The following is a 50,474-nucleotide window of genomic DNA, read 5'->3' as shown; positions in this document are numbered from 1 at the left end:
AGGAAGAAGAAAATCACACAGGGTTACAGGTCAAACATGACATCACATTGCTAAGCAACAATAGACCCTCCCTGCATTAAGTAACATGCACTGGAACAATCTCTGTCTGTTGTTTTTCAACAATCCCAAACCCAGAACAAGCCCCATGGACCCGGTCTCAGCTCTACTGCCTGTAGCAGCCACCTTTCCTTCAGTAGGAGCCCTCAGCTACTCAGATGCCTCCAGGTCTTAATGTGAGAGAACCAAGGGGTGAGTTTTGGCAGGCTAGGGAACCAAACGTATAGTAGAAGACCAACTGGGCAATACAGCACAAGCAGGCCCGGATTTGTGGGCAGGCCACAAAGGCCCTGGCTTAGGGAGGCAAATTGCTGGTGGCGGCAATCAGGAAGAGGAAGCGTGGTTGAGGTCACAGGCCGTAGTCAACACCAACAGTCAAAATCAGGTTTCGGAGAATGGTAAATAACACGCAATGGCCAGTACAGGCAGCAGATAATCAAAGTCAGGGACAAACTATAAATGCATCTACTTTGGGCTATTGGAAAAAGTACTTTGGCGCTTTAAATATTAGAATCTTCTCTCTAAACGTGATCACACTGGCCATAGAGTAAAGACGCTGGCTTCAATCCTGTGCATCAAATCCGGAAGCAGCAGTGCACACGGCTGCATGCTGAAGAGGAGCCGGTGGGAGTTCCTGCCGCAACCCCGATAAACCAACAGGTATTCTCACAGAAGTTTCCAAGCCAGAGTTTAACAGCAGCATGGCTGTAGGTTGCCCATCACTATCACAGGCTGAACATTTAATTCCAGGGCTACAAAGAACGTAGTTTGTAGTGCAAACTTTTATGTTACCCCTATACACAGCCAAGTAAGAGACAGCCAAGTAAGAGAAAGACAATACTACTTATGGAATCACATACAATTGGTGTCTCTCTTACCCCGTGATTAGGCCTATACTATATGCATGGACCTGTCACCAAAAATAATTATTCAAAATCCTATTTTAACACATCAGACGAGCAAAATGAACTTTAATTACACTATATAATTTATTTGAATCTTGTTTCCTTCAGTCTGGCAATGCATAATTATAGCAAGCAGGCAGGAGCCATTTTGTGGACACTGTTATTAAGACAAGCCTTGTATCATCTCAGAATCTTGTTTGTGCACCAGAATGGGGGACCCGATGTCCATCCCCATGTCCTGACTACACAATTAAACTGTAAAGAGAACAGGGAAATATGTGGAGAGCAGTGACATCTAGGAAGTGCTGAATGGCAGTTTATCAGTAAGGCACATTTTTGTCTGTGCTATCACTGACAGTTCAATGGTTAACTGCCTTACTGTAACTCATCACACACTGCTACTTATAAGGCCGTCTATAGCCTGTGCTGATTTATAGCAGGTACAAAGATAGGGACATTTGACAGTAAGGGATGGTGCAGAGAGGATGGAGGGCCAATGGAGGGAGCTTGGGTTTAGAAAGAGGATTTCATTCTTCTTTCACATTAATATATAACCCACTGTCCCACTGTAAAATGCGATTTGATGAGTAACATCTATGTACCTAGTACATGCCTAGTATTGAGAAAGCATATGCCTCCCTCTCGTGGTGTGTCCTCTCTTAGATTTTGTAGCCCTGCATTGAGAGCCCTGCCTTCCTCTAGTGGTGTGTCCCCTGTAGACTGACTGGGCCCAGATTACAATATGGCATAACAACAACATGAATATGAAAGACAAACTTGTAACTATACAATCTATAAATTAATGTATTTCAATAGCAGTTTTTCTCTGTGCTATCAGTGTCAGCTTGATGGTTAACTGCCTCACTGTAACTTATCACACACTGCTTCTCATAAGGCGGTGTATATTCTGTGCTGATTTGCTATTTGAATGCCGGACAGAATTTTGCTTTGGGATCTTGTATTCTCAGATTCTCCCAGTGAGACATAGGTTAGCTAATGAACTGTGCGCGTAAAGATCCACAAATGGAGATGGACTGCCACCCAATGCTCGACTATGGTACTTCAGTAGAAATAAAGGTATGTCAATCTTTTTTTTTTTTTTCTCAAAATGTTTATTTGATTTTCACATAAACCAGAAAAAATCCATATGACAGCATATATCAAGCAGCCTTAGAGAATGTGCTGCAATAAATACAATAGCATGTTTTTTCAAACATTCATAACATTAATTGATAAATACAGAAAAAGAAAAATTTAACTAAACCAGTGGATGTTAAGACAAATAAAAAAAAAGAAGAAAAGGAAAAAAGAAAGATGTCAATCTTTAGCATGCGTGCACATGGAATAGAAACTATAGAATAGATCATCTACATATTTGTACTGCTGCTTGCAATAAGAATAACATTAAAATAGACATACATCAACGTATCAACTGCTAGATGATACAAAGGAAGACATAAAAAAAACTGTAAGCTTCTCCATCTAGATGTTGAATAGTACCAAAGAGTTTACTGTATTGTCCCCTTGTATATTTATAGATAGTTATCATATACTGTACCCCCCCCCCTTTAAGTCCCCCCCCCCTTTGGTGCCCCCTTCTCCAATTGTTTCATTATAAACAGTGAAGATAAATGGCTACTTTTTAAAATGGGTCACCCTTTTTAATAGCGAGGCGATTTCGAGCGACAATAGAAAAAAGATCGCCGCGTGTGTTTTTACGCAGCGATTCCCCATAGACGCCAGCGCCACAGGTTCGCCAGCGATTGAGGATTAAAAGTCGCGGCGAATAGTCGCGGCGAGTCAAATCGCCGCGCTATCGCTTAGTGTGGCCTTACCCTAAGAAACAACTCCAAATTATTTTCCATTGTGTTAGCCAAGCAAAATAAACTTTAGTTACACTATACAAATGATTGAAATCGTGTTTAATTTGAAAAGGACTTTTTATAGGTTAATTATGTCTTGGTGACAAGTCCCCTTCATGGGTGTCCACATAACATTTTTCAGGGTGGGGTAATTGATATCACATAGGGTAGCATCCCATGGAAGATTAACCTTTTCATGACATTGCAGTAGATAACTTACTTATGCATAATATGGTAATAAATGAATACACGCCCAGCTAAATTAATTTTCATTTATGAAACAATGTATAAGTATTATTGTTATTTAATGCTACTCTACTCTAATCAGAATAGGTGCCAGACTCAGTTTTTCATACAATTCAGTTATCAGGAACATACATTCTCCATCCTAAGCCCTCCCACCCAGATAGCATCAGCCAATGCCTGCATGATCTTAGCTTCAAATCCTCTTTAGTCCCTACCGATATCACTGTGTGAGTAAAGATGATAAAGGCTTGCCTTGGTGTGAGAAGTATGTTCGGAATCAAATTTACAAACAATTTCTTGGAATTAGCTGATGGGGGGAACTGCCCACTCTTGCCCCCTTCTGTGGACACCCATGGTCCCCTTTAAAGCACGCTATATACAGTAGGAAGCAGAACTTCACTGTGACTGTGGTCAACCCTAAAATAAAAATTTGCCTAATAAAAGAAAACATAGTTCTAAGCAATTTCCCAACATACATTTATTAACATTTTCAGTGCTTTTAAAGTTATTTGTAAAAGCAATTGGTATTGAAAGCAGCATTTGCTTAAAGGAGTTGTTCACCTTTGACATAACTTTTAGTATAATGTAGAGAGTGATACTCTCTGCAATTTGTTTTCATTTTTTTATTAATGACGGTTTTTGAGTTATTTAGCTTTTTATTCAGAAGCTTTTCAATTTGCATCTTAACCAATCTGGTAACTAGGGTCCAAATTACCCTAGCAACCATGTATTGATTTGAATAAGAGACAGGAATATGAATAGGAGAGGCCTGAATAGAAGGATCAGTAATAAAAAGTAGCAATAACAATACATTTTTAGCCTTAAAGAGCATTTCTTTTTAGAAGGGAGTCGGCGACACGCCCATTTGAAAGCTGCAAAAAGTCAGAAGAAAAAGGCAAATAACTATAAAAAAAATAATAAAACCAATTGAAAATTTGCTTAGAATTGGCAGTTCTATAACATAATAAAAGTTACCTTAAAGGTGAACCACCCCTTTAACTCCTGGTTGTTACTTTTAAAACAATGTTGCAGAAGTCATAGTTCCCCAGGTCTGTTAATCAGCTGCCTTGTCTTATCTGAGCCATCAAGGGAGGGAATAGAAGGGGACAGACAAACACTGCTTTCAGTAGCAAAATCTATACAAATAACTTAGAAACCATAGAACATTTGTAATTACTGTATATTTCAAAGATGCTTAGAATTATGCTTTCTTTTATTAGGTAAAAAAAAACATTCACTACATTGCTCTCCTGCCAGAGCTATTAGATTACAATGTAAGGTATAGTTCTACCAGAATACTTCTATTGCTCCACCAACATGACCATTGCTAGCTACACAACTGACCAGGGGCAGAGGCCCACAACCATATAGATTACATATGTAGATAATATTTTGTGTTATTTTTCTTTTATTTTCTTGTGTATTTCTCTTTTGCATTCTTCCACTATACTTTTATAATTTTTCTGTTATGCATTTCTTTTACCTACTTGCCTTCTCATACCATTTCTAAATGCTACATTTTACCACTATATCTTTGACTTTTCATTAGGGATGCACCGAATCCAGGATTCGGTTCGGGATTCGGACAGGATTCTGCCTTTTTCAGCAGGATTCGGCCGAATCCTTCTGCCCAGCCGAACTGAATCCGAATTTGTATATGCAAATTAGGGGCGGGGAGGGAAAACGTGGAACTTTTTGTCAGAAAACAAGGAAGTCAATTTTTCCCCTTCCCATCCCTAATTAAGATATGCAAATTAGGGTTCGGATCCGGTTCGGTATTCGGCCGAATCTTTCACGAAGGATTCGGGGATTTGGCCGAATCCAAAATAGTGGATTCTGTGCATCCCTACTTTTCATTTACTTTGAATATCCCATTCTCTACTGTTGCACTATTCTCTACAAAACTCTTTATTCACTCTCTTCTTTCCCCCTTTTAACATATTTTTTCTTTACCTTTACCTTCTCATTCCCATTCTTTTGGCTTGTGCTCTCTTCTTTCTATTTTGTTTGCTTTCTATAACCACATTCACCCTTTTTATATTGTCCCTCTAATCTTTCCCTTCTATGCACTCCTTTTATCCCCTTTCCCAAAATATTATTATTTCCTATATTCCTTTGCTCTTCATTTTCTCTGCAAAATCATCTGTTTTAGGGTAGGGACACACTGGGCGATTTGGGGAGTTTTAGTCGCCTGGCGACTAATCGCCGCGACTTTTCTCCCCGAATGCCTCCCCTCGCTCTGCGCCTGGCTAAAATGAAAAATCGCCTGCCCTAATCACACGCGGCGATTCGTTTTCCGAAGTCGCCCGAAGTTTCCTCGTGAGGCAACTTCGGGCGATTTCGGAAAACGAATCGCCGCGTGTGATTAGGGCAGGCGATTTTTCATTTTAGCCAGGCGCAGAGCGAGGGGAGGCATTCGGGGAGAAAAGTCGCGGCGATTAGTCGCCAGGCGACTAAAACTCTCCAAATCGCCCAGTGTGTCCCTACCCTTATTCTGCTTCTTAATGGGTGGTGTTTGGGTTTCTCTTTAACATTTGCCTTCACCTTTCCTTTTAATTTTTCCATTGTTTTGCTATTTCCTTTCTTTTGTCCCCCCCCCCTTTTAAATATCCCCTGGGACTTGTTTCATTAAGAACATAATGCAAGCACTTTCTGTGATATTAGACAGTAGGCTGGTTGTTTTGCTTTGTTGTACTATCTGCTAGTAGTCATCTGCCATGTAAGGCTCGATCACCAAAGGCCTACCAGAGACCTGATATTAGAGTCCTGCATCGGGACATGTACCATCAGTTTTTTTTCTGTATTTATCTGCTCTAATAAAAAAACACATAGAATGTATGCTCCATGTGATGCAGATGCAGATCTTTTTCTATCCAAAGCAATGCATGATCAAAATCTACCTTTTTACCACTGATTAAAGAACACCTATCATCAAAACCAGAGGTGCTGGCTAATACAACTTGAACTCTGGTTGAGGAAATAATAGTTTTGGGAGCAATAGAGTGTCACATCTTTCTCTTGTTATGACTTCACACATGCACATAATGAGCAAGCTTAAAGACTCGCTCATAATGCACATTCTCATCACGGAACATCCCTTCCTGTGCTGGTGGATAAGGGTTCACAGGGGGCCTTTACACTATGGTTTTCCCAAGAAGAGTGTGGGCTCTGTTCCCGTAATTCCAGTCATGAAGTGGGGGAAACAAATTAAGAAGGCTAACACATAAAAATGCATATTGAAAGACAGCAGTGATTTGAATAAATATTACATAGATGATGTCCATCTGGCACCACCCAACCCCAAGTAAGATAAAACTGGAAAAAATATAAATCTTCACTATATCACCCTAAAAACCAGATTATCTCTTAAAGGAACACTAACACTTAAAACATGAAAGTGTAATATCGCCTGAGTAGAATGATTCGAATAGATCGAGCGCAAAAACGCTGTGACTATTCGCCATTCGATAGTCGAAGTACTGGATCGAGCGCAAAAACGCTGCGAATATTCGCCCATTCGATAATCGAAGTACTGTCTCTTTTAAAAATACTTCGACTGCCTACTTCGGCACCTAAAACCTACCGAATTGCTTTAAAAGCCTATGGGAAAGTCCCATAGACTTGTTTTCCAAGTTTTTGATCGAATAAAAAGGCATTAGATCGAACGAAAATCCTTCGAGCGAATATTCGATCGGGCGCCTTTTCGCCTGGCGAATATTTGCCAATTCGCCAGCGCGTAAATTCGCCCGAATTGCCTATTCGATTCTATTCCCCATTCGAATTTCGAGGGATTTAACCCCTCGAAATTCGACCATTGATACATCTGCCCCTAAGTAATGTAAAATGTAAAAGTGGCTATTGACATTTTTAATAATTACAAAGCTATAATAGAAGAAATAAATATAGAAGCTATTTGGATTAAGTAATATATTAGTTAAGCAGTTAGGAGTGGGACCTCTTGTGTTAATGAAGGGTTAAACATGTACTGTGCTTGGTGTTCCTCTCTGAGTTACAGGTCTAAACAAGGTTTATGTTTTTTTAGGTGTAGAAGAAAAATATTTAATTGCCACCCCCCCCCCACACACACACACAGACACACACAGACAAACCACAGTAACAACTAATTGTATACTACTGTGGCCTGAGGTCACTGGGTCTTATTGCAGGACTTATACTGACAGCTGCACCAACAGACCTGATTGGTCTTCTCCACTTCTGTCATTTTTCTATTCTACAGGTTGCACTCCAGTGTGTGCCTAAAGGACTCATTTAAGATTTTTTCCAGCTAACTGAACTTGCACTAAGGTAAGGGATACTGATTAGGCTGACATTTATGTTTGTGTGAATGCGTGTTGATATATATATTTGTATATTTTAGTCCCTATTGGGATGACATAACATTGGTTGTATACACTCCTTTAATACAAAAGTAAAAAAATTAGTTGCCAGTGTTGGACGTTTTTCCTACATTTTTGTCTAAAAAACATATTCTACTATTAATTCAAATGTCTTTTTGGAGGAATTGTATACTGGCAGAACATACTCAAGAGCTTCCAAGTGAATTCTAGGGCCTATAAATATGTTCCTAAGTGCTAAATGTACTGTATATTTAAAAATAAACTCAGAAACAAACATCACAATTTGTTAAAAAAAAATGTGATTTTTGTTAAAACCATTTTTAAAATTTATAACTGTTTACATAACTGCATCCAGACATTTAACACACATATGCAGACATGATATAGTTTGTTTGTTTGTTTGTTTTATATGATGGAGAAAGATAGACAATCTTCATTTAGAGAATTTGTTTAATTGTGCTTACCTTACCATTGAGTGTCTGTGTTCCTATGCAATACAAAACATATCTGTTATCTGTCATATTTCACTGTGAGATCAGTTCTTGGTTTTAGTTTAATATTTCTCTAAACCTGTATAAGCTATTGTAGGATGCTGGCAAAGAAGATTGCAAAGTAGTGTAACTTTGACAACCAATAAAAATTGAACTTTGACTATTCTGTCTGCATTTGGCTAAAAAAAGCTAAACACTAAAGGAGTTGTTTACTGAACAAGTGATAAAACACTAAGAGGTTGCAAGAGCATGCCCTATATTGAGCCCAATTGTGCAACTAGGTCTGGTATAGAGATCAGCATTAGGAGACGGGCTGTGCCTCCTGATGCTCCCTAATTTGCAGGTGTAAAAGGCACACATGTTAGGAGAGGATACGGATGCCTACATGCACCCCCTGCCCACACCTCTAAGATCAAGCAATGCTTTACACAGTGCTCAATCTATGTGGCATGGCACAGGTCTCTGCACTCTGATTGTGGCCTTGTTTTGCACTTTGAATACAGCATCCTGCATTGTAAACGACCCCCTACTTGTCTCCAATTAGTTAATCACATAGTGCAATTTGCTTAGAATTAGAAAGGAGCCTGAGTATCTGAGTGAACTTAAAAGAACCTGTAGACAGCTCCACTTTTTCCAGAGTTTCTCTACAATACCTGTGGCAAGCCAGTTCTTCAGTCACGGGGGAAAAAGGTTATTCTGTCTTGCATGTGAAGCAACAAGAAAATAATGGTCATTAAATTGCCCCGTGTAAATCTAATATGCAGATCTGTGCCTCTTCTTATGTATTATATAACTGACGCATACTAACAGTGAAGATTGTATATATAATATATTAAATATCATATAACAAACATTGGTTTTCTACTTACTGTACATTACATTGCTCCAATTTTTTGTACACAGGGTGTTATAAAAAAGAACTTCTCACTAGGAACAAATCAACATCATGTACCTCTTTATTGCTTTGTGTGTCTCTGGTATTGCCCTCTGTTCAGCTCCTCCATCCCCTGGGGCTAGCAGAAATAACAAGGAAAAGCACAGAAGTGGAGAAAACATAAAGCTGGTTGACTACAATATTAATTATGAGGAATCTATTGATATAAGAAAATATGAGGAACTTCATGATTATTATGACCATGAACCCAAGGTGAGAAACATATTTGAAGCATACAGAGGTATTTCAGGTACAGGTATGGGATTTTTTTTATCTAGAATGCTTGGGAACTGGGGGTTTTCCAGATAAGGGTTTTTTTTCTGTAATTTGTATCTGTAGACCTAAAGTCTACTTAAAAAATGTAAACATTAAATAAACCCAAGAGACTTTAGTTACCACTTAGGACATGGCACTGTTACAGAGAAAAAGTGAATGCAGTCATTTACGAAAATCTGATTATTTGCTTACAATGAGGAGAACTAAACCCTAGCCCCCCTCCACCCCCACTCTGCCCACTCCATTGCACCCTCTCCAAGGTCCCTGCCCACAGCATGTATTCCTTTTAAAAATCTCTCTATCTCGTGACCTGCTAGAAATCTGCAGTGTTCAAAGGCACCATCTTCTGTCTGCTTTTTTGCTTGTACCGCTAGTGTAGGCTTTTACTGGAGTGCTCCAGCTAGATCAGCAATTAGGATCAGAAGACAAACAGAAAATGGCCCCTTTGAACTCCACAGGGAGACTTTTAAAAGGAATAGATACTGCGGGTAGGAAGATTGGAGTGGGGCAACGGAGCAGGCAGTGGAGAGAGTGGAGGGGGCTAGGGTTTAGTTCACCTTTAAATGGATTTTATGGGAAATGGCTTTTATTCGGAAATTTATCAATATTGGGTTTCTGAAGGAGGAACCCAATACCTTTACAAAAGATTTTCCATCTTATACGCATATATCATAGTAATCATAATAACTGTGCTATATAAAAATTATGGTTTGTAAAATTAGTAATCACTAGTTATCTGCCCCAGCAATGCCTCTGATCTGCCCCAATCTCTGTGATCGGGCTGGTGATGACATGACTCTGCCCCATTTTTGTTATCATTCATGACATGACACCACTCAGGGTCCTGCCCATATCCCAAAAGGTGGCAAACCAAATTGTCACTTCCCTTCTTTTCATTTTCTTCTTTTCTGTTATTCCACCTTTCACTTACCCCTCTACTACTCTATTTCTATGTTTTCTCTGCTGCTTTTACTCCTACTCTATCTTCTTTTACATTTGTTTGTTTGTTCCCTCACATTCCATTCTCTCTACCCTATCCATCTTGTATGTATCCTTCTCCTGACCCCCACAACCACTATCCTTTATGATTCATTTTTTTGTCTTGTGTTCTACCCCCTCTGCTAATCTTTCATGCTATTTATGTTTTACAGTACCCTTTTTGCCTCTTTCTGGTGCTTCTCCACCAACAAGTATTCAAATTGTGGATATAGGTAGAATAAAAATGTTAGAAGCATGCTGAAAGAATGGCAGCGAGGGATGCAATGTGAGAGTAAAGTGTGATGATATGGATGTATATCTAATAAAGTGATGAGGAAGTGTAAAGATCTAAAAGTGGAGTGTAAAAAGAAAAACAACAGGTGAGAGGAAACTCATTAGCAGTTTGTGGATAGAGGTGAACAGTGTGAAATGCTGCACTATTCTTCTAGTTCTCTTGACGCGAGACAGCTAGCAAATACTCCAGTAGCCCAATGTATACATGGGTGATATACGGTAATGCTAAAAAAAAGAAGAGTAGGGATAATTAGAAAGAGAATTCATATCTGATTCCAGAACTCAGGAGTCTAACCCATACTTGCTGCCTGTTGAACAACATTCCCATCACCCTTAACTTTCTCCAGTTGTTGCTGAATTTCCACACCAAACATCTTTAGCTACATATACGTATTTCTATGTGTATTTATGACTGATGCTTCCAGTTGAGCAGGATATTTTTCTTGCTTGTAGAATTATATTGTCGTGCAGGCCCAGCAAGGCAACATTAGGATCTTTGAAATTAGGAATTGCATAGTCTTTTACAAGAGATGAGGGGATATCACACCTATATTGGTTATTTAAGGGACAGACCCAAAACATGTGAACAAAGTCAGACTCCTATGTGCCACACCTCCAGGAGAAATCAGTGAAGCTTTGCCCTCCCCACAGATAAAACAATAGTTAGGCTTTCCTCATCAAATTGAATCTGGCCCACTATCTGTTTTTGGTTGTACCTTCTAAGTATATCAGCCAGTATACCAATGATTTTAAGTAGCTGTAATAAGTTTCTAGTATTTGATATCCTCAATATGTCATTATTTTACACATTGGTGTGCCTAGCCTACTGTTTTAATTACAATTTGGCAACATTACCACTAGTCCAAGTCAATATAAGTTATCAAGTTGGGCTTTCATATATTAAAACAGAAAAGCAGTGCCTTGGAACACTGCCAGTTATAAGGTGAAACTGTACATTGAGAAATGGGGAGGCCAGACTTTTTATCTCCTTTAGGTTAAGGTAAACACTAGATTAGGAACGACCAATTATATAAACCTGGGATACAGCATCAGACAATGTGGTTATCTAATAGATGTACAACTTCCCTTCAAATATATAAAGACAGATGAAAGAAAATTTAAGGAAGAAACATAGTACAAAGCTGAGAAATACTTCCAAATGAGATGGGCTGAAGGGGAGAGATACACTGGAGATGAAACAAATCCACTGACAGTAGAGAGCAAAGCAGAGGGGGTGGGTGTCAGAAATAAAACAGAGAAGGAGAAGCCTGAAGGGCTGAAACAGAGAGTTCATAAGCAACAGAGAAGAAAATACAGTAATCACAGAACTTTGTACGATAACAGTATGGTATAAACCAATGCAGATAGCACCCCTTCACCAATATATGACAGTTGCAATTATTGAAAATCCCATAAAGGCCTGAACTATCAATTAAAATATCAATGGCCTGCAGTAGACTATTTTTCACACTAATTTGGAACATACCTGACAAGATTGTGTAGAATATGTGAGTTTTGTAAGGAGTAGAAGGAAAAAGGACCCTTGGAGGCAGCACTCAATGTAATGGCTAGTGAAATGTGATAAAATATCAAAATATCATGATTACCCATCTACCCATCATCTGTGTATTCAAGTACATGTTGTGCTAGGTGAACTTTAAGCTGGCCATAGATGCAAAGATCCGATCGTACGAATCATCGTACGATTGGACTTTCCCATCTCCCGACCCGCCACTAACCATTCAGATCAAAGTCTTACCAGTCAGATTAGTTAAAGAACAGATCAGCAATGTTCTGCCCCTGACAGCAATCGTACGATATTTATGTCCAACCAAAGCTAGTGACAGTCTCCCATTGAAAATCGTACGATCGGCAATACACGCAGCCGACAGAAATTTTCTAACCTGTCCGATCGACCAAACGACCGATCTCCGCCAGACGAAAAATGTCGGGACTCTCCACACACATTCCGAAAATCGTACGAATCCTCGATTTGTACGATCAGATCTTTGCGTCTATGGCCAGCTTTAGTCACACTTTTAGTCACACTATTTATTAATGCAGGATTTAATTTTTTTACCAACACTCAGGGCTTTTAGACACGAGCAGTTTTTGCTGTGTGTCCCTGCAGTCAGTTTAAATATGTTCAACCGCAGCCAGTAACGTAACTAGCCAGGCACAGGGCCCGGTGCGTGCTTTGCAGCCGCCCCCCACAACCCTCAAGAAGTGATCTTCTTGTCGGCTATGTGGGTGTGCAAACTGACAGTGGACCCTGAGGGGGTGCGGGCCCTGGTGCAGTTGTGTCAGCTGGAAAGACCTACTGGTAAATAAAGCATTAGAGCAATTATTATATGATCCCCTTATATATTAATACATAGTTATCATATCACCCCTTAAATGCCTCTTCTATAGCATGAACATCCCCAACTTGGCCAGTCTTTCCTCATAGCTAAGATTTTCCATACCTTTTACCAGTTTAGTTGCATTGAATAATGTAATAAATAATGTAAAAAAAAATAATGAAGACCAATTTGCTTAGAATTGGCCATTTTATAAAATACTAAAAGTTAACTTAAAGGTGATCCACCCCTTTAGAATAATGCTAAAAAAATATAAGATGGAAAGTTATTGAAAAAAATCTTTATTTCTGGTGAACAATATAAATAAAGCTGAAACTAATAAAGTGTTTAAAGACCAAAGCACTGACCTTACCTTAAATGCAGATTTATACTCATCCACCAAAATCTCATGTAAGGTAACAGGTTTTAAGTATCATCTCAACTTCTTACTTTCTTGGCTTCACTTCAAGAAGGTAATAGCAATAATAATAATAATAGTCAGATATATAATAAAAATTCTAACTATAATATTGAGGACCTTGGGGAAGCACCAGCATGAAACTGTAGTCATAAACTTGTCTTTATTTTCACAAATTGGGCATTGACTAAAATTGTAGCCATTAGTAAGGTACCGTATATACTCGAGTATAAGCCGATTTTTTTAGCCCCCAAAATATGCTGAAAAACTCTACCTCGGCTTATACTCGGGTCAAGCGCAAAAACGGTCGCCGGCGTCTAAGAATAGTCGCCGTTGTCTAAGAATAGTCGCCGGCCTCCAAGAATAGTCGCTGGCCTCCAAAAATAGTCGCCGGCATTCAAGAATGGTCGTCGACATCCAAAAACGAGACGCCGGCACCTCCAATGGGAGCAGAAACCCTCAATTTTTTGATCGAAACTTACCAGAAGCTGCTGCATTTCTCACCCTAGGCTTATACTTGGCTTATACTCGAGTCAATAAGCTTTCCCAGTTTTTGGAGGTATATTAGGTACCTCGGCTTATACTCGGGATGGCTTATACTCAAGTATATACGGTAAACCAACCACTTTCAGCCTCTGAGTAAGCGGCATATTGAATTAACTGGTTATATCCATTAATGAATGAATGAATATCTTTAAAAATTTTAAACCGTAAATTTTTCGATAGGAAGTTCATACACTGACTCCACTGAATAAAAAGTCTGGCCTACTGACAAACCAGGGGACTGAGAATCCCATCACACTACCCAGTATTCCAAAACCATCAGAACATAGTCTGTTTGGATCCATGACTGAGCAAGGTGAGTAAAGTTTTGGTTATACAAATATCCTTCCTCCTTTCAAAATTGGACTAATCTGTAAAATGATATAGATTAAATATAAGCAATTTAAAATTTTGTATTGGCCTAATTCACCATGTTATTGTGTAGTGTCTATATCTACAGTAAGTTTTGCACTTTACTCTGTAAAGTGATGTACAAAATATGTGCACTGTATAAAGGGATAATACTCATAACCTTAAGGGACCAGTAACTTCAGAAAAAGAAAATGTACTAGAAGCATGAGAACAAAGCAAACTTTGAACCCTGTGCCTGCCATGTTCACCCAAAGATGGCTTCTTTGTGTCTGCCACGAGTGCTGCACTGGTCACCGCAGGGCAAATATTTAATCTGGTGCAAGGTCAGCGGCGTAACTACAGCTAACCGGGCCCCCCTGCAAAAAAATCTTCAGGGGCCCCGGCTTAGCTGCACGCACGCAGTTACCTGCATGCACATACACGCATCCGCTTCAGCGCTCGCACATCTCCTGTCCTCTCCTCCGATCCGCCCCGCCGCTCTGCCGTTAAATTACTTGTGGCGGTCGCCGCACACAGTGTTAAAGGAATTTCCGTTCAGCAGACCCCTTGGTCCGGGCCCCTCTGTCCCCCGGGCCCCCCCGCAACCGCGGGGTCTGCTGTATTATAGTTACGCCACTGTGCAAGGTACAGACTGCAACTATGCAGGGGCATAACTATAGAGGAAGCAGGCCCTGTGGCTGCAGGGGGGCCCAGGAGGTTTAAGGGGCCCCATGAGGACCTAATTCATTTACATTTGAATAAATACTGTTAAAACAAGTCAACCTCTTGCGGGCTGAAAAATAATTTGCTCTGGGGCCCAGTAATGTCTAGTTACACCACTGTAACTATGCATGGATGTTTGCCCAGACAGCAATTTGGAATGCCCTGCGAAAATCAGGGATTTGGTCTAAAAACTCCAGACTTTTGCTTTCAGTATGTTGCTTGTAGAGCCCTTGGGGCTCTTACTACAGTATACAGGTTATGTTGGAAAAATTACAAATTCTTCAAGAACAGCCTTTTGGAGATGTTCATAAATATGAATTATCTAAAGTTTCATTAATTGGACAAACATGCTGTAATACAAAACAGCTAAATTTCTATACAAACAGTATAGGAATAAGTGGTATTTAAGGTCTAATAAATCATTTTCATTTTTGATTTTACGAATCCATTTACATCTTTAACTTCTTTCTTTCTAAATTATTGCTTCTATTGGATCCCATGAAACATTTTGTATAAAATATGATAATTTATGAGTTCATTTTATTTATTGAATTCTTATTTTGTAAATCACTAAACTATCACTGGTCTCTGATGAAGTACATAGTTACGAAACGCGTCAGACCGTGAACTAGCATTTCGTTTAAAACTGATGTAAATTAATAAAGGTTGATCTTTTAACTGGAAACTAATCTGAGCGATCTTTTTTACTTTGGAGTGCGATGCAATGTCTTGGATGTGCATTGTAAATCACTAAAGAAAACCTAACTAAGAACAAAACAAATAAATGTTATTAATGGAAAGACTTACTAATGTTTGTTTAAGATTAAGAACTATAATAACTGGAGATATAATACTATAACATCTGGTTGGTGGCAAGGTTGTGCATGCTGACTTTATAATCATGCATTATTAATCATAAAGGATTATATGTGTTGCTATTTATTTTCTAGGCCTCCCTATCTGCCTGGTTTGTGCTTGCATTGGAACTTCAGTCTACTGTGATGATGTGGACCTGAACGGTATTCCCCCTCTACCCAAAGACACTGCTTACTTGTATGCACGTTTTAACAGAATCACTAGAATAAACAACAATGACTTTAAAGGGCTAAGTAAGTAATAAGGATATACAGAATATAGAAAAGAAACCCTAAGATACAAAGTAGGCTGTTTTAGGTGTAAACAACAAAGATGATGAGTAAAGCTGGCCATAAATGCAAAGATAAATTCAAAAGGTTCTTAAGATTTTCCACAGCCCTGTGTGGATCGTCCCAACATTTTATGTACCATGGTGATTGATGGTTTAGTCGATTGGACATGTTAGAAGATTTATGTCAGCTAACGATAATGGGATAAATTTATCAAAGAGTGAAGTTCCACCACTAGAGTGAAATTCCGCAGCTCTCAATTCATTTCTATGGGATTTTGAAAGGCATATTTATCAATGGGTGAAAGTGAAAGTTCACCCTTTGATAAATACGCCTTTAAAAATCCCATAGAAATGATTGGAGAGTGGCGGAATTTCACTCTAGTGGCGGAACTTCACTATTAACTTCACTCTTTGATAAATATACCCCATCATCTCTACCATGTATTGCCTATTGACGATATCAATGGGTGTCACTATTATTTGTCGGACATAACTTTCGCATGATTGCTGTCACAGCCAGAATATCTTCTGATTTGTTATTTAATCTGAATGGTTATGGCAGGTCAGAAGATTGTGACATATGTGTTCGTCAGATAGAAGGCTAAAATCTACACGTCTATGGCCAGCTTTAGGAAAAGAACATGCTAAACAAACTTTTAAAAAGATTAGCAGTAACTATTAGCTGAGTAATGTGAAATAATTTATAAGCAGCATGTTTAACAGAGTAGGTAGATAGGTCAATACTAACATTCTTTTTCAGACTTTGACAATGGAGCTGCATCATCTGTTGATGTAGTTCTCTTTTAACTAATAAAATCAGTGGGATTATGTATAAAAAGTAAATTAAGACTAATCAAAACATCCAAAAGTAAATTTCTGTTTTGGTTACATGTGTCTGATTCCACAGATTGAAAGGAAGCAATGATAATAACATGTAAAGTGATAGATTCTGGAACTTGAAATCTCACTGCTTTCCATTGTGGGTAGTGCACAGATTCTCTGAAAAGCAGAGGGATTTTAAATCCTAGAATTCCCTCAGAATAGAAAAAGTTGGAATAGGTCTAAAGGTGTGTGGAAAATTGGAAAATGGTTCCTAAAAGTCAGAGATAGACAATGCTTTAAGTCAATGGAGTCATGTACATATTTAGATTTATTTGGGGGGGGGGTCAAACAGTGCATTAGTCTAAATTAAATATGGCAGTTCTACAGCAGCTGATTTAACCCTTTTGTGATGACAGTTTATCCATTCCTATGGCTGTTGGCCAAAGTTGGTATGTACAAACCACTCCTTTATTTCCTGTCTAATTCCTGCTTGATGATAGTTTTGCCACAAATGAATTGGGGTAGCCGCAGGGGTCTACTTATGAGATCTATTTCTGGAATCATTATGGGGCCCATAATGATATAGCAGGCTTTCTGAAATGGCATGATAGATCAAAGGTCAACAGCACATAATTTGGTTAAGGGGCATGAAAAGGCAAAAAAATAAAATCCCATTTTTACTTTCATTAATGAAAAAGAAACCTATCTGCAATATACTTTAATTAATAAATGTGTATCATTTTATAAGAAACCTGACTGTATGCAGTGAAATTCTCCCTTAATTTACTGCTGTGGATAGGAATTGTCAGATGGTCCCTAACAGCAGAGCAGGGAAACAATCATACTTATGAACAGCAGGGGGAGCCCCGCCTTACTTCCCAGCCGTGCAGAACTCCAGCAGCTTTGTTTATGATGATCCCTAAGCAGCCCAGACCACACTGAGCATGTGCACAGTCTTAGTCTTGCAAAGATGTTTAACAAGGTTACAAGGTGGTGACCCCCTGTAGCCAACTTTGAAAGCATAAATTATTTGTTTGATTAGGCTTGTGGTGCAGTAAGTTCATGTTTATATTTAGTATACAAAATACAGCATTTCTAGCCTTATTCTATTTTAGACTTTACATGCCCTTTAAGGGTTTTTGGACACCATCATAAGTGAACTTTAAAGTGAAGATAAACATTAAAATAATTATTTTAAGCCGATAAATGTATTTTATAACCCAACTTTAGCACATAGTTTTAAAACATAATCTAAATGCCAAAAGGATTTGTATTATATTTTTTGTATTAAAAAGTGAAATGAAACTTCCAAAAATGTAAAAATTGTCAAAAAATGCCACCACATCAGCATTTTTCTAACCATGACCATGAAAAATATTGACATGTATCTGTTTATAGAAATTTTTCATGTCTTTACGCTATGGCAACCAAATAGAAATGAATCTTAACAGACAAGATGAAAAGAAGAAATATTTATTCTTGGAAGAGTTTTATTGGCACAGACAAAGGTATTGGAGATGGCTGTGTACAGAGAGGCCAACCCAGCCCAGGTCCCAACCCAAAACACCCCTGACTATTAGCTCTGTCTAATGCTACCTGTTTTTTGGCATATTTAAGTACACTTGTAATGACAAGTGTTAACTATAATTGGGGTGCAGATTACAGGGAATGCGCCTTTGTGCTATTTATGTGTGTGACTGGGTGAGGACAAAAAAGAGTATCTCTTGAAGAATCCAGGTTGATATGTCTGTAGATGACTGAAAGTTAAATATTTTGGCAGATTCAGAACACAGCCCATACAAACTGCTGTAAATCTTTGAAGAAATTCTGTGCCATTTATTACATTTTACACTGGATGATCGAGTCCTACTGGTAAGAGGGATGAATAATATGTGGTTTAGCTGCTCCTCTTATTTCTGCATATGTATATGTTCCATACACTCAATGAAGGGGTTATTGATAACATTTTCAGTCCCAACTTCTCCAAGCTAGCATACATGACTATACAGTCAGTATTGTTATAATCATTCAAACTTTCCAATTAAATCGAATCATTTATAAACACCGTAAAATGTCAACATCTAATATTGTACCTATATAGCATCTTTGTTTAGTAAAGACACTTATCTGCATGTGTTACCTTTCTAGTATTTTATTTACCCCAGACAAACTGAAACGTGTGGATCTCTCCAGTAATTTTCTGTCTAAGATTGATGATGATGCCATTCATTTCCTGCCATCCCTTCAAGAGCTTATCCTTTCTGAGAACCAACTTAAGGCTCTGCCTGAGTTACCCTCAAGCCTTACTCGCTTAGATGTCCAGTATAATCAGTTGCAAAGTTCTGGGATCCAGACAGATGCATTTAAGGTAAACTTCTGCAAAAATAAAATAAGTCAATTTCTTTGGTGCCATTGTTCAAGCCCATCTTCTGTGTCATCAACATAAAATAAGGTAACATATATCCAAAACATTAGAGGGTTTATTTATTTATACCCCTGAGGCAGTTGCTAGAGAACTAGGGGGTGCACAATCATGCCCCCTTAGTGCTCATTCACTCAACTATTGCATCCAGGGCACTCTGCATCTTCTGCCGAAATAAAAATATGCCACAATGTGCATTACATTGACATAGCTCCTTAACTTCTCAATGATTTTGATGCAATGAGTGTGGGAACATCCATGTACTTCATATTTTTTTGTTTGCTACTGTTATAGGATCTTACCAGTTTGGAGTACTTGTATCTTTCAAACAACAAACTGGACTATATTCCTGTGCCACTCCCTTACAGTCTACGGTCCCTTCACCTGCAGGTAGGAAAAAAAACCTTTCTCTTTTGTTTTACATTTGTATTTGTACATTTACATTTGTCATGTAAAGAAATGTCATATGGAATGTCTTGATTACCACTGCTATCAGGCACAAATTATAGGCTGCCATACTCTTCGCATGTCATTGATTGCTTGAAGCACAAATACAGTAGGCAGGGTCAGAAAGTAGTGACACATGGATAAGGCATTTTGAGAGCCATCACAATACACAAAGATCACAAAGATTATACGATCACAAAGACCCTACAAATTTTCACTTTCACCCTTTGAGTAGAAAATATCTTTAAGTTTCCTGTCACCTTTTACATACAGGCTAAAATTACTTTATGAGGGCCAGTTAACCTGCCTGTATGTTACTAGAGTGTGGGAGAAAACCCAAACAGACGCAGTGCTTGAGACAGCCAAATAGTCATACTCTTCTATATTGCCAGAAAGTCAACTAAACTTATTGTAGGATTAGAGGGCCCTGATCACAAGAGCTTTTAATCTAAATTGTCAATATCTAACTCAGGTCCCGGGTGCAGTAAGGGGGTTGTACTGAGTTACCATATCACCTAACAAAATTATGTATAACAATCAGCGCAGATTCTAAGGAAATCGCCGCCTGAGGCGGCTCCTTCAATGCTGCCCCCTCGCCGGCTTACCTGTCGGGAGAGGAGGCAGGAACACTAATGCGGATAGCGAAATTGCAATTTAAAAAACTTTTAAAAATTTAAATTCGGCTCTTAAAGGTACCAGGAGCATCTTTTTGCCGCCCCTGGAAACCTCTCTGGCGTGCCGCCTGAGGCGAGTTTCTGATAACAATCTAACTCTTTTCCTGCGATCGACATAGGGGCTACATGAGCGGCAAGCAAAGTGACTGCCAAAAACAGACACTTCTAACCTGACAATGGAGGGAGAATGTTTTTTATATGCTTATTGGTATAACGTATCAAAAGGGGGACCTACCCACGTGAGTGCCATGACTTGGCTTAGGAGCCTCACTGTCTGCTACTGAAACCTTGAGAGGCAGAATATGTTTTATTAGAACAAAATAGGGTTGTTGTTGTCTGGGCAGGATTTACAACTCCCTCTTGCATCAACACAGGGATTCAATATCTCTTACAAGGTCAGTTTTAGAACGTATTTGTGTTTTAGTTATTAGACACAGTAAAGTTATGCATCAAATTAATTATATATGCAATATATGAACACACAGACAAGATGATTTTGGAAAATCCATAACACTAGCACCCTATAACAGCTATTGGCAGGGAAAGGGTTAGGGTTAAAACATAGGTGTGCAAAAGTGTACAGATGAAGCCACTTGGATGCTTCATGACTCAGGATTAACTGAAGAAACTGTGTTATCCAAAATCATCTTAACTCATTTAATGCATTTAACCTTTTCATTAGCATACCAAAACACCATTGTTAACAATGGTGAATGCTTTAATTAGATGGGATGCTGTGACGCAATTTTCTGTGTTAAATGGGATAAGTGAGATATCTGGGTTTAGTTATTCTGTGTCAAACACACAAACCAAATTGGCTTCATCTGTATATGTAATCTTATAAGTGACATTATTTTGATAATTATAGAAAAAGAAACATTAGGGGTTATTTACTATGACTCCGGACAGAAGTGTAAGAACACTAAGGTGCACCAATGTGTGTTTATTAGTGCTCATGCAGAGAGCATGGGGGATAGCTGTGATCTCATCTTAACACAGGATAAAAAAAATCCAACATAAGGTATCTTCTACCAGGAAAATTGTATGTACCTATGGATGTTAATTAGCCATTTAAGGGAGATACATATCAGCATCTAAGTTTAATATGGACAATAAGTGGTAAATAAATGATGATGATGTTCATGAAAAAGTCCACCAGTGCATTGGAATGCAAATTTAATTTGAGGCCTTTTTAGTTCTGCAGTAGCATGCCCTGCTTTGTTAGGTAAAGTACTTTCCACTTTGCTACCATATACAGTAGATCAGTGCTGTCCAACTCTGGTGGTACAGAGGGCAGGAATTTTTCTGGACTACATAGTGGAGGGCCAATAATGGAAGCCAATATTAGCCACTCCCTGTTTTTAAACCACACCCATGTTACCACAAGACCATGTCCACATTAATCCATATGCGTCATCCTCCCCTGTGGATAACACAGAATTCCCTCAGCACACCTTTGGGGCCCATAACACCAATAATCAAATGCTTACAAACCCCCAGAACAAACCCATACCAGGCTTTTGTTCCACAGGCAGAGTATGGCACACACAGGGAGAGTATGGCACACACAGGGAGAGTATGGCACACCCAAGGCGCATAGGGCAGGCATAGTATGGTACACCCAGGGATCATAGGGCAGGCAGAGTATGGCACGCACAGGGAGCATAGGGTAGGCAGAGTATGGCACACACACACAGGAAGCATAGTGCAGGCAGAGTATGGCGCACACACAGGGAGCATAGGGCAGGCAGAGTATGGCACACACACAGGGAGCATAGTGCAGGCAGAGTATGGCACATAGGGCAGACAGAACAGAGCAGGAGACAGGGAAACCTATCAGGACCACTCTAAGATTTACTACATCCAGTGCTGGTGCCCCATCAGCATTCTGTACAAGATGTGATCAGGTGAACTATGTGGGCAGTTTCAGTCTGGGTGTCAGGTGTGAACAGTACAGGGTTTTAGGGTTGAACAATAGAGGTGTTAAAAGTGTGAATAATGAAGGGGGATTAAATGTGTGAACAATGCAGGATTTTATAGTCTGAATTTAAAATGTAAACAATGCAGGGGCCAGTTAATCTCTGCAGTGATACATTTTAAAATTTACACATGGTAACTAGACACAGCAAGCAGACTCTCAGGCGGGGGCTACACTGGGGGGGGGGGCAGTTGGGCAGCACTGATTTATATAGTCTTTCTCCCAGTTGCTCAGGCCAGAAATTCTCCAAATCATGTTGACCAAAGCCACCATTTACATTTACATTGATTATGCACTGCAGTGAATGCAACTGTCTTCAGAGTGACAGATGTGGAAGGCAAGGGGTGATTACTGATGTTTACTGGGATTACTGATGTTTTTTTCTGGTAAAGCCTGGTGAAACCACAAATTTTGCTGCAAACCCAAATTGCTTATCCCTACATATACAGTATTTTATGCTACTACTATAGAAGTAGGTAAAGGGGAAGACCTTTACCTTCTACATTATGTGCATCCCCATCCACTTTTCTTTCTTTATGCTTGATTAATTCCTTTGCTCCAATTTTAGCATTTGCCACCACATGTACTATTCTACACATCTTATCTGTTGGATCCATCTTCTTTTCTTACCTATATTCAATTTTTCGTTCTTTTTTCTGTTCCCACATATATTCTAATTTTATTTAGTATAAACCTATGCACTGTTCTCTGATACATCTCCATTTTAGGTTTAAATCTCATCTCTTAAGCTGTTCCTTTCCGCAATTTTCTGTTTGCTCGGTTAGTCAGTTAACTGTAAGTCAGTTCATTTAATACGTCAGTAAGTTCATTTAGACTGAAAGGTTAACTTTAATGGACAAGTATCTTTTTTCAACCTAAATAACTTTGTAAATATATTACATTTTAACCTTATCATGTTCTCTGTGTGCCCTTATTACCTTCTTATACCCATGGGCCTTCTTTCATTAAGACCTGAGAAGGCAAAGCTACCTCAAACCTGTCTGACAAAAAAATTCAAACAAGCAAAATAAGAAATCTTAACTGACCATGGGGTGGTGTTGAGTATCTACATAAAGGAATGCATAACACTGGGAATACATGCAAGGTTGCCAGATGAATGGTTCTGGGCCCGATTTAACCATACCAACTGTGGGTCATATCTGGCTGATCCAGTAACTGCACTTCACTGGCTTATCTGGACTTAATGCAAAGCTTGTTGCAAAGTTTATATTGCCATGTTTGGGGTTCATGTAATGTTCCGAATGAATTCAGTCTGCAGAAAATGCAGTGTTCCTTATCCATTTGCTATAGTGATCTTACTGGGATGTCTGAGGTGAATGCTTATTATCAGTTTAGTAATCTTACTAGTATGTAAAAAAGTGTTGTCAGTGCTAAATAATCAGGATAGATGGGGTCAAATCAGATATTTGCCTTAGCCTCCTCAAACAAAATAAATTACCTTCCACATTTACTTATACCAATGCTTCTATGATATTTCAATTCTTTATACCTAATTCCCTTTCCTTTCTCTTCAACCGTGTGAGTTATTCTATGTTCTTTACCCATTTTCCCTTGTCCTTACACACATTCTGTTTTATGCTTCTTCTATATAATTTTCATCCCTTAACTGCTTTTCAGTCTAAACTTGCAATAGGGAGAGCAGTAGACTGCAGGAAAAATAATCTGACTAAACACACAAAGATATTATCTTCAGATTAAAGGTTTCATAAAATTTTCAGGACTTGTGTGTCCAATAAATGAATGATCTAAACTGATTCTCTGCCTCTCTTCTCATAATACTGCAGGTCTCTCTGCCAGGCTGCTACCTCATAATTGTTATATTATATATTTTTTCAACTTCAGCCTGGTCAAATGATGTTGTGTGTAAGAAAGACTGTGTTAGAAAATATCTCTCATTAAATTTAGGGGAGAGTCCAAACCTGATTTTGTCTGTGTGTGATAGTGTACATTTATGTGAGTGTGAGTCTGCTTAAATGTGTGTGTTAAGAGTGTGTATTGTTGTGCAGTAAGTGGTTATGGTACTTGTGTAACAAGTAAACCAACCAAATCCCAGTCTGTGCCCCTCTCTACGTATTCTGCTAGGACAAGGTAGGTCTTTTTGTGTGTATATCATCTTCCATAAAGTCTCTTATGTTCAACCTCCCATTGATTGTCACCTCTTCCCATTGAGTAGTAGTTATGTCCATGTTTGCCAGCCCTACTTCTAAACTACCTTAATACATCTTTCAATATAAATATTTACTAACAATCAAATTAGTGCTCTTTTTGGTCTTTATATTAGATCCAGCTTGTTTTTTGGTCTTTATATTAGTTCAAGACATGGGTAATTAGCTAATGAGGCTAACGGGGATAATAATGGGACAGGGGACTATCCTTCCATTATTTCTTCTGGTTGACATATGACTCAAACTTGATTGTTGCCCTAGGGGAGAAATTAGGACAGAAATTGTTTGCTTAGACACTCCAATGAAGTCAAATCTTTCTAAAACTTGATGTAAGTAGGGACAATTAAGTGAATCAAAGACCACTGTAATATCTAAATTTAGCAACAGTACATTTGTGTAAAGTTTCTACATTCTGAATGATATTAATTGACCATGTGATATTATTTGTGGTGTGCCGATCTGGTGAAGTAGGGCCAATTAATTGAATCAAAGGCCTTTGTAATATTTATATTTAGTAAAAAACATGTCTGTGTAAAGTTTCTGCAGTCTAAGGGCTCTTACAGGCGAGCGTTTGAAGCTACGATCCCCTGCGTTCCGTTTTTAAGTGTTCAGCCGCAGGGGAGCGCAGGAGTAGACGCTTTCAATGCATTTCAATGGGGCTGTACTCACACAGGCGCATGTAGGCGTCGAACACAGGAAAAATGCAGCATGTTGCATCTCAACCTGCGTTCAGCGCCTACATGCGCCTGTGTCGTCTGTAAGAGCCCTAAAGTTAGCAAAACTACATGTCTGTGTAAAGTTTCTGCAGCCTGAAAAGGTGCATAAGAAAATTATACCAGCTGATAATATCTGTGGTCTGCCGAGCTGGTATAAATCCGATTTGATCCAGGTGGTTAAAAGTTAATCAGTTTAAATAACCAATAAGGGAAAACAATTATTGCAAAAGGTGGTGGTGGCTTTGGAAATATAACAGTTTTAATAGGTCAGGAGAAATAGAAAGCCCTTGCATAATAGCATTAAAAGAATTGGAAATATGTGGTATAAAAAGAGTCAACATATTTTTCAAATGGTTACAGTTAAAATACCAAGACCAGGGTCCTTATTGCTTTCTAATGGCAATGGTCTCCTGAGAGATGGGAGAGTTTCTGGACTCATTTTGCTCCTGGGTAACCTTAAGTATGAAAAGTATGAAAAGGCAACATAAAAAATCCAGTCCTGTCAAAATTGCAGTTGTCTGATTATAGAAAGTACAGTTTCTGATTTTAGGAGTTCACTGGATTGAAACATAAAGTACCATATTATTATTATTATTAATAATAATAATAATAATAATAATATGTGGGGCCTGTTCCTCCACTCTCAACCCTTCCGGGAAACTGGCAGACACTGTGTTAGACTGGGCGTAGAATTCATTTTGTCTATCCGATCACGTTTTAGCTTCATAAAAGTGAACATCAGCAAGTTTTATTTTAGTTTCAATGATGCACATTTTTTTTAGTAGGAAAGTTAGTGAGGACCACTGCGTTTTTTTTTTTTACTGTTTTTGTTTATTATATTTGTTTTTGCCCTCGGTTTAAAGGAGAAGGAAAGCTACTGAGGCATTTTATTGCCAATAGATTAGCTGCAATAGTGCAAGCTAGAATACTGTATTTATTCTGTAGAATGTTTTATTATACCTGAGTAAAAAGCTCTAGAAGCTCTCTGTTTGTTTAGGATAGCAACGGCAGTATTAGCTTGTGTGACATCACTTGTTGCCTGAGTCTCTCCCTGCTCACTTATAGCTCTGGGCTCAGATTACAGCAGAGAAGGGGGGGGGAAGAGGAGCAAACTGAGCACGTTCATGCCCGGGACAAGGAGGTTTAAGCTGGCAGGAAGTCTGATACAGAAGTCCATGTATACACAACAGAAGGAAAGAAATGCAGTGTTTCTTTTGACAGAGCACTCAGAGCAGCACTACTTTAAGGGTTTACTGGTATATTTAGGTGGATTTTTCTGATAAGGCTTACTTAGTTTTAACCTTTCCTTCTCCTTTAATAACATGTCATCACTGGTTTAAAAGTTGCACAGATGGGTCAAGAGAAGGATCAAGTTTGTCAACAAAGTAATTCTTGACTGTGGCTATGAGATTAGAGGTGATTGTAGTAATAGAAACACATTTAATTTCTTCTTTCCAAGAAATAGGATTTTCTTGTTGCAAATATTGTGATCTGATCACACAATTGGAATAATGGTAGAAGCATTTAGTTGCAATAAAATGTCTGAATAAATATACAAATAGTCAAACCAGAAAGAAGAGAGACTATTAAAGGAGTATTCTCTGCTAGTCGAGATAGCTCCAGCTGTTCAGAGATGTTTTTAATGTTTTGAAGACCTAAGATTTTGACATCTCTCCCTGTTTTCAGTATATTCGAGATACACTTCGAGATGTACATCTAATTATTCCAATTCATATTTTGTATTCCTCCAGAATAACAACATTCAAACAATGAACCTTGAAACCTTCTGTGAAAGCAGAGACCTCACGTTTATAAGACGGAACTTGGAGGACATTCGAATGGATGATAATCCAATCAATCTCAGCAAATTTGTACATGGCTATTTCTGTCTTGTCCGACTTCCTACTGGTTCCTACTACTGAACTCTATACACAAATACACCTTCTAAAAATGTCTCAGATAGATCTTATTTGGCCAATAGAAAAAGTGTAATTTCTAGCTTTCAAGCTGAACATAACTTTACAAAAATTATTCATATAATTACTAATAAAAGCAAGGTGTTAAATACACACGTTGAATTTTTATTAATATAATGTACTTGAAGAGCTATAACGTCATCTAAGTAAGAACATGAACAACCTAATTGTTAGGCACAGAATGAAAAGTGAAAAAAGCCACACATAACAGAATCCAATATTTAGAAACAAATCACCCTATAAATACTTCATTCAGCTCATTTATAGCAGCCACACACAGCATGGCATGCACACTTCATAGCACACTATTAGCTCCCTCCTCCTCTTCCATGTGAAGGTGACTTTCAGGCAAGATCTCACATATTGATCAATCTGAATGCTGTGCCCAGCGGCAGAGAGACTGCTCAAAAAATAGAGGCAGGCCTTAAAGGGAAACAACTGCTTAAAATAGGAATGAAGAGACTGTATAAAAATGGGCTTAAAAAAAGAAGACACCATATTCATGGGGTTCAGTATTGTGTACTACAAGCAGTGTGCCATATATAAAACACACACATTTCACAGTCAGAAATCTGATCTTTAGACAATAAATGGCTTCATATTCTTCAGCCCAGAAATTGCATTACACATGTACTATATGCATAATTCATATTCATGTAAAGACCTATAAAGCTTGATATGTCTTGATTCACAGACTCACTGGAATACAGCTTTGGAAAAGGCAACCAAAAAGAAAACCAGATACAGGGCATTGAAAATCTTAAAGGGAAGGATCAATTTAGACTTACAGACAAGCAATAAAATAACAAAAATAGACACAAATAGGTTTACCATACTTGTTATAATAAATACATCTGTTGCCCATTTGTACGGTTATCAGAACACATGTACCTTCCCTACCCCCATCTTCTCAAGGTCATAACACCTGACACCCAACTCCTGAAGTGTTTCCTCCCATGTGGAGATGTAGTGACAGCTGTACTAATCAGCATGGTGTTCGGGTCTTTTCCTGGTGCAGCAGAGTTAGCAGCAAGGGGGAGGAGTGTGGAATCTCCCTGTGCACTGCAAGCAGTTCCCTGCCGCATTAGAATTCTGGGCAGAGATACTGGCCTGTATGCTAAATCAATCTGCAGAACGGAGAAAGAGGGAAACCCCAGGGAACAGCAACAGATATATATCAGTATAGAATGACCTAGGGACAATGATTAACCCATTCTTTATTCATCTAATGAGCAGCACCATTGCCTCCAAGGTTTACCAGCTGCAGACTATTGCACCATTACCTCCACAGAGCATTATTCCTGCATATCAATTACTTTAATATCTATAAATCATTATTTAATATTCAACGGGCATTGCTACAGCATGTCAGCACCTGGGTCTCCCGTACTGTAATTCATTTCTTTTTTTCTCAAGGGCTAGTGTGTGACAGGTGTTAGATGGATAGTTGGATCATTGCAGGTCACAGCTGTTATTGATCAGACTCTATCAGAATTAATATTGATGTAGCTGAGACTCAACAGCTTGCTTTATCCCAAGGATTAGTGAGATACCCTTTCTGCAATAGAAATGGTTTTCTGTTAAAAATAAGGGAATTTACAGTTCACAGTTAATTATTTTTATGGAGAAATTCTGGGCAAACTGGTTATAATAGTGATGGTAAAAGATAAATTAGATTTCTGAGGCAACAAAATGGTGTATCATAGAAATCTTTTTTGAAAGATTTGGACTTTTTTAGGATTTGTTTGTAATATATACAGAATATAGGTTATAGAATTTTTGTTTACGTTGCACGGAAAGGGAACGTTAAAGGGGAACTGTTGTGAAAATGAAAATGTAATATTAGCTCCATCATACTGAAATAAGAAACTAAATACAATCAACCAAAAATTCTGTACAGTTTCTGAAATAATCAAGTTTATCTTCATTTTTCCACTCTTAGCATCTGTTTCTCCTCATTCTGTCTTCATTCAAGAGTTGGGTGTCAGATGAATGATTCAATTTATCTTATAGGGGGGGCTCGTTTTGCCTAGAATATGTATTAGAGCTTCTTTCTTCAGTACGAGGAACCTTATATTAAATTCTCATTTTCGCAATAGTTCCCCTTTAATCTGGCCATACCATAAAGATCTGCTCATTTGGCAGGGGTCATCAAATGAGCACATATTTATCCAATTTGACAATCTACATGCTAGGCCAAATTGAGCTGATCCATTTGTTTGGCCCTTAGGTCAAAAAAATCATAACAGAGGCCTATGAGGCCCATCGAGAAAGAACTTTAGAAAAGTGCAAATGTGTCCATATATGACCAGCATTAGGTTTATCTCCAATGGTAATGGCAGACAGGGTGATTTCAATTGTCTTCTTGATTACCAAGCGTTGAAGCATTGGTACAGGAGTACAAACCACTTGAAATCACCTCCACCATCCGTCATTATTAAAGCCTCTGGTATAAGCATCCATCACTTGACAGCACTGCTCACTTAAAGGTGATTCTCAATAAAAACCAATGGGGGTAGCATACAGTGGCTCTCCAGTGTTGAACACTTGTGACAAAAGCTTGAAGGTGTCCTGTGTGCTATTACCCTGAAAATATTTAAACCAGTAAAATATTTACTGGTTTATAAAGGCATATTGAAAGGGCAGGTGTGGCCAACAGCACAGCATGGTGAAACGAAGAGGCTCCTGACTTACCTCACCCAAAGACCTCACCTCATCCCAACCATCGGAAAACACTGCAAACCTAAGGAACAAAACCAGAAAAAGAAATAAGAACTGTGAGTTCTTATTCTTTAATTAGATTTGGAGCACTTAATGAAACAATTCCTGACATCCGCAGAATGCTGCCAAGGTGCACCAGAAACCCAACAAGTGCTTCAGACAATGGCAATACTTAAAGGTTTTACCAACTAAACAGGACTTCTTGTAATGCAAGTTTTAAAACAAACTGTGCAGGATAAGGTGACAGAGCTAATTCTGGGCAGTGTCATTCTGTGGCTACTAAAGCAAATAAAGTTCTGTCTTGCATAAAAAAGGGCATTAACTCAAGGGATGAAAACATAATTATGCCTCTTTATAGGTCCCTGGTAAGGCCTCATCTGGAGTATGCAGTTCAGTTTTGGACTCCAGTCCTTAAGAGGGATATAAATGAGCTGGAGAGAGTGCAGAGACGTGCAACTAAATTGGTTAGAGGGACGGAAGACTTAAATTATGAGGGTAGACTGTCAAGGTTGGGGTTGTTTTCTCTGGAAAAAAGGCGCTTGCGAGGGGACATGATTACACTTTACAAGTACATTAGAGGACATTATAGACAAATGGCAGGGGACCTTTTTACCCATAAAGTGGATCACCGTACCAGAGGCCACCCCTTTAGACTAGAAGAAAAGAACTTTCATTTGAAGCAACGTAGAGGGTTCTTCACAGTCAGGACAGTGAGGTTGTGGAATGCACTGCCGGGTGATGTTGTGATGGCTGATTCAGTTAATGCCTTTAAGAATGGCTTGGATGATTTTTTGGACAGACATAATATTAAAGGCTATTGTGATACTAAACTCTATAGTTAATATAGGTATGGGTATATAGAATTTTAATTAAAAGTAGGGAGGGGTGTGTGTAGGGATGCTGGGTTTTCATTTGGAGGGGTTGAACTTGGTGGACTTTGTCTTTTTTCAACCCAATTTAACTATGTAACTATGTAACTATGTAACTATGTAGAGTTAGGACTAGAACTGCCATCGCTCTACTTTCATAGTCTTTCATAATCCAAAACCAGACAATAAGTAGTTAAAACACAGTGGAAGCCACCATAAACACCACCAATACGCAGAGAAAAATGCTTTATGCTTTGCAGAAAAGGCTAGATGACACAGACAATAGAGGTAGGAGATGCAACCTACTGTACCTAACAAACAGAAGGCCCTAGCCTGCAGGCCACAATCACTAAACTCCTGGAAAAATCCAAAACAAACACAATCGACATAGAAAAGGTCCATAGGCATGAAAGTCTAAAGCTCTCCCATCAGAGAAACCCATATATATTACCATATATGCTGTTTAACTAGATTCCCTGCGAAAGATGAAATACTGAAAAAGGTGAGAAAAATGCTCACCACAACATACCAAGATGCAAATATATTAGTGCTACAGGATCTTTTGTGGGCCACGCTTTAATAAAGGAGACTTTTAGCCTACAAAGGAGGCCCCTTTTAGTCATTAAGAAGACATGCCTACATATATACATACATACATACATACATACATACATACATGTATACATGCATACAAAACATACACTCACAGGACCGGAAGACTTAACCTGCATTTCTTGAAGGAGCTCAAATCACCGACATCGACCTTAATGATTGCATAAAGTTTCTGCAGACTCAGCAAATTTCTGATTTGGTCCTAGACCAAAGCTAAAAGCAGAAAGGAAGAAAAACAAAACCACTCCAGTCAAGGAAAAACCCAAAGAGGAATAAGTATACAAAGTCAAAAGGGGCCTTAGATGATTCTAAATGCATCCCATTTTCTCCATACAAAACATCATGTACTAATCTGTCATGGTTCATAAGGAGTTAAATCAAGTTTATGGTAATAATTGGTTTGTAGTTCTCACTAACAGCTCAAGGACCTCTCATCTACAACAACACTATTCAACATGAGTGCTATTAATCTGATTTCTTTAAATGTTGATGGCTTAAATATTCCAGAAAAAGACATACAGTAAGTTGCTCAATGCAATGTCTAGAAACAAAGCAGATATTGTTTCAAGAGTGAATTTGCACCTCTTTCTATATCCCATATTGTATTATAATAATAATCCTGTACACAAGGAGTGGTAATAAGCTTTAACATAAAGGCTGATTCCCACCATCTTAACACGCTTTAAGACACTGAAGGGAGAAACATTTTCCTTAAGGGTCTACTATACCATACTAAATGCACCATCAGTTGTGTTTACCTCCCTAACAAAAACCAGCCATCCTTTTAGTGAAGACTGCATTATCAGAGATAGAGATAATATGTGTATCTTAATTGGAGATATACATATATGTACAGTATATACTGTATATAGTAACACTATAATATATAAAATTATCTACCAAACCTAAATCTGACTAGAGGTGGAAGCATGAATCCATATTAGATGACTGGCAGTGTAAAACTGAACTACTGTATGTGCAGCACTCTCAACCTACAACAAATCCTAGCAAAATGGCAGGCACAATCGCATCAAGGGTCATATAAAAAACAAAAAGTTGACAAAACCAAACAAGAGACCAGACCCCAAGACACTTAAAATGGCTTACAAAGCTTAAATTAAAATAACTTTTTAAACCTTAATGTCAAACACATTGTTACCAAGATCAAACAAGAATATGAACCCCAGTATCAAGGTATCAAAGTAGTGACAAGCAAATATAAAGTTGCAGCCTTTGCAGATGATTTATCATTGATAAACCAACCTTTGACTACACTCCCATACCTGATAAAAGAACATAAGGAATATAGAATGCTTTTTTAATTGCAAAATAAATATGGTCAAATATGAAGCACTCCCTCTCTGTTTAACAGTGGAGTTAAACAATCATTTAATCACAAACTTCCCCTGGCTACCAAAATGTATCAAATACCTGGGGTTCTGTCTGACCAGTGACCACGACTTACTATAAGACTTCAATTAAAGTGGACCCGTCACCCACAAAAAGTATTCCAAATCCTATTTTATCATGTTAGTCAAGCAAAATGAACTTTAATTACATTGTATATATTATTTAAAACTTGTTTACATCAGTGTGGGAACTCATAATTATAGCAAGCAGGCAGGAGCCATTTTGCGGACACTGTTATAAAGACAAGCCTTGCATCATCTCAGAATCTTGTTTGTGCACCAGAATGGGGGACCTGATGTCCATCCCCTTGCCCTGGCTAACAATCAAATGTTTAAGAGAACTGGGGGAATATGGGGAAAGCAGTGACATCTAGGAAGTGCTAAATGGAAAGTGAAAGTAATTGCTTGTCCCGCCTCTATGCCTAGGCATAGAGATGGGGCAGGCAATATTTGATTGACAGCTGAGATTTTTAAACGAGTTTACAAAAGCTATGAATGCTTTAATAAAAAAAAGAATTTGGATTTCATGTTTAATTTGAAAAGGACTTTTATTATACAGATTTTTATGTCTGGGTGACAGGTCCACTTTAAAACCTTGCAGTACTAAATGTGGTTAGGGAGGGTTAACATGATAAAGATGTCAATCCTACCAAAATTTTTATATCTCTTTCAGATTGTGCCTATCCTTCTCCACCCAAACTGTTTAAAGTATTAAAGGACATATTATATCACTATATTTGGAAAGCCATGAAAAGTGGATGTAATAAAAAAAATTATGCACAAAAGGAAACTAACAGGTGGCTTGGCATACCCAGTGTTTGAAGCATGCGATTATTTTAGCATGATTAATCAAACATAACAACATGGGTTCCCCAGTCCACTGGAAAATACACTCATTGGTATGGGAAGAGAACTGTAAAGAGCTATAGAGAAAAGAACTGTACTGAAAGACCGGGACCTCCATATTTAACCTAACTCTACCCTGTCCACATGGTCCTCCTCAAACCATATACAGTATTAGGCTTGGCCAATTACCCCGCCACATTATTCCCAGTTATTAACAAAAATTATACTTACCCAGTGTAGAGGACACAGGATACTCTTCAGCCTTTGCGATACAGAATCCACAGTTCAGATACATTCTCCCTGCAACAAAAAATCAAATACCTGTAATAATCCAGAATAAATAAAAATGGTCCACTAATGACAGGTCTCAAAACCACCAGATATCTCACCTGATATTCACTGAATCTGAAAGGGATAGCGATATGTGGACAAGATTTGAAAGTTTGTGTGCAACCCAGACCAGACTCCCATATGTACATACTGTTAAGTGACCACAAATATTAATCAATGCCTGTGTTCACAACACAATGGGAAGCTGAGTTACAGATATGTACAGTATACCCAAGCTGAACTGGGACAAAAGTTTCAGAACTACTGTCAAATACTCAACTAAAAATAAACATCAGGAATACTATTAGGGTGGTAAAGGACCTCTTTGATGTCAAACAAAATTTGTTGCAGATGCGGCTTAGAAAGAAGCACTCTTGCATATATGGCTTATGTTCCCTTTACTAGAAATATATTGGGCTTCAGTATTAGCAGACTGTATAGAAACTACAGGTGTACAGATACCTAAAACCCCTCTACAATCTTGCTCAATCACCAAATCAAAACCGTCTAAAAACTAACATACTGATCTCTTATACCGATTCAATGGAGGAGCACAACTGTTGAGCATTGTTCTAAGTCTCATTGTTCATGGTTCCCTTTTGGCAGTTACATCCGCTCAAAAAAGAGCAGCCGATAAGTTCCGTAGGGAGGTACCTAAATATCAGGTTGGGGACTTGGTTTGGTTATCCACAGTGAATAGCAATCTTAAAATTTCATATCTTAAGCAGGGGCCAGGTTTATTGGTCCATATCCTATTGTGGATATGGACTGTCTGTCTCAAGTTACCTGAAATGTTTAAGTTATCTAACCTATTTCATGTCTCTTTGTTAAAACCAGCTGTACAGGTGCATCAGCAATCATTTACTCCTCCAGTGTTGGTTAAGGGTCTGGCTGAATCTGATGTCAGGGCTGACCACCTTAGGAGACAGTTAGAGATGTCGCGAACTGTTCGCCGGCGAACTTGTTCGCGCGAACATCGGGTGTTCGCGCTCGCCGGAAGTTCGCGAACGTCGCGCGACGTTCGCCATTTTGGGTTCGCCATTGTTGGCGCTTTTTTTTGCCCTCTCACCCCAGACCAGCAGGTACATGGCAGCCAATCAGGAAGCTCTCCCCTGGACCACTCCCCTTCCCTATAAAAACCGAAGCCCTGCAGCGTTTTTTCACTCTGCCTGTGTGTGCTGAAGAGATAGTGTAGGGAGAGAGCTGCTGCCTGTTAGTGATTTCAGGGACAGTTGAAAGTTTGCTGGCTAGTAATCGTTTTGATACTGCTCTGTTATTGGAGGGACAGAAGTCTGCAGGGGTTTGAGGGACATTTTAGCTTAGGTAGCTTTGCTGGCTAGTAATCTACCTTCTACTGCAGTGCTCTGTATGTAGCTGCAGTGGGCAGCTGTCCTGCTTCTGATCTCATCTGCTGACTGCTGCAATAACAGTAGTCCTTGTAAGGACTGCTTTTATTTATTTTTTTGTTGTTTTACTACTACTACTACTACTACTATAAGAGCCCAGTGCTATTAGTCTAGCAGTGTTGGGGAGTGGGACTGGTGTGCTAATCTGCTGCTCCTAGTAGTTCAGCAGCACCAACTTTAATTTTTTTTTTTAATATTCATTTTTTTTTATTTTACTTTTTTTTATTTTACTACCGCTGTAGTAGTGTATAAGTTGACCTTTTAGGCATTATTTGCCCTGTAGGCATTATTTGCACACTGTTTTCTTCAACCCGCCATCTAGCTGTGTGACCTTGTTCACATTCTGTCTAAATATCCATAATATTACCGTCTCCAGAAAAAACACCGGAGTGACTTTTTTCAAGCAGCATTCATATATTTTACGTAATCCGTATCCACCGCTGTAGTAGTGTATACGTTGACCTTGTAGGCATTATTTGCACAGTGTTTTCTTCAACCCGCCATCTAGCTGTGTGACCTTGTTCACATTCTGTCTAAATATCCATAATATTACCGTCTCCAGAAAAAACACCGGAGTGACTTTTTTTTCAAGCAGCCATAATATATTTTACGTAATCCGTATCCACCGCTGTAGTAGTGTATACGTTGACCTTGTAGGCATTATTTGCACAGTGTTTTCTTCAACCCGCCATCTAGCTGTGTGACCTTGTTCACATTCTGTCTAAATATCCATAATATTACCGTCTCCAGAAAAAACACCGGAGTGACTTTTTTCAAGCAGCCATAATATATTTTACGTAATCCGTATCCACCGCTGTAGTAGTGTATACGTTGACCTTGTAGGCATTATTTGCACAGTGTTTTCTTCAACCCGCCATCTAGCTGTGTGACCTTGTTCACATTCTGTCTAAATATCCATAATATTACCGTCTCCAGAAAAAACACCGGAGTGACTTTTTTCAAGCAGCCATAATATATTTTACGTAATCCGTATCCACCGCTGTAGTAGTGTATACGTTGACCTTGTAGGCATTATTTGCACACTGTTTTCTTCAACCGCCATCTAGCTGTGTGACCTTGTTCACATTCTGTCTAAATATCCATAATATTACCGTCTCCAGAAAAAACACCGGAGTGACTTTTTTCAAGCAGCCATAATATATTTTACGTAATCCGTATCCACCGCTGTAGTAGTGTATACGTTGACCTTGTAGGCATTATTTGCACACTGTTTTCTTCAACCCGCCATCTAGCTGTGTGACCTTGTTCACATTCTGTCTAAATATCCATAATATTACCGTCTCCAGAAAAAACACCGGAGTGACTTTTTTCAAGCAGCATTCATATATTTTACGTAATCCGTATCCACCGCTGTAGTAGTGTATACGTTGACCTTGTAGGCATTATTTGCACAGTGTTTTCTTCAACCCGCCATCTAGCTGTGTGACCTTGTTCACATTCTGTCTAAATATCCATAATATTACCGTCTCCAGAAAAAACACCGGAGTGACTTTTTTTTCAAGCAGCCATAATATATTTTACGTAATCCGTATCCACCGCTGTAGTAGTGTATACGTTGACCTTGTAGGCATTATTTGCACAGTGTTTTCTTCAACCCGCCATCTAGCTGTGTGACCTTGTTCACATTCTGTCTAAATATCCATAATATTACCGTCTCCAGAAAAAACACCGGAGTGACTTTTTTCAAGCAGCCATAATATATTTTACGTAATCCGTATCCACCGCTGTAGTAGTGTATACGTTGACCTTGTAGGCATTATTTGCACAGTGTTTTCTTCAACCCGCCATCTAGCTGTGTGACCTTGTTCACATTCTGTCTAAATATCCATAATATTACCGTCTCCAGAAAAAACACCGGAGTGACTTTTTTCAAGCAGCCATAATATATTTTACGTAATCCGTATCCACCGCTGTAGTAGTGTATACGTTGACCTTGTAGGCATTATTTGCACACTGTTTTCTTCAACCCGCCATCTAGCTGTGTGTATTATCGTTTCCAGAAAAACCAACTGAGTTTTTGTTGTTGTTGTTGTTTTTTAAAAAATAATGCCAGGCAAAGGCAGGCCGCCACGCAGAGGCCGTGCTAGGGGCCGTGCTGCTATGCAATCCTGTGGCCCTAGCAAATTGCCCAGTTTTTAAAAAGCCAATGACCCTGAACTCCCAAAATGCTGAAGAGGTAGTTGACTGGCTTACACAGCACACCCCATCCTCTACCGTTTCTAACTTTACCACAACATCCTCCTCATCCTCCACTGCTATGGCCACCCCACGTAACACTTCCTCCACCACCGGTGCCCCTTCTTCACTGGGGTCAGAGGAGTTATTTTCCCATGAGTTTCTTGAACTGAGTAATGCGCAACCATTATTGCCAGAAGAAGATGAAGGAGATGAGGACCTTACACCAGATTTAATTCTGGCAGAGAACACGACAGAGATGGACATAATGAGTGATGAGGAGGAGGTCCCCGCTGCTGCTTCCTTCTGTGATGTGTCAGAAGAAATTGATGCATCTGAGGAGAATGATGATGAGGAGATTGATGTTTTGTGGGTGCCTAGTAGAAGAGAGCAAGAGGAGGGTAGTTCAGATGGAGAGACGGAGAGTCAGAGAGGCAGTAGGAGAATAAGACTTAGAAGAAGCAGGGAGGACAGCCCGCAGGGATCAGTAGGGCAACAACATGTATCGGCACCTGTGTTCAGCCGGCCAACGCACCCGCCATTGCCGCCAATGCCGCCAACTTCTACTGTTACCGCCAGATCGCACACTTCCAAAAAGTCAGCAGTGTGGGATTTTTTTAATGTGTGTGCCTCTGACAAAAGCATTGTAATTTGCAATGAGTGCAGTCAGAAACTGAGCCTTGGTAAGCCCAACAGCCACATAGGTACAACTTCTATGCGAAGGCACATGAGCGGCAAGCACAAAGCACTTTGGGAGCAACACCTCAAAGGCAACAGGCAAACTAAAAGCCACACTCCTTCTGGTCCAGCATCTTACTGCTCTACCTCTGCTCTCCTTGACCCGTCTGAACCACCCTCCACTCCGCCTTCCACCTTGACCACCTGTTCCCATTCCCAGTCATCTGCCACCAGCCAAGTTTCTGTGAAGGCCATGTTTGAGCGTAAGAAGCCAATGTCTGACTGTCACCCCCTTGCCCGGCGTCTGACAGCTGGCTTGTCTGCACTCTTAGCCCGCCAGCTTTTACCATACCAGCTGGTGGACTCTGAGGCCTTCCGCAAATTTGTAGCAATTGGGACACCGCAGTGGAAGGTACCCAGCCGCAATTTTTTTTCTAAAAAGGGAATACCACACCTGTACCAACATGTGCAGAGCCAAGTTACCGCATCTCTGTCACTTAGTGTTGGGCCAAAGGTCCATATGACTACTGACGCATGGTCCTCCAAGCATGGTCAGGGCAGGTATGTCACCTACACTGCCCACTGGGTGAACTTGGTAATGGCTGGGAAGCAGGGAATGGGTAGCTCAACAACAACAGTGGAGTTGGTGTCACCGCCACGGATTGCACGCGGTTCTGCCACCACCTCTACTCCTCCATCGCTCTCTACCTCGTCTTCTTCTTCTTCTTACTCTGCTGCTGGGTCCTCCTTCTCCTCCTCCACACCTGTGCACCCCCAGCTCCCCTAGGCTATTCGACGTGCCAGGTACGCCGTTGTCACGCTGTCTTGGGGATGACGTGCCTGGAAAGCAAAAACCATACCGGATCTGTACTCCTGTCATCTCTGCAGTCACAGGCCGATCGGTGGCTGACCCCACACCAACTGCAGATCGGAAAAGTGGTGTGTGACAATGGAAGCAATCTGTTGGCAGCGTTGAGACTAGGCAATTTAACACATGTGCCCTGCATGGCACATGTGTTAAATTTAATAGTCCAACGTTTTGTCTCCAAGTACCCAGGATTCCAGGACGTTCTCACCCAGTCCAGAAAGGTGTCGGCCCATTTCAGACGTTCCTACACAGCCATGGCACGCCTTGCTGACATTCAGCAGCGCTACAACATGCCAGTCAGGCGTTTGATTTCTGACAGCCAGACTCGCTGGAATTCAACGCTCCTTATGTTGGAACGTCTGCTGCAACAACAAAGGGCCGTCAACGAGTACCTTTTTGAACTGGGTGGTAGGACTGGATCTGCACAGCTGGGATTTTTTTCCCCCGTTACTGGGTGCTTATGCGCGATGCCTGCAGGCTCATGCGACCTTTTGAAGAGGTGACAAATATGGTCAGTCGCACCGAAGGCACCATCAGCGACCTAATACCCTTCGCTTTATTCCTGGAGCGTGCCGTGCGACGAGTGACAGATGAGGCTGTAGACCAGCGTGACGAGGAGCTGGAAGCGCACGATTTCTGGTCGGAATCACCAGAACGAACCCAGGCACCTGCTGCAACGCAGGGAGAGGTGCCAGAAGTGGAGTCAGAGGAGGAAGGTGGCTTTGTGGAGGAGGAGGAGGAGGACCAACAGGAGCAGGCTTCCCAGGGGGCTAGTGGTGACCTTTTGGGGACCCCTGGTCTTGTACGTGGCTGGGGGAGGAGACCGTGGATGATGCAGTCCTTGATAATGAGGAAGCGGAGATGGATAGCTCTGCATCCAACCTTGTGAGAATGGGGTCTTTCATGCTGTCATGCCTGTTGAAGGACCCCCGTATCAAGAGGCTTAAGGAGAAGGACCTGTACTGGGTCGCAACGCTACTAGACCCTCGGTACAAGCATAAAGTGTCAGAAATGTTACCAACATACCACAAGTCCGAAAAGATGCGGCATTTACAAACCAGCCTGCAAAACATGTTGTACAATGCTTTTAAGGGTGATGTCACTTCAGGAACTCATCAACATTCCAGGGGCAGAGGTGCCAGTAATCCTGCCACGAGCACACCTGCAAGGACAAAGCCCTTTGGCCAGTCTGTAACGTCAGACATGCAAATGTTTTTCTGTCCAAGGCAGCGCCACAACCCTTCTGGATCCACCCTCAAAGAACGCCTCGACCGGCAGGTAGCGGACTACCTGGCATTAACTGCAGATATCGACACTCTGAGGAGCGATGAACCCCTGGACTACTGGGTGCGCAGGCTTGATCTGTGGCCAGAGCTGTCACAATTTGCCATGAACCTCTTGTCTTGCCCAGCCTCAAGTGTGCTCTCAGAAAGGACCTTCAGTGCAGCAGGAGGGATTGTAACTGAGAAGAGAACTCGCCTAGGTCACAAAAGTGTCGATTACCTGACCTTTATTAAAATGAATGAGGGGTGGATCTCGGAGGGTTACTGCACGCCGGAAGACTTGTTCTGACTTCTATGCAGCTGTCCTTCTCTTCAAGCCTCATGACTCCACACACAGCTGTCCTTTAGCGTCCTCCTCCTCCCTCCGCCACCGTTACAAACTAGGGTGCAAACCCTACTGGTTTAATTTTTTCTGGCCTCTGTGCTTCAGTGGCTGCAACCAAAAAAACTGGGCAAACAATGTCTACAAGGTCAACGTATGGCAAAAAATGACTATTTTCAGCATTTATATGGCATATTTTTTCTGGCAACTGTGCTTCAGTGGCTGCGTCCAAAAAAATGCATATTTTCTGCATTTATATGGCATAATTTTTCTGGCCTCTGTGCTTCAGTGGCTGCAACCAAAAAAATGCATATTTTCAGCATTTATATGGCATAATTTTTCTGGCCTCTGTGCTTCAGTGGCTGCAACCAAAAAAATTTATATTTTCAGCATTTATATGGCATAATTTTTCTGGCCTCTGTGCTTCAGTGGCTGCAACCAAAAAAATGCATATTTTCAGCATTTATATGGCATAATTTTTCTGGCCTCTGTGCTTCAGTGGCTGCAACCAAAAAAATGCATATTTTCAGCATTTATATGGCATAATTTTTCTGGCAACTGTGCTTCAGTGGCTGCGACCAAAAAAATGACTATTTTCAGCATTTATATGGCATATTTTTTCTGGCCTCTGTGCTTCAGTGGCTGCGGCCAAAAAAACTGGGCAAACAATGCCTACAAGGTCAACGACGTTGACCTTGTAGGCATTGTTTGCCCAGTTTTTTTGGCCGCAGCCACTGAAGCACAGAGGCCAGAAAAAATATGCCATATAAATGCTGAAAATAGTCATTTTTTGCCATATACGTTGAGTCAATGTATGGCAAAAAATGACTATTTTCAGCATTTATATGGCATATTTTTTCTGGCCTCTGTGCTTCAGTGGCTGCGGCCAAAAAAACTGGGCAAACAATGCCTACAAGGTCAACGACGTTGACCTTGTAGGCATTGTTTGCCCAGTTTTTTTGGCCGCAGCCACTGAAGCACAGAGGCCAGAAAAAATATGCCATATAAATGCTGAAAATAGTAATTTTTTGCCATACGTTGACTCAACGTATATGGCAAAAAATGACTATTTTCAGCATTATATGGCATATTTTTTCTGGCAACTGTGCTTCAGTGGCTGCAACCAAAAAAACTGGGCAAACAATGTCTACAAGGTCAACGTATGGCGAAAAATGACTATTTTCAGCATTTATATGGCATATTTTTTTCTGGCAACTGTGCTTCAGTGGCTGCAACCAAAAAAAACTGGGCAAACAATGTCTACAAGGTCAACGTATGGCGAAAAATGACTATTTTCAGCATTTATATGGCATATTTTTTCTGGCAACTGTGCTTCAGTGGCTGCGTCCAAAAAACTGGGCAAACAATGCCTACAAGGTCAACGTATGGCAGTTGTTTAAAGAGAACAGTAGATTACTAGCCAGCAAAGCTACCTAAGCTAAAATGTCCCTCAAATCCCTGCAGACTTCTGTCCCTCCAATACAGAGCAGTATCAAGCAGATTACTAGCCAGCAAACTTACTATCATCTGTCCCTGAAATCACTAACAGCTCTCCCCCTACACTATCTCTTCCAAGCACACACAGGCAGATTTTTCAGATACATTTTTGCCCTTGATCCCCCTCTGGCATGCCACTGTCCAGGTCGTTGCACCCTTTAAACAACTTTAAAATCATTTTTCTGGCCAGAAATTTTTTTTTTAGATGTTAAAGTTCGCCTTCCCATTGAAGTCTATGGGGTTCGCGAACCGTTCGCGAACCGCTCGCGTTTTTGCGCAAGTTCGCGAATATGTTTGCGAACTTTTTTTCCGACGTTCACTACATCCCTAGAGACAGTCCCATCCAAGGTCTACTGGTAAGCTTGAGGGTCCAATGACCCCTCCTTAAGGGGGGGGGGTAATGTAAGAAATGCTTACCCTGGTGGTCTAGTGGCTGGTGCAGACGCCAGCCACATGTATCCTTCTCCTTCTGTCCCGGTCTCCCCTATGGCAGGCGCGGCGCGCACTTATGACATAATAATATCATCGTGCAATGGCTCGAAATTCAAAATATTTAAAGGGGCCTTGAATGGAAACTCATTGCCCGTTGTTAGGTTCTATTTGTTAGTATCCTGGGTGTGTTATATCATGTTTGATTCCTGGTTTTGACCCTTGCCTGTCTGTTTGACTACTCTGACCTCTCCAAGCTGACCCTTGCCTGCTTACTTACTATTCTGAACTCTGTATCCTGACCATTGCTTGCCTGATTATTCTGAATTCTCCAATCTGACCCTTGCCTGTCTGCTGAATATTCTACGCTCTCCAGTCCGGATTCTAGCCTGTCTGACCATTCCTTGAACTCTGCCTGCACTGACCCTACCTGTCTGATTATTCTCTTCTCTGCTTGTGCTGGCCCGGCCTGCCTGTCTACGCTATATTGTCTTCCAAAGCTGTGTGTCTTCCATCCAGTATCCTTGGTAAACGATTGTGCACCTTTACTCGTCCAGAACATTTGCTTTGCTCCTCTCTTAATAAGACCTGGTGGCATCCAATTAGCGGAGGGCTCCTCTCGAACTGAAAGGCGGCTGTTAAAGGCAGAAGCAAGAGCCAAGACCAGGGAGCCTAGCACTGGTTCTGGATTTAGGGTGCCATTCGTGACACAATCTTTTTTTATATCTATGAGTTATCACGATTTATATAAGACAGCCCTGATTCACAGATCCAAGTGGGTGGGAGTAGGAATAGGTTAGAGTTGCAACAAACAAATGTATGTCTGGGCTTAACACAACATGGTCAGGGGTGGGTTTAAAATGTCTTGGTTGTTGAAGATGTTAGGAGGTATTGGTTTTCCCTTACATAGCAGGTTGTGGGCTTCCTTTGGGCTGAAGTAGACATGTGGAGGGGGGGGTAACAATGAAGTCCTTAATAACTACTGTGTTACTTTCTATTATGTTCCTTTTCTAATAATGTAACACTCGGACACATTTAAAAACACTGGGTAAATTTGTCCCAGTGCAGTAACCCAGAGCAATTAACTTACATTAGTCTACAGAAGCTAGATGAAATTAATGAATTTCTCATTAATTACTATTGGATGCTGCATGTGCTAAATTTATCTTGTGTACATAAATGAGCCCAGCTGTCATTTGTTTTTTCTCTTCTGTTTACTGTTTTCCTGTACTCTAATACTGTCAAACCTGTTCCAAAAAATGACACTCTCTTCCTTGCTACCTTACATTCAACATGCATGTAACAGCCCCAAAGTAAGGCACACAGTGAATCAAACAACATACTGTAATAAATCTAACACAAAACAACAGCCTGTTACAAAAAAAATAAGGGTTAAAGGCAGCTGTTGTTAAACTTTTTCAGATCAAGCAACCCCCTTTGGAGGTCCCAGCTACTGGGATACAAAAATATTCTAGCCATCTGTACCTTCCATTATTGGAGTCCCCAATCTTTTTTCCCCATGAGCCAAAGTCAAATAAAATATTATCATGCTTATGTTGCTTGAAAGAGTGGGGAGCAACATAAGCATGAAAATAGTTCCTGGGGATGTGAAAAAAAGACTGTGATTTGCTACTGGCAGCCCCTTGTGTAGCCCCTGTAGCCTACAGGAGACTTTGCTTGGCAGTATACTTTGGTTTTATGCAACCAAAACTTGCCTTCAAGCAAGAAATTCAACAATAAGCATCTGGTTTGAGGCCACTGGTAGCAACACCCTAGGGGTTGGTGAGCAAAATGTTGTTCACAAGCGACTTGTTCGGGAATCTGCAAACTGCATAAGACACACCCTTGATGGAGAAGAACCTGTGGGTACTTGTGGATAATAAACTTAATTGTAGCAAGCACGGCCTGTCAGCACAGGAAGGGCCAGGAAAGTTTTGTCATATTTTAAAAGTGGCATATATTCATGGGAGGACAGGGTCATACTCCCTCTACAAAGCACTGGCAATGCCCTTTGTCTCCAGTCCTTGAAAATATATTAATGAAATAGAGAACAACCAAAGAATAGCTACTATGTAGATAAAGGGAATGGAAGATAAAAGTTATGAAGAAAAGTTGGCTAAATTGGGTTGGAGAAGAGGCACTTAAGGGAGATATGTTTACTTTGTATAAATATACACGCTAATCAATATTTTTTATTGAGACATACTTGCAAACAGTTTCCCTTCCCTTCTTGTTTTTCTTTTCTATCTTTTATTTTGGTAAAGTGTTGCACGATGGCAGCATTTTACAAGAGGCAGACCAAGGAGACTCTCATCAATCTCTGTGAGCAAAGAGGAATTGATGCAGTGGACAAATAGAAGGATATTTTGATTTGTGGCTTGGTGGAACAGGAGTAGCAGAACTACACACCTGAGTCAGTATATCCCAGTGATGAACTCTGTTCTTGGATCTGTGAGAGGACAGTTCTAGCTACAGTGGGCAGGATGACAGGAGTTCATCCCTGCAAGCAGTTTTGCAATTGTTGGGTTCAGATGACCCCCAGGTCGGGAGACCTTTTATTTCAGGTAATGCTCTTATGCCGGGAGGTTTTATCATTTGAAATTATGACCAGAGGTAAATAGTTAGGGACCGCCATATGGGTTTTACCTTGACGTGGTATGGTGGCTTATCAATCTTATGATCATAATTTTGTAACTTAAAAAACCCCTGTCTTTGTAAATGCATGCATCTGCATAGATTACTGATATGACAGGGGACCAGGGAATGTGCATTGATCAATTTTTCTTCTTTTTTTCTATGTCTGTAGTTAATTTGGCCAGATCAGCAGCACTTCCATTGTATTTTAGTACATTTTTATTAAGCCATGGAGTGCTCCCACAACTTTTGCATTTTGTATTGTAGCAGATCTATTCTGTTCGGAAGTTCAGCAGCTATGCTGCAGGCCAGGCTTCCATGTGGTTGTAGCACCCCCACACCTGTCTCTTTAAATGGTGGAACAATGCCTTTGGAAATGGGTGTTGGTCTGGGCAGTTTCTCTCTCTTAAAAGCCGCAAGCGGGGGAGGATTAATCTCATGGAACCAATGCTGGGGTCTAGCTTATCTCTCCCCTTTGAAAGCTAATGGCGGGGGAGGACTAAGCCTTATGATGAAAACCAATGCCCAGGTCGGGAGACCTTTTATTTCAGGTAATGCTCTTATGCCGGGAGGCTTTAGCATTTGAAATTATGACCAGAGGTAAATAGTTAGGGACCGCCATATGGGTTTTACCTTGACGTGGTATGGTGGCTTATCAATCTTATGATCATAATTTTGTTACTAAAAAACCCCTGTCTTTGTAAATACATGCATCTGCATAGATTACTGATATGACAGGGGACCAGGGAATATGCATTGATCAATTTTTCTTTTTTCTATGTCTGTAGTTAATTTGGCCAGATCAGTAGCACTTCCATTGTATTTTAGTACATTTTTATTAAGCCATGGAGTGCTCCCACAACTTTTCCTTTTTACATTCAGATGACCCCCAGCTGCATCTTCAATTGTATTGTAATCATACAATAACTTCTGGATGCTTTATTCACCAGTGCGTCCTTCCACTGAACACAAGCGCATTTATTTATATTAGAAAAGTGGAGGTTCTATGTGGAAAGGGTTTTTTTTACAATGAGTACTGTGAAGTTATGGAACTCTCTTCCTAAGGCTTAGGGCCATATGGGGAATGAACTCAACTATCTGAAATATGCTAGCCCTACCACAGGCAGTAGCCTCCTCTCTTTTCCACATTCAGAAGTGTTGAATCAGAAGCAGTGTAAGCAGATTTCAGTCAAGAACCACAGGTCTCTGCATTTCGAACCAAAATCCATCGAAGTCTGTTCGAGACACTTCTGCTTCAGCACTTCTGAAAGTGGGAAAAATAGGAGACTACTGCCTGCGGAAGGGATAAAATTTGCCAGCATACTGATTTTGGACCCTGTGTGGCCCTAGCCTAAAAGTGGCCATACACGGGCAGATAAAGCTGCCGATATAAGTCCATTAGACCAATTCCGCAATTTATCTGCCCGTGTATGGGGGCTTCTGACGGGTCTTCCTGATCGATATCTGGCCACAAGGTTTAATATTTCCTCCAACTGACCCCATTGTGCCTCGTTGTAATCTGAACGTTCAGTCCTAGGACCGAATGTTCGGATTACTCCAATATAGCCCTGCCATTGGTGGGCATATTGTCAAAAGATGTTGCCAGAGGAGCGGATCTCTTCATGTATGGCCAGCTTAAGACAGATAGATGTTTTTAAAAAAGCAAATGATTGGATGACCTTTTAGAAAGTAAGAAAATACTATTTACATAATACATTTTTGTGGTTATATATACCCTGGACTCTTACTCCAATCATTAAAATTTCAGAAAATTGACTCAAAGCCAGAGGCAATCCTGGCCCCTCTGTTGCCTGAGGCAGCTTGCTGCTACTGCCACTCCCCCCCCCCCTTCCCCACACTCTCACCTTCATGCATTGGAGGGGATAGAGGGGGTCCACAATGTCAGTGGAGGGGTGCAGAGTGGTCCATGAGACTAGCGCAGAGTGTGCAATTGCGCTAGATGAGCTGATTTACCAGTTTGAAAACCGGAAATTCGCTCTTAAAGTGACAGGAGCAGCATTTTGATGCCCCTGTTAACTACTGGGGCTCTGCCACCTGTGGCCAATTAAGAAATGGCCCTGCTCAAAGCTTCCACATTGCAGTATGTGGCATGTAGAGGCCACAATATGATCTATCGCTCTCTGTCTATTACAAAATAAAAAAATATATATTTTTTTTGAAAAGCACACATTTTTCTGAATCCACGATTGGTAAAGACATCTTTCTACTCCAAGCTACCAAGATTAAAAGCTTTTCTAAATGTGATGGTTTTAATATGTGAAAATGGCCTCAAAACTTTCACTTTACAGCATTTTATCTAGCACGTCATCATTTTGCAGCTTCAAGATAAAATATCCTAAATATGATCAACGGAATATTTAGATATACAATGTATATTGATTTACTCAAATATATGACCAAATGGCTTTCCTTTTTTAACTACTTTAAAAACACACCACCTGTTTTATGTGCGTTAAAATTTGCAAAAATGCAACCCTTCCCAAAGCCAAACAAAACCCTCATATAGGAGGGATGGTGATACGAGGTCCCAACGGCTTAACCACATATCAGACAATAATAAACACAACATTTACACAATACTACCAAAATCTATACTCACTGCAGGAGGATCACCCAGATCAGGGACTAGCGTTCCTTCAAAGGGCAAACCTCCACACACTCAGCAAAACAGAACAACAAAACCTAGATGCAGAGATTACCCCAGAGGAAATAGACCAGGTTATTAAACAACAGACAAACGGCAAGACCCCGGGACCAGATGGTCTACCATCCGAATTCTACAAAATCCTCAGGGCTGAAATAACCCCTCATTTAACACAGGCACTAAAAACCATGCTTAGCACCTCAGATATGCCTCAAGAGTTCACAATGGCCCGCATAATACTATTGCCAAAGCCTGGAAGAGACCCCACCAACGTAGCGTCATATAGGCCCATCTTGCTGCTAAACACAGATTACAAAGTTTTAAGTAAACTGTTTGTAGATAGACTCAAACGAATACTACCCAACATCATTTCCCCAGAGCAAACCGGCTTCATTCCGGGCAGATACTCGACTCAAAACATCAGAAACTTTATAGCAGCAGTACTAAAATACAGGGATTTTCCATGTCACACTGCGGCAGCAATCAGCCTAGACGCAGAAAAGGCTTTTGATCGGGTCACTTGGCCACACCTACTTAGGATACTAACAATCCAAAATTTCAGCCCTGGCTTCCTTAAATTCATTAGAACAATATATAAGGTCCCACAGGCTATCATCTCAACACAAGGGATAAACTCCAAACCATTTACTATACACAAAGGAATGAAACAAGACTGCCCATTGTCGCCACTACTATTTAACCTGGCATTAGACCCGTTGTTCCGCAATCTATACCAATTACAATATTTCAATGGTGTAAAAATAGGCACAACTGAGATGAAACTATCTGCACACGCAGATGATATCATACTCTTCGTAGCTAACCCAGCCACGGCAATCCCACACATAATAAATGAAATACAAGACTTTGGGGCCATCTCAGGATTTCGAATCAATTTAGAAAAGTCAGAACTGCTATGGTTGGGAGCCCCCCCTAATGAGGGAACAAGAGCAGCAGCCGCCATGTTTCATCAAACCACCTCACACTTAAAATACCTGGGTGTAAAAATTCCAGCTGACATAACACACTAAATATAACAGAAGCCATAGACAAAGCCTTGCAAGACTTTCAAAGTTGGGAAAACCTGCCGATTAACTACATTGGTAGACTTAACCTCTTCAAAATGGTTGCCTTCCCAAGAATATATTATAAAATGCAAGTGTTACCGCTCATAATAAAAACCACGGACACAAACAAAATGAACAAAAAACTACAAGCCTTTATATGGAAACACAAAAAACCTAGGATAGCACCATCCAAACTAGCACAACTCAAAAGCAATGGAGGACTTAACGTACCACTTCTAAAATACTACAACTTGGCCAGCTTGGTGTGCATTGCCACAGACTGGATCAACCAAACAAATACATATACTGATGTTCATAGAGACCAGAACTTCATACCAAACCTCTCTTTATCCTATCTACTCCATTACCTCAGAAATCCTCTCCCACTGCCAAACAAACCCGCTGATCTATACAGTAATCCAAGCCTGGCAAACAATCAGAACCAAATTATTTGGCACGGATAAATTATCACTTTTCCTCCCTCTGTTAAATAACAACCGATTCCAAGACGCCAAAGCAGACCCCCGCTTTAAAACATGGCACTCCAAAGGTCTAACAATGATTGGGTCACTTCTCAATCCTAATACCGGCACAATATACAAATTCCCAGAACTACAATCCACACACGACCTTCCTAACAACCACATCTTTGCATATTTACAGATAAAAAGCTATGTGGAACAGGTAATTCGGGGCATACATCCACAACTAACAAATAACCCACTAGATATTTTAATAAAGGCAAACAAGGGAAGATTACTCACAGCATCTACAGTATACACCATTATTAAACCAAAAATAGACTATAACCTATGCGCAGAAGGAATATCGAGATGGTTAAGTATCATTCCAAATATCACAGCAACACAAATTACAACAGCGTACGCAAAACGTACAAAAACCCTATCAGCAATATACTTCCAGGACGTGGCTCTTAGACTCCTCCACAGGGCATATGTGTCGCCAAAAATAGCACATAAAATAGGCCTAACGCAGACACCTAACTGCACAAAGTGTAACCATCCAGAGGCCACACTAGAGCATGCTCTGTGGTCATGCACAAAACTAGACACTCTTTGGAACCTAGTACTGTCACATATCGCAAACCTGTGTGATATTTAGGCAACACGGACAAACCCACAAATCCTATTGGGACTATACCCGGCACCCACCAACAATACTATCAAAGGTAATATTAGACTAGCTGACATAATGGTATTAACTGCAGTCAAGACCATATTAGAGTTCTGGACCAACACTCAACCCCCCCCCCCAACACAGCTATGGGAGCGCAAACTACTATACACAATGCAACTCCAATGGGTACTAGCGCTATAGGACAAAGAGTCCAAAGGTTCCCACTTCTTTGACATTTGGCACAAATATCTAGACACACTGAAGGAAAAATACCATACGCTACTAGCACCCTTCCGATACACTAAATGGTGGGCAGAAGCCTCCCTCAGGGGGGAACTACATGAAAGTTCATGAATGCAAAA

At 40.1% G+C, this 50,474-nt stretch overlaps 1 protein-coding gene and 1 long non-coding RNA gene across 2 annotated transcripts; one reads left to right on the top strand and one right to left on the bottom strand.

The window, feature by feature from the left end:
* Positions 1–7,087: 7,087 nt before the first annotated feature.
* Positions 7,088–27,232, top strand: optc.S (opticin S homeolog). Its single transcript, XM_018249305.2, has 7 exons — positions 7,088–7,375; positions 8,823–9,066; positions 13,885–14,017; positions 15,726–15,884; positions 18,910–19,112; positions 19,461–19,556; positions 26,919–27,232. The coding sequence occupies exons 2-7, from the start codon at positions 8,866–8,868 to the stop codon at positions 27,087–27,089; spliced, it is 963 nt and encodes a 320-aa protein (XP_018104794.1). The 5' UTR covers positions 7,088–7,375; positions 8,823–8,865; the 3' UTR covers positions 27,090–27,232.
* A 1,393-nt stretch (positions 27,233–28,625) lies between these two features.
* Positions 28,626–33,854, bottom strand: LOC121400345. Its single transcript, XR_005965683.1, has 3 exons — positions 33,832–33,854; positions 29,838–29,886; positions 28,626–28,701 (listed from the first exon to the last, which is right to left on the bottom strand). It is a non-coding gene; the product is annotated as an uncharacterized LOC121400345 (long non-coding RNA).
* Positions 33,855–50,474: the final 16,620 nt, after the last annotated feature.

Source organism: Xenopus laevis, chromosome 2S (assembly GCF_017654675.1).
Source record: "Xenopus laevis strain J_2021 chromosome 2S, Xenopus_laevis_v10.1, whole genome shotgun sequence".
NCBI classification, from domain to species: domain Eukaryota; kingdom Metazoa; phylum Chordata; class Amphibia; order Anura; family Pipidae; genus Xenopus; species Xenopus laevis.
This window is presented reverse-complemented; position numbering and strand designations above follow the sequence as displayed.

Coding starts and splice junctions, on each gene's coding strand:
- optc.S (XM_018249305.2), top strand. CDS start 8,866: ATGTACCTCTTTATTGCTTTGTGTGTCTCTGGTATTGCCCTCTGTTCA. Junction 9,067..13,884: donor ATTATGACCATGAACCCAAG/GTGAGAAACATA, acceptor ATTTTTCGATAG/GAAGTTCATACACTGACTCC. Junction 19,113..19,460: donor TCCAGACAGATGCATTTAAG/GTAAACTTCTGC, acceptor CTACTGTTATAG/GATCTTACCAGTTTGGAGTA.